Source organism: Spermophilus citellus (assembly GCF_964194105.1).
Source record: "Spermophilus citellus genome assembly, chromosome: 9".
Classification (NCBI taxonomy): Eukaryota; Metazoa; Chordata; class Mammalia; order Rodentia; family Sciuridae; genus Spermophilus; species Spermophilus citellus.
The window spans coordinates 124,074,960-124,135,907 of NC_138191.1; the positions used below are offsets into that span (position 1 = coordinate 124,074,960).

The 60,948-nt window shown below is 57.2% G+C and overlaps 1 protein-coding gene across 2 annotated transcripts; it reads left to right on the forward strand.

Moving 5' to 3' along the window:
* Positions 1 to 28,307: 28,307 nt before the first annotated feature.
* On the forward strand, positions 28,308 to 51,530 carry WNT4 (Wnt family member 4). 2 transcript variants are annotated; one of them, XM_081306793.1, is made up of 5 exons: positions 28,308 to 29,092; positions 40,760 to 40,995; positions 49,379 to 49,510; positions 49,601 to 49,743; positions 50,343 to 51,530. In XM_081306793.1, exons 1-5 carry the CDS (start codon positions 29,016 to 29,018, stop codon positions 50,808 to 50,810), a joined length of 1,056 nt encoding a protein of 351 aa, XP_081162919.1. In that variant the 5' UTR covers positions 28,308 to 29,015; the 3' UTR covers positions 50,811 to 51,530. The 2 variants fall into 2 exon arrangements, with proteins under 2 accessions (XP_081162919.1, XP_081162920.1); XM_081306794.1 differs by lacking the exons at positions 28,308 to 29,092; positions 40,760 to 40,995 and adding exons at positions 47,273 to 47,421; positions 47,575 to 47,834.
* The last annotated feature ends 9,418 nt before the right edge of the window (positions 51,531 to 60,948 follow it).

Genomic DNA, 60,948 nt, shown 5'->3' on the forward strand with positions numbered 1-60,948 from the left:
CCTGCTCTTTCTTCCTCTTTTCCTTCCCCCTGCTCCTCCTCTCTCTCTATGTTCATTGCCCTGTGGTTATAGCTAAGCTCTTGCTCTGTGACTTCGGGCAACTGGCTCTCCCTGGCTGGTCCTCTACGCCGGCAGCAGTGACCCTTCGCCCATGCTCACCTCCCCATCACCTCTCACCCTACTCTTTGGCTTCCTACCTGCTGGCTTCCATCTGGAAGGGTGCTGGAGCAGGGCGTGAAGGTGCACACCTACAGTCCCAGAAACTTGGGAGGCTGAGGCAGGAGGATCACGAGTGTGAGACCAGCCTCAACAACTTAGTGAGACCCTGTCTCACATAAATAAATAAATAAATAGGGCTGGGGACATGGCTCTATGTTAGAGCTTCTGCCTGTCACATGCAAGGCCTGGAGTTCAATCCCCTGCAGTGCCCCCAAAAAAGAGTGGGGGAGGGGGAGGGGAGGGGGAGAAAGGCTTCTAAACTTGGTTCCAGAACCTCAGGATAACATCAGTAGGTCCAGCTCACAATTTGCCGACCGTGTGAAGAGAGAAGATCCAGAGGTCCCTCTTTGCCTGTGGAGGGGACTAGCCATCTTTCCTCCCCTCCATGCCATGAGGCTCTGGGAGGAGCCACCGCCTCTCAGAAGGGCCTGGCATTTGGGTCACCATCAAGCCTGTCACAGACAAGATTGTCACCGCCATTCTTGCACCTCTGCCCAAAAAAACACCTGAGAGAGGCGACTCTTTAAAGTCCCATTTTGTAGATGAGGAAAGGAGAAGCAGAGAGGTGACAGGAGTGGCCCAGGATCTTAGCAACTGAGTGGCACTGCCAGTCCCCAGCACACACACACACGCACACACACACACACACACACGCGCACACGCACGCACACGCACACACACGCACACACACACGCACGCACACGCGCACACGCACACGCACACACGCGCACACACACATACACGCACACACGCACACACACACACACGCATGCACACACACACGCACACACACGCACACACACATATGCACACGCATACGCACACACACACACACATACACGCACACATGCACACACGCACGCGCACACACATGCACACACACGCACGCGCACACACACGCATGCACACATACACGCACACACACACAATCCTGGAAAATGTGAGGAGCTGTGACTGCGCTGGGGGAGCCGTCACGGGTCACCGCTGGGGCTTCCTGGGATGACCAGGGAGGCCGGCCTCCTGCCCTGCTGCTGCCAGCTCCCCTGGGGCCCACGGCCCTGGACGCTTCCCCAGACCCAGAGCCAGGACCAACGTAGGCGAGCGTCCCCTCCCATGCCGCCTCCCCTGGGTCCTGGGGCTCATTAGGAAATCCCAGCCTGCCGCATGCGGGGACCAGCCCAGCCGCCCTGCAGGTCACTCCCGGGGGCCTTGCCAGGGCAGAGCACAGCCTCGGGGTTCTGACCAGCCCGCGCTCAGCCTCACTGCCTCTGCCGCCCCGGGACCCAGCCCCAGGACACAGGGTGTGACCCTGAGCTGGTTCCGCCTGCCTGTGGAGCAGGGGCTCACCAGGGCCAGGAAGAGCAGGTGCCCAGCAGGGGCGGGGCGCCTGGCAGAGTCCCCCTAGGGGTCCACTGACCCCCTTCTAGGGAACCAGAGAGCGAGGTCAGGGCCCCCGCCCCCCAGCAGCTGGACACCATCAGTGGAGAAACAAGGCCATCTTCATGAGAGAACTGAAGTCAAGAGAGGATGACCCCACCCCGCGGGGGGCTGCGAGGGACCCGGGAGCTCCGAGGGGTCTCCAGAGCAGGGCCCTGAAGGACGAAGGGTGTGTGTGCACAGGAGAGAGGCAGCGGTGACACCGGCCAGGCCAGGGGCACTGTGGCCCGATGGAGGACAGGCGGGGTCATCAGGGAGGCCCCAGGGCTGGGCTAGGGGCTCAGGATGGGTCCCAGAGGCCTGGGGGCCATGGGGGTCTATGGAAGGAATTACTGACATGAACAAATCTGACCCTTATTTGGGGGAAGGGATTGAACCCAGGGGCACATAGCCACCGCCCGTCCCCAGCTGCCATATGTATACAGTTTGCCACTCACCACTTTTAAGCTTATGGCTCCATCCGGGAGCCCACTCACACTGCGTGGAACCATCTCGGCGTCCCCTCTAGAACCTTCTCCACAGCCGAGGCCGTGGACGCTCCGTGCTGAGCCCTGCTCCGGCCCAGGCCCCGGCCACCCCGAGTCCTCGGGGTCTGGTCCAAGGGGAGCCCTACAGTGCTTGTCCTTCACGATGCATCCTAGCCTCAAGGTCCACCGTGTGGTGGCACCTGTCCCCCTCTGCCCTTGCTAAGGCTGAGTCCTGATCCAGGGCGTGGACTCGGTGGCGTCTTGATGGTCCATTCATCCGCCATGGCCACCTGGGCTGCTTCACGTTGGCATGAATGTGGTGGATGTGCCCATGTTTGGATGGATCCCTGATGTCACTTCTTTGGGACATGGACTTAGATGGGGAACCACTGGGTCCTCTGATAACTCTGTCCCAGTTCTCGAGGACCTTCCTGTTGTCCCCACTGTGGCCCTGCCCTCCTACCCTCCCACCAGTGGTGCACAAGGGTCCAAGCTGCCCGCATCCTCCCAACACTTGCCACTTTTCTGGGGTTTTCTCACAGTTGTCCTCACGGGCGCCCAGGGCAGGTTGCTGGGTGTGTGTGTGTGTGTGTGTGTGTGTGGTGCTGGGGCTCGAACCCAGGTCCTTGTGCATGCGAGGGCGGCACTCTACCCACTGAGCCACATCCCCAGCCCAGACTGTCGGATCTCGATGACCGACGGCTACGAGGAGGTGAAATAGGGGGTGAAATAGGGGGCTGCGGGCTTTGCGAGGGGCCCGCAGAGTGGATGGCGCTTCCCTGGCTCAGCTGAGCTGGGGCCCCAGTGAGGGGGATGCATGAGGGAGGATCTGGGGGTCACTGAGTCTGAGGGTTTGAAGCGCATCCCCGGGGCACAGCAGAGCCTGGAGGTCTGGGTGCGTCTGCACACGCCATCTACTATGAAGCTCCAGGCAAGAAGGAAATCACTTAGAAATTAGGGGATGAAGAGAACAGGGGGGCTAGAACAGAACCTTAGGTTCCCCATGTTTTAGGGGTGAGACAAAGGCGTGCGTGAAGGGAGACAGGAAAATCACCCCAATATAGAAGTGAAGCCGGAAACACAGTTCCAACATTGCATCATCTAGGATTGGATTTTACCATAAGCAACGGGAAACCCAAATGAGTGGTTTAATCCAGATATAGGTTCAGTTCTCTACGCTGTAAAAGAAACAGGGAAGGTGACCATCTACCATCCTCACACATGGGCTCTTTTTTTTTTTTTTTTTTTTTTTTTTTTTTGCCTTGCTCTGATATTCTTAGCCCTGATTTCTACCTTTAAGGTCATTTCATGGTCACAAGATTGCTGCTGCAGCTCTCGCCATCACAGTCATATTTCAGCAGCAAGGAGGAAGAAGCAAGAGCAGAGGATTTGCCTCCTGCTTGAAACCTACCAGGCACTTTTAAAAGGAGGGTTCCTGGAAGCCCTGTCCCCCCACTCCCTGTGCCTTTCACTTACACCACGGGGCACCCACCCCGGGTATAAGAAGGGTTGAGGAATGTGGTTTTTCAGCAGAGCAGGGGCTTTCCTGGACAGAACGTGAATCCTGGTTGTGAAGAACCGGGGAGAAGGGCCACCTCAGGCGCTAACAAAAGGGGAAGCACTTGCCAGAAGGGGACACCAGGGGAGCTGCATTGGTGCAGAGAGGAACCCGCCTGCTGAGCTGAGCTGTGTGCCGGGAGGGCAGGAGCCCCGGTGGCCTCCAGCATGGAACAGGACCTGTCACTGGCCCTGTCACTGGCCCTGGGCGGGGAGAGCCTGTTCCTGGAGGGAGGACGTCAGTCAGGGAGGCCGAGGAAGATCACCCAAGAGGCAGGAGACCCTGGTCCCTGGGTTGGAGATGCGAGGACTTCGCCATCACAACAGGCTGACACCGAGCCGAGGAGGGGGGGAAGGGGTGGGCCCAGGGGACATGGGACAGGCTGTGCCCCAGGGACCAGAGGACAGCGGAAGGAGAAGGAGTGGGCGGGTCACTGGTGGGTGGGTGGCTGGGCGGGGGAAGGAACTCAGGAGGCTCCCACCGAGGCCTGGACCCAGGGTGGCCGTGGTGCTGGGCCGGGGAAGGCTGTGGAGTCAGAGTTGAGCAGCCAGGACACTGGGTGGGTCCTCCACAAGGTCACGAAAGCCACCCAGGTGATGGTGGCGTGGTGGAGGGGAAGAGAGAGCCACGGCACCTGCCCATGTCCCCCCCCCCCACCTGGGCCTCGGTGTCCCATCTGTAACACGAGCTCTGCGGGCACGGTGGCGGGCCTTGGCTGGGACCCAGGGCGATTTGGGGAGGATTCTTGGGGTGAGTCCTTGGCTTGCGCTCCCGCGCCCCACCCTTTCAACTGAGTCACCTCCCAATCAACAGGAATTTCCAAAATCCCCGAGGCCCTCGGGTCGGGCTGAGTCACAGGGAAGGCGTCTGGGAGGAGGCGATGATGGCGAAGGTGATGGCGCAGGTGAGGCGGGGCCGCTGGGCCTTCCGCCGTGTCTGTGCTGTCCTGGGCCCTGGTCGCCTGTCTGTGTGGATCCAGTCACTGCAAACCCGGCAGAGATCTGTCCTCGCCACCGGCTGCTCCTCCCCCACCTCCCTGCCCAGTCTCCAGCCTGCACCAGCCCTTCCTGCTCCTGCTGAGGGGACATCTTCCGGGCCTGCTTGCCCCTGCTCCCCCTCCTGCTCTGAAGTCTTCCGGGGCTCCCCACGGCCCGAGAAGAACTCGAGGTCACTCGCTCATTGGTAATTGGGGAATGTCCCTTGCTCTTGCCAATCTAAACTACACAAATACAGACCCCGACCCCCAGTCCCCCGTCCTCTGGGCTCGCTGGGTCCTTAATTTTAATTAATAATGATAATTAATAGAAGAGTTCAGAATCCCACGCTCCCTAGACAAGATGTCCGATACCCACTCAACAGTCCTGAGACCTCCCAGGAAGGTGTCCCCGTCTCCTTTCACTGAGGGTCCTGCCCTGGGCCTGAGCGCCGTCTCCACCCACCCTGTGTCCCCTGCCCCTGCCCCTCATTCCCTGTCACACCACAGACACCAGGCGGAGCGTGCACTGGACTCGGTGGGGGGAGACACTTCGGGACCCACCAGCAGCAACATCAAACTGGACATTTCGCTTGTGTTTGGAACGTCCCCGGGTGCCCAGCCCCCGCTCACCAGCTCCTGGGCTCGGGCGCCCCTTCTTCCTGGGCCCTCTCTGCAGAGGAGCGAGGAACACCCCCTGTGTCCACTCTGCCGAGGCCCAGGGCCTGCCAAAGCCACACTGTCTGGCTGCCAGGACGTCACTCCCAAGCCCTCTCCCCCCCAGCGGAGCCAGTCCTTCACTTCGTGTTGATCCTACCCTTCAGGGACCACCCAGGTGAGGGGAGGGGACAGCTGTTTCCACTCCTTCACTTATCAGCTTGGGGGCTGCCCTTTACAGTGTGGAACTGTAGTCACCTGAGGGACCCGGGAGACGGGGGGTGGGGGGCAGGAGGAGAAGGGGACGCCGACCACACACCCACGGGCGCAGGCCAGGGGCCAAGCATGCGCGCGCCTCACGTCCTGCAGTTTGTCCTCACAAACTGACACCCAGAGAGGGAGTCCGTGGTCAGTTGCCTGAGGTCCCCCAGCTCCCAGATGGAATGGCAACCTAGGTGGGCTCTTTAGGGACTAAGCCCAGCCAGGTGTGAAGCAAGGTCCTTCCCTTCGTGACAGTGAAGCAGATCTCTGTGCCATCCGTCTCATTTAACCTTCACCATAATCCCAGGAGGCAGGGAAGATTGGTCGCTTTTATAGATGAGGAGACTGAGGCTCCCAGAGGAACCCTGCACCTGCTCCCACCCTGATGAGTGTGGAGGATGAGTGGGATTCACACCCAGATCCCCAGGGCCAAGAGAGGCTCTTCCTGCCCCTCCTCCACCAAGGTCCCCTGCCCGCTTTCTGCTGAGGAAGGACAGGTGTGGCCATCTCTCCCTCTGGCTCCCTCACTGAGGGCCTCCTTTCCTCCCCATCACGACCACTCCTGGGCACCGGGACCCTTCCGCGTGGAGTGCAGCCCAATGGCGGTGGTGCCGGCCACCTGCCCCTTCTCCTCACTCCCAGGGCTCCACAGAAGATGGGGTTGGACAGCGTCCTGACGGCCAGGTCCAGGTGCTCCTGAGGCTGGATAGCCCCCAGGGACGGAGCCAGCTGACCTGGGCCATCTGGGGCTCCTCCTCCCTCCAGGCACCTGCACCCCCCTCTGTCCCATGCTTCGGGCCCTGGGGCTCAGCTGTGTCCCTCTGCAGCTGGAGAGGAGGGGCGTCTCCGTCCCGGGCTGAGGTGGACCCCGCGCTCCGGCTGCCCTTCCCCCCCTCGGGCTTTGCCAGCAGCCACAGGGAGCTGGCAGAGTGGCAGTCGGGAGGCGGAGGCCGTCTGTCCCTGCAGCCCAGTGGCCACTCCTCCTGTCCCTTTAGCTCAGACTCAGCCAATCCCTGTGGATGAGGTTGACCAGCCACCAGGGTGGCTTAGCAGGCCACAGGTCCCACTTCTCAGGAAGGAGCTTCAGCCAAAGTAGATGGAGTAAGAGTGGCCAGGGAGGGTCCCTGTGACCTGGACATGGGACAGTCCAGACCCAGCCGCCGGCCTCTGCGGTGGCCAAGGCACTGCTGGCTCCCGTGGGGGCGGGAGGCTTCCCTGGGCTGTGCTGGACCAGCCACTCGGAGCTCCCCTGGACCTGGGGGCCACCACGTCCAGGGACAGAGGGAGGGGTGAGCTTAGGAGATGGTGCCCACACGATTCTGCTGCCCCTAAGGCAAGGTCACCTGAAGCCAGCGGCCCGCGCAAAGGGGTGCAGCTGTGAGGTGGCCCGGTGGCTCCCGGCTGGAGGCTGCAAGGAGACCAGCCAGGGGGCAGGGGCAGAAAGGGTCTGACAGGGACGGGCCAGGTAGAGGCCAAGGGGTGGGCACTCGCTGAAGCCTGGACAGCCGCTGGGGCCTGGCCTGGCCTGGCCTCCTCCCTCCCAGGGAGTCCAGGGTCCAGCCGTGGCCACCCAGTGCACCCTGGAAAAGGGCCTTCCCGGGAAGCCCCCCTGTGGGGCCCGGGGTGCTCACACAGGGAACCGGCCAACACCTTCGAGTCCACCCTCCATGGATCAGGGCCTCGTCTGGGCCCAGCCCGTGGGCCATGCTGGCTGAAGAGACCAGCGGGAGGGCCAGGCGACAGGGCCACAGGCCCAGCTGCCACCTGGCCAGCCTGTCCGCAGAGGGCCAGCAACAGAGAAAAAGTGACACAATGTGGATTCTTTACCACTTTTACGGAGCTAAAAATGAGCTGGAAAACAAATACTCATAGTTCCATAACAGCACATGGGACTCTGTCCCTATTTCAATTAAAATGACCCTGGAGGCCACAGGCTCAGCGCACTGTCAGCCAACGTCCGCCCGATGGCTCTGCACAGACGCCCCCACCTCCCGGCCCCCCACGGACCCTTGGTCAGAACCGCCTGCTGCCCGACGTCCTGTAATGGGCTGCCAAGGCGACAGCAGGAGCGGGTTCCCAGGGGCTGCAGCAGCCTTGGGGCCATCCTGGGGCCCCAGGGGACCCCCTGTCCTGAGTCACAGCAGCCAAGCAGAGCCTGCGGCCTCCCAGGCCCGGGTCCCACGGCCAGGCGAGGCCACCACCTGCAGCACCTCAGCCCGGCCAGCCCAGCCAGGCCCTGGTGGAAACCAAGTCTGAACCTGCCAGGCCTGGCGGGGGCTGCGGGGCCACACCTGGTCAGGACACAGGGACATGCGCTCCGTCCCTCCTTCATTCATCCAGGGTCTGATGGCCACCACTGAGCTGCCCAGCCGGCCCCGCCCTGCTGCTGCTGCTTCCCAGAAGCTCCGGCCCCAGGCCACTGGTCCTCCGGTGTCCTGTCGCAGGAAGCAGGTGGCTACCAGGGGCCAGAGCCCGGCTGCAAACGGGCTTCCGAGTCAAAGCCTGACTCCGGGGCCAGGTGCCTGCAGCCGGATCAATGTCTAGCACTTTCTAATCGTGACCTCAGGCAAGTCGCCACCAACCAGAACGGTGACAAGGGCGGCCACTGTGAGGGTGAGGGGCCCCGAGCAGCCCGAGGTGAGCGCTCCTGACCCTGATGTCGCCTGTTTGTGGAGTCGACATTTGAATATAAGGAGAAATCCTGGGGACGGGGATCCTGATTTCTGACTTTTTGTTTTAAATCAAGATTGGGCAAGGCACTCCTTGGGGGCTGGTGCTCAGTCCCACCTTAGAATCCAGCAGCTGACCAGGGCAACTACCCAAACACTGTGCTGCCCGAGGACAGGCCCAGGCCTGCAATCGCTGCAACCTCAGGAGGCTGAGGCAGGACGACCCCAAATTCAGGGCCAGGCTCAGCAACTTAGTGAGACCCTGTCCCAAAATTTAAAAAAAAAGAGTTGGGGATGCAGCTCCGGCAGAGCACACGGGTCACTTCTCCAGGACTGACTCACCCCCGGACCACGTCAGAATCTCCCAGGGTCAACGTGCCCAGGCGACTGCAGCTGGGAGATGGGGTCCAGGGCCTCTGCCAGAAGGGGACCCTGGGCTTGCCACCTGGGACTTGCCCTTTGTCACCTCCTGTGGCTTCTTAACATTAAAGGGCAATGACTGGGGCTGGGGATGTGGCTCAAGCCGTAGCGCGCTCGCCTGGCAGGCGTGCGGCCCGGGTTCGATCCTCAGCACCACATACCAACAAAGATGTTGTGTCCGCCGATAACTGAAAAATAAATATTAAAATAAAATAAAGGGCAATGACTGGATTCCTGTCTTTTAAGAGTGGAAAACAGAAGGCAGGGCACACTGGGCAGTCCCCACGGACAGCAGGCCATGACCCCGGGCTCTGGCCCTCCTTGGCCAAGCCTCACTCACTCCACACACCCTCTCATCCAGCCTCCCCTCTGCCCAACACGGGGCTCTTACTCCTTCTTCCCTCTCCTCCACCTCCTTTCCTGCCTTCTCCTGGCAAATCTCTGCCTGGGCCACCTCCTCCAGGAAGCCCTCCTTGACCTTCCAGCAGAGGTGGAGTCTTCCTCCTCGCAGGAGTTCAGTGAGCATCCTCTGAGTTTCTCGATGGCCCAGCCCTCCACGAGGCCCACCAGGCAGTGTGTGCAGAACACCTCGGGACAAAGCATGCTGTCATATCGTGGACACAGGTGAGTGTGTGACAACTCCCGCCATGGTGTGCAGCTATAACGCACCGGTGATAAAACACGGAAAAAGAAAGGAACCGCGCGAGGAACTTCCTTCTGACTTGGACCTGGACGGTGAGCCTGAGAGTCCTCTGGAGTGAGATCAGGGCCAGGCCTGCCAGTTGTCCCCTGGGCTTCTCATTGGCTCTGATGGGCCACCTCTCCATCCCGGACCCCATCGCCGTGGCCAGGGAGATCCAGTGATCCGAGTCACAAGCCACCCCGGGAGTCAGTGGGAGAAATCAGCCCCCACGCTGGATCCGGTGGGTCCTGGCAGATAAGGACAGACAAACACCAGGGTCCTGCCAGACACAGCCTCTGCTCGTCACACCCCAGCCGCAGTTCCAAGGTGGCCCAGAGTACACCCCTTCTCCGTGTGGCTGCTCCCCCAGATCAGACAGTTAGTGTGGGCTAAATGAGAGACTGAGGTACGTTTTTTAAATTCAGGAATTCCTCGAGTCTGATTTGGATTTTATTCATCATTTCAGCGTGTGTGTGTGTGTGCGCGCATGGGTGGTGTGTCTGTGGTGCTTGTGGCCTGCAGACAGACAATGCCCAACACCTTGAACATGACCTGAAGGACACCTCCGTGGCTCCAGTGCCACTATCCTAAGGGCCCAGCCAGTGCCTTGTGCAAAATCCCCCGGCCTCCACTGACCAGGCTTCACAATGACGGACAGACCCCGTCCACCTGGACAGACCCCACCCCAGCTCCTCAGGGCCCTTTCAGTGGGCGCTTGACTGAGGACTCTGGTTGCAAGTGACAGAAGTGACCTTCGCTAACTTCAGTGAAGAGATGGTGTTCAAGGGCTGCTGGGAGCTCCCTGGGCCCCGGGGGCTGGCACATCCGGCTTGGGAGCCAGGGAGCCCCGAGGCGAGAAAGTAGACGGTGCCTTGGGCTCACGGCTGGAGCAGGACGGCGGCTCCTGACTCAGGGTGGACAGAGCCATCTCTTAGCTCAGATTCGACTGCACAGAGGAGTTGCTGTCTAGCCCACCTGGAAGTGAGGCAAGGCGGGACCCCCCCCCAGAGGAGAGGAACCCCGTGTGGTAGCTTCCAGGGAGCCGATGCTGGGAGCCAGGAGCAAGGAACGTTCTCGGAGGGTGACACACCCGTCAGGTGGTCCCCAGGAGGACACGCCCCCTCCATCCGGAGCCGTCCCCTTGGAGTGGGGGGGTCAGTTACGTGGCCATTAGAGTCACCGCCACTCTCTCTCTCTTTTTTTTTTCTTTTTGGTTATTCTGGAACATTCGCTTGGATTTTTCCCTGCTCTGGTTTTCTTTATGTTTCCATAATCTCGCGGCTCCTGGGTGGTCTGGTTTCCGACAGGCAGCAGCGTCAGCTGGTTCTCACAGAAGTCCATGTGCTCATGGAGGAAATGTGGCCTGAGCCGATGTCACCCCACCCACAGAAAGGAAGTGACAGCTACACAAGGTGGAGAAATGTATGGGCTGTACCCGTAAGGATGATTTGGGTTACAAGGAACAGAAAAGCCAACTCAGACAGCCTTAAGCAGAAAAGTGATTTATTGGCACATGTTATTGAAAAGTCCTTCAGGAAAGGCTTGATCCAGCAGTTTAACAGTAATAGCAAGGACCCATTTCTTGCTCTCTCACTTGACTGACCTTTTTTAAGACTGGATCTCCTTACAGTTCCAAGTTTCCTGCCAGGAGATCTCAAGACCAAGACGGCCTCCTTAGAGAAGCATCTTTGCTCTAGAATTCCCAGGAAAATCTTGAACTTCCTGCTGAATGACAGATCTGGGTCATGTGGGTCATGTCCCCCACCCTAAACCAATCCCTGAGACAAAGGGTTGAAACGTACTTATTGACTTAGTCGCGCCCTCGCCTGGCAGAGTCGGCCCTGGAACCACCTGGATCCCCAACCAAATTCAAGTCTACCTGGGAGGGAGCAGGGACAGACACTGGGGAACTGCCCACGCGGGCCCACTGCTGTGGAGTCCAACTTGAGGCTGATCACTCACCGTAACTGCCACTCCTATTGTCGTCTTCAGTAGGCATCTCAGATGCCCTTGTCAGGGGATTTCATGACTGTCACCACACCCTGGGGGGCAGCCCACTGATCCTCTTTTGCAGATAAGGAAGGAGGCCAAGGCAGGTGACTTGAAGCATTGCAGCTGGGGTGAGTCGGAGGCAGGATTTCAAGTCGGTGTATCAGACCCCCAAATCCATGCTCCCAGCCTGGTCCCCGGCCTGCCACTCCATCCTGGGCCAGGGTCTGAGGGGACACACTCTAAGGCCTTACCTGAGCTCCTGAGGCCACGGGCCTCCTGCCCGGCTCCAAGTAGCCAGAGGCCTGGGGGGTGGGTGGTCAAGCAGGAGCCGGCACAGCCCAGCGACACCCCAGCAGGAAGCGGTACACACACTGGCTTGGACTTCCCATGCACGGTCCCTTCCAGTCGGACAGGCTCTGGGAGGTGGCCTTATCTCCTCTGGATCCTGAGTTCACAGGCTGACAGTGAGGCTGAGGAACACCAGGTCCCCGGCTGCTGGGGAAGCCCCACCCGGTCTGGCTCTCTGGGGGCTGAGGGACCATTCCGGAAGGCTCCATCAGCAAGAAGGCAGCCATGTGGGACCCGGGTCCACTGGGAACCAGGCCTGGAGGAGGGGAGGCGGCCTGCAGATGGGTGAGCAGAGGCCGCTTCCTGGAGGGGTGGAGCTTGCTGAGCGGGGAGGGCTGACATCCAAGGTTCAAGGAGCCCGCGGGGGCTGGGCAGGGCAGGGCAGGGCAGGGGCAGGGGCTGGCCCCCACCTCCGCCAGCCCTGGGGCACTTGCCCACACCTGGGCTGGAGCCACTCCACCCAGGCGGCCCAAGGGCGTGGCCAGCTCTATCCCATGCAGGCCTCTCCGCAGGACCCAGCCGTGTCCACCCCGCAGGCAGCCCAGGGAGGGATGAGAGCCACCGCCACACGAGGGAGGAGAGGGGTCTGAGACAGGGTCCAGAAGTCACCGAGCCAGGACTCACCTCCAGCCCTGGCCCCAGAGCCCCTGCAGGTCCAAGACACTGCCCCAGGTGACACAGGAGCACACACACACAGCCACATGTTCCTGGGAGTCAGCGTCCGTCCTTCGGGGCACCTCCCTCCGGGTCTCTCTGACCTGCTGTCTGACCCAGGGTCTGGGCTGTGAACTTTCTGGAACCCTCAGGCAGGAACCTGAAGTCCCCAGGCCTCTCTGAACTTGCCTGGAGGGAGGAGGAGGGGACTCTGGAGATGGCATGTTTCAGGGACAGGCAGGGCCTGAGTTTCCACCCACCAAGCTGCTCATGTGCTGTGTGATCTTGGGCAAGTAATTTCATGTCTCTGAGCCTCAAATATATATATATTTTTAGTGCAGTTAAATGAGAACCACTAACCCGCCCGCAGGACTGCCCGACAGCGAGGAATCTCCCTAATGTGTCTGTCTCGTCCCACCCCCTGCTCCATCTAGTCAGGCACTGAGCATTTTACCTCCAACATGTGCTTCAAATTCCTCCACCTCTGTCTGTTGTCACTTCCCCCGTTCCGGCCCTCTCCTGCCTGGCTGACCACAGCCGGCCAGCTGGGCTCGGGCACACGTCTTCCTCGGATTCCCAGGTGCAGCCGAGAGGCCTCTGCAGCGCACCTGTGAGGTTCCAGCTCAGGTGGAAACTCCGCCGGCTCCCTGCTGCTCGCCAAGAAACCCCAAAATCTCACTCTTGCCTCCACAGAGAGGCCCTCAGGGCTGACCCTGCCGCCGCCCTGCCCATTCCTGTCCACCTCGTGCCCTCTCCCTGGTGCCTTCTGTGCTGGGCCTCCTTCCCTGTGCTTGGAACGCTCTTCCCTGACCCGGCCGTTAGCTACGCTTGGCCTTCAAACCTCCATTCAGAGTCCACGAAGCCCTTGCAGATCAGATACCCATTGGCTGAGCTCACCGCGTACTCCTCCTTCTTGGTGCCAGTCACCGGGCAAATAAGTAATGGTGAACTGGCCGGTGAATGGCTGTCTCACGCTGTTTTTGCCACGTCCTCCTCAGGAGAGTGACTTCTCCCCAGGGTTCCAGAGGTGGCCCTGGATTAAGACTGAAAATAAGTGCCCGGTGCCGTGGCCCACACCTGTAATCCCAGCGGCTCAGGAGGCTGAGGCAGGAGGATGGCGACTTCAAAGCCAGCCTCAGTAACTTAGCGAGGCCCTGAGCAACTCAGTGAGATCCTGACTCTAAATAAAAACTAAAAAGGGCTGGGGTGTGACTCAGGGGCTAAGCACCCCTGGGTTCAATCCCTGGTACCCAAAAAATGACTGGACCCTGTGTGTGAGTGGGGGACAGAGCTGCAGGGACGTGGGTTAAGGCCACAGTTGTCCCATCCCATGGAGAAAACCCAGGTGGGAATGAAGCCCCAGATAGAAGGTAGGAGACGGAGCAGCTGAGCCCCGACGGCCAGGGCCTGGAGCAGCCGTGTCTGAAGCCGTCCTGGGGCATGGCGCCCGCCGCCCTGTGTGGCTTTGCTGAAGCTCCGTTCACCTTGCCAGCAAAACACGGGCATGGCTGGGGTGCAGCCCTCCCAGCAGGAGCGAGGCCGGGTTCCTTCCCCAGCACCCGGCGGCGGGGTCCAGTTCAACCTTCCGGGCCTGGGGGCCCCCGAGGGCAGCACCGGCTGTCCCCACTGCTGACCCTGAGTCCTGGCCCAGAGCCCACCTTGGTCACTGTTGCTGATGAGCAGATGGAGTGGGCAGTGGGCAGCCTGGGCTCCGCGTCAGCAGGAGCAGCGAGAGTCGGACACTGGGTGCCTCCGTCCGGCTGAGCACCACCTCCGGGGGTCCCACTGCCGGGACCCCCCAGGTCATCCCGGCGCCCCCAGGAGGCAGCTCCTGCCCCATCCCACTCGCCCTCAGAACCTAAGGCCCTCAGTTTCCTTCCTGGCTTCCCAGAATATTCCAGAGCTGACCCCTCACCGCCGCCCGTGGCACGCCCAAGCAGCCAAGGTGACTGTTTACCCTCTGCCCTTAGAAACCATCTCTGGCTGGTGGCATGGCCTCCCCACACAGCTGCCCTCTGCCCACAGCCTGGCCAAACCAGCCAAGGTGTTTCCTGCCCGGGGTTGGCACTGCCAGGCCGGGCTTCCTCCACTCCACCCTCCCGCTCACGGTCCACCTGGCTCCCCAAAGCTGCGCACTCACCTGGGGGTCAGTGTGGGAGCCGAGAGGGTTGACGGTGGGCGCCCACTTCCCTCCGCCCCTCTGCCCACACTGCCTGAGGGCCAGCCAGCACTGGGGAGCCCAGTGGACAGTAAGCCCCAGGTCCCACTCCTGCCTCTTGCAGCTTTGTGACCCCGGGCAGGTTGCTGCCCCTCTCTGAGCCTGCTTACTCCGTAGATATCAAGGGAGTGACGGGGACCACCCTGGGACGGTCATGACTGTGGACACAGAGTAGCACCTAGTTCTACACTGGAGTGGCCAGGCCCAGAGGGTCCGTCCTGTCCCGAGGTCCTTCTGGGCTGGGAGACCCTGCCTCACCCAGCTGAGGTCCTTCTGCCAGGGCAGCCGCTGCTGGATGGGAGCCTCTGCCACCTGACTAGTGGTCACTTGGGGAGGCCCTGGGGTGGCTGCTGGTGGTCATGGGCCTGACGAGCTTCCCAGTTACCTGTTGGCAGCACGGCTGCCCTGGTGGCCACAGTCCCCTGTGTGACCTTCCTCCACCTCTTGGACACCTTCCCTGGTCACCCGTCTAGAACCCGGGCTTGTCGGCCTGTGCCACCTGCTGGGAATCGGTCCCCTCCCCTGCCAGCCCTGCTCTGTGGCCCCCGCTCAGAGCAGCGCAGACCTTCTCCTGGCCGCAAGGCCTTGGGCAGCCTCCCCCCCCCAGGCTCCTGGGACAGGAAAACACGAGGACCCCACATGGGAACCAAGGAAGTCGTAGCCGCTGCGCAGGCCCCACACGGTGACCAGCGCACTGTGCCTGAGTGCTCTCGTCCCCCGAAAGTTCATGCGCGGAAACTCAATCCCCCGCGCAGCCGACCGGAGAGTGTTGGGGTCCTTGGGGCTCCCCTCGTATACGTGGGTTAACAGCATCATATAAAGGACCAGTAGGGTCCACCCCCTTCTGCCCCATGTCCTCCCAGGACCCAAGCAGCAGGCAGGCCCTTACAGACCGCGGACTCCCCGGCCTCCAGGACCCTGAGGAACAAACTCCCACTCCACTTGCTGATGGCACAGATGACAGTGAGTCTGCCATGCTCAGGGCCCCAGGGAGGTCAGGACCCGTGGCCGGCAGTGTCCCCCGGGGATGGCCCTCAGCCCGCTGCAGATTCCTGCCCTCCTCGGGCCCACTGAGTCGAATTCCCTGGCACAGGCTCCATGGCCACCTTCTTACTGGGTGTCCCAGGGCGTCAGGTGGGAGGGAACCAGGTGGGAGGGAACCTGCTTCGTGCATGTATCTGCATTTTTTATTGAGCACCTACTGGGTGCCTGGCCCACACAGGCACTGAAGACACACTTGAGAACAGACAGGGGACATGGGATCAGGGAAGCCTATTGGAAGAGGTGACACTTGAGCTGAGCCCTCAAGGATTCCAAGGCGGGTCCGACTGTCCTCATCCTACCCACCTTCGTCCTGGGGGCCCCCGCAACCCCAGCTCTGAGGGACCAGGGCGGAGACCAGGGCAGGCCTCCTCCCCGGGGAGAAAACCCTTCATGAACCAAGCGAGGACGGAAGTGGTGATGAGGACCCGCCACATGTAAATAGGCCCGTCCGCTCCCGAGTCGCCCTGGAAACCTGAGGTCAGCTTGGACTTTGCTGAAGGCTGAGCTCCCGGCCACCAGGAGCCCAGAACGGCTGAACAAACTTCGAGCTTCACATGGGGCCGGCCCGCGAGGAGTTCAAGGCCAGAGAATTTCTCCAAAGTCAAAACCGCAACAGGAAGGCCCAGAAACAGGCTCCGGAGGCGGGCGGCCTGGCACAGGGCTCTGGCCAGCCTTCCCAAAGGAGCAGGGCTGGAGGGAAGCCAGGAGTGCCTCCTGGCTCCCAAGTCTCTAGGGGCCACGGCGCCCAAAACCTCACCATGAGAACTGGGGTCCAGTGGAGCATTGCCCTGCTCCTCACCCCGGGGAAGCAGGGCACTCAGTCCCAACACAAGCCAGGGAGGGAAGAGGGGAGCCTGCGTCTCAGAGCTGTGCTGACTGTGTACCTCGGAGTTTCCTGGACAGTTCTGATTTCAGATCACCTGAACCCATTCCCAAGGGAACCAACTGGTGTCTGAGAGGGAAATGAGAGCATCCTAGCCAGGCATGGTGGCACATGCCTGTAATCCCAGCACCTTGGGAGGCTGAGGCAGGAGGATGGGGTTGGAGGCCAGCCTCAGCAACTTAGTGAGACCCTGGCTCAAGATTTAAAAATGAAATAAAATAATGATGTAGCTCAGTGGTAAAGTGGCCCTGGGTTCAGTCCCTAGCATCCCACAGCTGGCTAGAGAAGAGCCACACAGATAGTCCTCGGTTCTGGCTCTGCCACTTGGAACAGTTGACCAGTTTCCCTCCCATCCTGGGGCCTCAGGTACAGGGGACCACCCCAGGTGCCCCCCCCCCAGACTCTCTCTGCGGAGAGGAGGGTGCTGGATGCAGAGTGAACGTGGTAGAAGAGGTGGGCACTGGGGAAGAGGGAGACCCTGGGACACAGGCCACCTGTGGCCCTGGGCCACATCTGCCTGCTTCCTCCCCCCGCGGGCCCTCAGGGAGCTACACCCAGGTGTCCCTGAGCAGACCTGAGCAGACCTGAGCCCACACTCAGGCTGGGTGACAGCCAAAGCCAGGACCCCAACAAGGGTGCTGGGACGGTCAGTCTGGACCTCAGCGGTCAGTAGAGGCCGTGACCAGCACAGAGGCCCCAGCACTGTCCAAACAGGTGAGAGCGGGGTTGGGGCGGCAGGGACGTGGGCTGGAATCTGCCATCCACCCTTCACCCACTGTGTGACGGGACCAGGCCGTCCCTGGAGAGCGGGGCTGGTGACCCCAAGAGCCCGCGCCAGGCTCCAAGAGGCCCCTGCTCTGCACAGCAGCCCCCGGCACCAGCGGGGGTTTCAGAAAAGAGGACTCCCCTCCCCCAATCCAGCTGCACTGCGCACTGGACCTTGTCCTCCACTTCACCCAGGAGCCCGGCCTCCTCCACCAGAGGAACAGGGTCTGCTCAGTCACGACGTGCAATCCCGCCACCACCCCAAGTCCTGCCACCAAATCTCTGTCTGTCACAACCAGTGGTCGTCACCGCGATGGACAGCACGCCTGCCACACGCTGGCACTTTGAATGCTCACCGCCCGGCCCCTTCCCACCAGACCCTCCAACCAAGGAAACCCCCATCTGACAGATGTGAAAACTGAGGCTCCGGGACCACAGAGGTGGAAAGGGACACGGTCCCATCGTCGGCAGTGCCCTGTGCTGACCACTGAGTCACCTGCCTCTCAAGGCTGAGGGAAGCCCCCCCCTCCTGATTCTCCAGGGAGGGCTGCTGGGGAGACACGAGGGGACAGCAGAGGCCCAAGTGGCTCCCCTGACCCCCGGCATTGGGCAATTTCACTAACACCCCATTTCCTCACATCAAGGGCTCCCCCTTTTTTCCAAAACAAGACCCAGGCTTCAGGGTGGACCCCAAAGCTGCTCTGAATTCTGGAGGGACCAAGAGGGGTGTTGTGATGCTGGGATACATTTCTAGGGTGATGCGACCCAAACATATGTGTGTGAGGTCTTCAGAGGACGTCTCAGACATGGGTTTGAATTCTTGGATGGACGGATGGTGGGTGGATGGATGGATGGATGGTGGGTGGATGGATGGTGGATGGATGGATGGATGGTGGGTGGATGGATGGATGGGTGGGTGGATGGATGGTGGGTGGATGGATGGTGGATGGATGGATGGTGGATGGATGGATGGATGGTGGGTGGATGGATGGATGGTGGGTGGATGGATGGATGGTGGGTGGATGGATGGTGGATGGATGGATGGATGGATGGTGGGTGGATGGATGGTGGGTGGATGGATGGTGGATGGATGGATGGATGGATGGTGGGTGGATGGATGGTGGATGGATGGATGGATGGTGGGTGGATGGATGGTGGATGGATGGTGGGTGGATGGATGGTGGATGGATGGATGGATGGTGGGTGGATGGATGGATGGATGGTGGGTAGATGGATGGATGGTGGATGGATGGATGGTGGGTGGATGGATGGTGGGTGGATGGATGGATGGAAAGATAGTTGATGGATGGATGGATAGATGGATAAATGGGTAGATGGACAGATAGATGGGTAGATGGATAGATGGATAGATGGGCAGATGGATGGATGGATAGGTAGATGGATAGATGATGGATGGATGGACAGATGGAGGGATGGTGGATGGTGGATAGCTGGATGGATGGACAGGTGGATGGATGGGTAACTATTTGAGAGCATGAAGAGAGGGAGGGAGGGAGGCCTGATTTGCCCGGGCTGCGTGTCTCTTGCTGCTCCCATCTGCCCCCTGCCCAGAACCCACAGTGGACACTCTGGGCCATGCCACAGGGGATCAAGACAGGGAGGGTCTGGCCCTTGTCCACACTACATCCTTGTGGTCAGCAAGGGCCCTGCTCCGTGTTATGCTCACTCAGGACCAAGTGGCCACCATCCTGCTAGGTGCTAGTTGTCCCCTTTCACTGGCCAAAGCTAGTCCAATGGCCACTCCAAACTTGACAAGGGAGCTAAGCCGAGCCTACAGTGGGTCTGGAAAGAGGAACACTTGGACTTCTGAGAACAGCCCTGATACTGCCACCCAGGCCATGTCCCAGGAGCACTGTCCCCAAGTTAGGAGGACGAGGACAGGCAGGGAGGGGAAACAGAGTGAAGACCCCGGTCCCTTCTCCTCAGTCCAGCCATCCCCGGGACTCGGGGAGGCATGAGGGGGCTGGAGAGACTTGGCGGCCAGCCACGAGCCACATCTGTCCTTGAACAGTCAGATGGGCCTTTGTTCATGACGATGCCTTCATGAGCCCGAAGAGAGGCCAGGGGACACCTGGAGGGAAAACACGGGCATCCACGCTGAAATGTTCCCTCGGATCACCAAGACGGACGCTTCATTCAGAGAGAAACCGAGGCGCAGAGAGAGGGGGCTGGACTCCCCAGGCCCAGCTTGGACAGGGCAGGCTCAGGCCCCTTCCACCCTCCAACGCAGGCAGGAACCTTTGCCATAGGACACAAGGGACGCGGACAAAACTTCTGCCTTCACCCGGCGGGTCTTCCTGCTGAGCGAGGCTTGCAAATGTGGTCCTGGGCGGCAGTGTCCCCCCACTGGCCAGGGTCCCCCACCTGCTGGGATGGAGCACTGGACTTGAAGTCAAACAGGCTTAGGTGCCCAGCACCACCCTGCCACGCCACCCCCGGGTGTCCTTGGGCAGGTCTCACCCGTGGGCCTCTCCTGACCTTGGCATCCTAATCGGCAACACTGGGACAGTGACTCCGCCCTGCCTGGTTCACTGGGCTCTTGGAAAGTGTGCAGATGCTTCTCCCACCATGGTGAGCCCCGCAGAGGTGCCCAAGGGAGGCCCATCCGCTTCTCTCCAGCCAGCCCTCCCAGACCCGGGTCCCGAGGCTGTCCCAAGTCCTGCCCAGAGGAGCACCCTGGACACGTCCTGATGAAGTGGATTGTCACGCTGAGCTCATTTCAGCAGGTACTAAACCGACCTCAGGGCTGGCTGTGGGCGACTGGATGGCAACATTTCTCAGTCCTAGGAGGAGCCCACTTTTTTGTTGTTGTTTGTTTGTTTTTGTTTTTTTTATGGGGCTGGGGATTGAACCCAGGGCCTTGTGCACGTGAGGCCAACTGAGCTATGTCCCCAGCCCACGAACACATTTATTTCTTCAAGAGGCAGAATGAAGGGTCCCTGGGCCACACTGTATGCTAGATGCTTGTCTATGGATTTCTCTGTGCACTGGTTCACAGTCTCTCTCCCACCAGGTTCTGAGCTCCAGGGACAAAGGGACCAGTCTGCCTGGTCAGGTCTCCAGCGCGCCGCCAGGGGCGAGCATGCCGCTGATCATGGGTGAATACTTATTGACTGAGAAGAGGCTCTGAGCCGCAGCATCTTTATCTGTACTTGGGGAGGTTGGGCAAACGAACTGAGATCAGAGGGACAGGGAAGACTTAATCTGCAAAGCCCCCGGATCACCAAAGGCCAACAGTGGGTGTGGCTGTGTCACCCTGGACATTATTAAGCACTGTAGAGATGAGAGGGGTCCTTGGGGGCTGCTGGCCGGCCATGTGCCCCCAAATCCATTCAGCCCACTGCCACGCCCACCATTCCAGTCCTGCCCCTGGACCGTGGGTTTGCTCGCGCGTTCCAGGTGAGAAAGATCAAGATGAACAGAGATGCAAGCTCTCCCCGCTCACACAGCCCTGGGATTGGACCACGAGGGAGCACTTCCTGAGTGTCCCCATACCTGAGCAATGCCCATCCCACAGACGAGGCCTCCAGGCTCACACAGGGGACGGGACTGGCCGGAGATCCACAGCACCTCCTCCCCCACCCAGGACCTGTCCTCCGTGCCCCCTCCACCCTGGAGGCTGCGATGGCGGCTGCGGCCTGGCCACCCTCCGCTGCTCCGGAAGTGCCCTGGGTCTGCACCTTGATCTCCACACCCACGGTGCCAGGAAAGCCCGCAGGGGCGGAGAGCCGCGAGATATTTATAGCGGACATGCCGAAAAACTGCCACCCCATCTGTTTACCCAAGACGCTGCTCCCCTGGACGCCGAGAGCCCCGCCGGCCACAGACAGACCCTCGCGGCCGCCTCATCTATTTTTTCCTCCCCACTTAATTTTGCATCATCGCGGCTTCCAAAATAAACTTCCCCACACCAGCCAAGCTCCTTCTGGCCCAGGATGCCTGCGCCAGAGCCCCCTCCAGCCCCTGCCCCCACGTCAGCCCGGGCAGAGCCACCAAGCCCAGCCTGGCCCCTGGGCTGCTTTTGGCCTTGATTTAGAAGCAGCTGCTCCTGCCCCGGCGGGTTTCTGACACCCCAGTGCCGGGGTGTCTGCAGCTCTGGGGACGCCAGCTGGCATCTGTGCGCACGGCTGCTGGCTGCAGGCTAGGATGCTGGTCCCGAACTCCCCACCTGACCACACGCCCCACGAGCCTCCGCCTCCTCTCTCAGCTCCTGTGTGGCACCTGCCACCCTCTTCCAGCTTCATCACGTGACCCACTCACGCGTTTGCCACCCAGCACCCCCAGGCTTCCTCCGCTCCCCAGACACCTCGCCAGCACCGCGCTGCACGTGCCATCCCAGTAGCCCAGCGCTTGCCAAGCTGCCCTTCCTAATCCCTTGGGACTCAGACGTCACCTCTTCCAGGAAGTCCCCCTGACCAGCGGAGGGGAGCAGGTGTTCTGAGCCATCCCGCCCTGCACTTCCAAGGCTGTGACAAGTGGCAGCCAGGACAGGGTGGAATGGAGGCAGCTAGCTCTCGGCGGATCCCTCCGCCCAGCCCTGGGCCCTGCCCACGTGCAAACCAGCCTCCCACCCCCAGGAGAAAGGACTCCTCCTCCTCAGGACCTCAGAGGGCCACTTTACAGAACCCGAGGACGCTTCCATCATTGCAGAGTGACAACTCCACCTATGTTTGATGTCTGAGCTCTGGGGTTTTTGGACGAGCGAGTCAAGAGACCATTTATCTTCTTCTGCGTTTTTTGCAAGCGATGAGAAGAAGGCACCAGCCTCTGTCGGGAATATCTATTCCCCTTAACGAGGAAATGCTCATAGGCCCATTTTTTTGTTGTTGTTGTTTTTGTTTTTTAGATGAAGAAACTGTGGTGAGGAGAACGGCATCCACTGGCTCATCCAGCACTTACCAAGCTCCACTCTGGGCCAGGCGCACGGTGACACCAGCGTCACGGCAGTGAGCAAGACAGGCATCTCCTCTGCCCCCTCAGAGATCAGAGTCCACCAGATGAGACACATTCAACAGCTTATTTTATGAACCTTTTTTGTTAGGTGGATAGTGTTTCAAAGAAAAAGTTCAGGAGGCACCGAGAGAATATGTGAGCAGGGGACCAAGGACCCTCCCCACAGCTGGGGTGTCAGCGGAGACCTGCCCGGAAGGAGCACAGTGACCGGAAGTCGTTGGGCATTCTGGGCAGAATGGAGGGCAGAGGAGGGACAGAATCCACGATTTACCAACCACACAGCCAAAGGGCAGCAGGCCAGGGCCCCGCACATGAGGGCACCCCGAGCGTGCCCTGTGACCGCCTCCTTGTCCAGAAAGTTGGATCCCAGACAGAAGCCTGACAAGCAACGGCATCACGAACTCCAGCTGGGAATGTCAAGACAACGAAGACCTCCACCAAAACACCCAGGAACCCATTTTTTTTTTAAGCTTCTAATAAAAACAAGTCAAGAAAATAAATGTCCAAGAGCAACCTGGCACCTTCTGCAGTCATCCCAGGCTGTCAGTTACATTCCCTTTCACCGTGAACTTGACAGAACGCCTCCTCTAACCTACCCTGAATTTTTCTTTATAAGACACACCTTTTCCTGAGGCTGCAGGATTGCAGGGGCCTGAGGATTCCTGAGCTGTCTGCTTGCCTCTTCGTGGTGATGCCAGGCCTGGCTTTGGGTCCTCTGATTTCTTACCTTGAAGGTGAAATGAATCAGCTTTGAGAAACAGTGGAGTTCACTGGGCCGTCTGGCAGCGAGGGTTCCAGCCTTCTGGGGCGGGCGAGATGGAGGGTAATTCCTGCTGGACGCAGAGATTCTCACGGGCAGCAGCTTCAACACAGGCTCCGATTCAACTTCCAATGAAAGGCCAGGCGCCCATTTCCATGGTGCAAACACCCCACCTGACCTCCATGTTCCCTGGACACTGTGCGGCTCGAAGGGCCAGCAGCCTCTGGCATGAGCCATGTTCAAGGTCAGGCAGAGGGCCCACGAGTGCTTCCCCAAGGCTCTCTGCTTCCCCAGGGAAAGTGTAGGCTCACAGCTGACTTGAAGGAGCTGGGAGGAACCAGCATCCAGGAGCGCATCCGGTTTGTGTCCAGGCAGGGACAGGAGCCTTATCGGGGAGTCAGAATCACAACTTGAGGCTGGGCCTGTGGACAAGACCCCAAATCGCCCAGCCAGGGTACCCAGGGAGCCACCAGGCAAAGGCAAAATCCCCTTGTTCTGATCTCTGGGAAGCCCCTTTCTTCAGGTGGATGGAAAAGTTATGCCCAATTCCTGGGCAGGGGCTGGGGACACTGCAAAATTACAAACATGATCATCAGTTCAGGTGTAGGACTTAGGGTCCTGGGATCACTGCATATTTGAGATAGTTTCTCTCCTCAACTCTCAAAGAGACCTCAAAGAGGTTGAGAAATTCCAACATTCCAGGTAGAGAAAATGGACTTTGCTTAAAGCAGGAAAGACTGCAGTTAGACATGAGGTAGGAATACCTGCCAGTCCAAGTGACAGCATCCTGGTATGAACTTCAGGAGGCAGCTGCAGTTTCTTCATCCCCCGAGAGACCGGAATGCAGAAAGACCTGCCCTGACTAGTGAGGTCCAATCAGAGAGGCCCGGTCTCTCTGAGTCTGTCGACCCCTCCTGAACAGCAAAAGGCTCTGTGATGGGAACACTTAGACTGTATGTTGAGAGTTAAAAAAAAAAAAAAAAAAAAAAAAAAAAAGACTGAAATTTGAAAACACTTTTCCATGAGTTGATATTTCATATATCACAAAATCATCTACAAGCATTGAAATAACGACAAATCATCAGAAAAAGTTAAGCTGAGCCGACTCAGACTTCAGAGCCCACATAGGACGCACAGGGACCGAGGGACACATTGACTGTACAACAGGCACTGTGGACGGAGACCCTCAGATCAACCTGCTCTCTGTCTGCCAAGATGAAGGGCCTTTATAAACGCCTCAGGGGACACTGCTCCAGATCAGGAGAAATGAAGACCCATCATAAGACAGTGTCACGCGTGGACCTTGTTCCAGTCCTGACTCCACAGCCTGTCTGTAAACAGACCTGCTTTTCAAGTCACTGGGGACATGTGATTCGGATGTTGGTGATCTTTGGTTTTAGGTAAGAAACTGTGACTCAGGCCGTGGTGAGGGCTCTCTGGAGTGTCGAGGTGGAGGAGGGGTGCAGCCCTGGTTTGTCCCCTCTGCCAATTTTCGTGGTGTAAACACCCCACTGTGGTCCATTCCAAGCTACCAGCATGCTGTCACCAGCACGGAGTTGGAAAGAGACATGCACAAGCCGGAACCAGCTGGTTCTCATCTACCCTGGTCCTGCAGATGCACACCAAAGTCTGGGGGGAGAGGGGACAGCAAGATATGTTTCGAAATAATTCAGTCAGGATCCTTTTAAGTAAAGGAAGCAAAGAGGTAAAAATACCGATCGTCATTGACTTCAGGTGATTCACATGGGGGGTTATTGTACTGTTCCTCCTTCTACTGGGTATATTTGAACATGTTCCCGATAAAACCTTTAAAGGTAGGATCATCTCATATATATAGGAGAGAAACTTTTATTCTAGGAAGTCTAGGTATGCACATTGGCTGCTGGACCCCTGCCCTCACGGCACAACCTCCAGGGGTCAGAAAGCCAAAGAACCACAGGCATTGACATCCGGGGCCTCAGTTCGTCTGGCCAGTCCCCCACAGATCACACCACAGTTTCTCCAGAGATACTGTGCTGGGTGTGTCTGGAGAAACTGAGGGTGGAAAGAGAGGCTCCAAAAGCAGCAGGGACATGGTTCCTGAGCGGAGGTCTGGCTGTGCCGTTTGCTCACAGTGTGACCTCGGGCAGCTTCTTCCAGCTCTCTGAGCCTCTACTTCCCGATTGGCCACTGATGATTTCTGAAGAGGATCGAACACAATATGTCGGTGCAGCTCCTTCCCCGGTCTCTGAAGCACAGTAGGTTGCTCAGGAAAGAGAGCCCCTGTCCTCCCCAGAGGGATCTGTCAGGGGCCGAAGGCACAGGAGTGAGCCATTTGAGATGTGGTCGCTGTCCCAGGGCCGGCGGCTCTTCACCAGAGAAGGTGGGCCCCGTGGTGCTCATCTCCACACTCTTCAAGAGAAACAGGGGTTCTTAGGTGGAATCTCCCAATCCTGAACTGTTATCAACAAACCCATATATTTAAAAACCCGGAGCAGGCCAAGCCAAGCACCTGTGGATCAGCCGTGGCCATTTCTGTTCGTGGCCACAGAACAAGCTGCCTCGCTCAGAGTGCAGCCGCCCCGCTTCAGGCCTCGGGGACTTGAAGTGACTTCCAGAAGCAACCTGGAGAAAGCCCACGAGCCTTCCCCCTCTGGACCTAGACATCACTCCTCACCCATGGAGAATTCTTGTCAGGAGAGTGAGGTCCAGGGCTGCGTCTGTACCTGGCCGGGCCACTGACCAGCTGTGTGACTTGAAGCACCCATTCAGCCCTCGGTGCCTCAGTTTCTCCATATGCAAAGTGGAAAGAGCAATCAATAGCATCTAAGTCACGGGGTTGTGGGTACATTTAGAGCACTTTAGAACAGCATCCGGGATTCGACACTCCTAAATGGGACTCGTTCAATATCTACTTCCCAGGGCTGTGGCCAGGATTAAGTAGAGGATAGAGGACCGGGGAGGGGGCTCCGTGATAGAACACCTGCCTGGCATGCGCAGGGCCCTGGCCTTGGTCCCCAGCACAACAGAGAGAAAGCCAGAATCAATAGAAGCAGAGCACGTGGCACAAAGGAGGCCCCGATACACCTCCCTACTGATACAAGAGCTGGTGGCGATTGAACTTTTTAATTAATTTGTTCTTATCTTCACGGGCTGTCCTTGGAAGTTAGAAGAGCACTTTCCTCAAAGAGGCTTTCCTACTAAGACTTTCCACTGACTCAAACCAAGGCCCCTCCTGTCCCTTATCATACATCAGGGCGAGCCTTTCTGGCCAGGGCTCCGGTGCCCCCTCTCCGCAGCTCAGCCTGTCCCTGCTCACAGGGCTCACACACACACCCCGGGAGGAGGAGCCGAGTCAGTGAACGTTGTCCCCTGATGCACAGAGACACAGAAGTTCCTGCAGCTTCCCAAAGGTCAAAGGCACATGCTTGGGGACAGGGGGTCAAGTCAACTCTGGACCCATATACACCACTTTTGGCAAATCACGAATTTCTCTCATTTCTTTACCTGCAAAATGGGGGAAACGATGCGACCTACTTCCTAGACTTATTGCACAGCTTGCTGGAGGAAAGGCACGCCCCTGGCCCACGGGTTTGATATGCCGGCTTAGTCCTGGTTTATGCCTGACCCCCCCCCCCCGAAAACCTTCCAGTTAAGGTCTCTTATCACTCTTAAAAATGTCCTAATTTTGAAGAAAACTATATGACCACCGTAAAGTAATTGCTTGCTGCTGTTTAATAATAATGATGATGGTGATTTCCCACCCTAACACACGGAGTCTCCAGGAAGTGCATGGATTGGCTAAAAAAGTGCTCAGTAATTCAGTACTCCCCCGTAGACCCAGGTGAAAGTGATCCCTACCCTGGGGGCCACACTCGGGCCCTTCTCCAGCTACCTTCCCGTCACAGGGAATGGAGACCACGGGCCTAAGGGAAGGGGTTCCCTCCGCCTGGTCAAGGCTGGGATCCAAACCCCAGGATTCTCAATACAGATGATTCTCAGCCCACTTACACGACACATAGTTTCTTTCCCAGGTCCAGATCCTGAGGACTGACTGGACCTCTGGGTGTGCCCAGTTCTAAGGCTGAGGAGTGGCCCAGGGGCAGCTCTTGGGGGGTGGGTAGAGGGTTGAGAGGGTAGACAGATCTTGCATATGGAGGCTGAGATGTTCGCATGTATTCACAAAATCTCTTGGAGGCAGGGGTGGGAAAGGGTAGGGGACACAGGCCAGGCACCAGGGCCTCCTCTCTCTGCACACCCATGCTCCACTGCAGGGTCCAAAGAGCCCGAGGAGTCTACATTCAAAGCAGACCTTCCATGAAAGTGTATTTGTTCAGGTAGAAGACTAGAACATATTTTATTTCACATTTTGTTAGCTTGATTTATAACCTGCAAATATTTAGACATATGGTACGTGAACTTCCATCTGTACTCTTGCTGGGCTCCACAAATCCCTGCCACCTTCTGCCCAGCCTCAGTGCCAAATGTTTACAGAGCCCCTCCTCTGTGCTGAGCCCAGGCCTCTCCACAGAATGAAGAACACTATCTCAGCACCCCAACGTGACCCGTGGCCTCACTGCTCAGAAAACAGTGAGGAGCACCAGACGGGAGCTGAGGGCCTGATCCTTGCCTCTGTCCCCAGCCCCTAGTGAGGTGAGGTGAGCCCCTGCCCCTCTCAGGACTTTAGTTTCCCCATTTGAAAAAGAGGTTCCTCTAGCACTGAGTGGCTGTGGCATGCAGGTGAAGGCGAGGGTGAGAAGGAACTGGAATAGTTTCGGTGACCTGGAGAGGGTGTGACCAGGCCATGGGCAGATAATTATTATGGGTTATTACGGGGTGAACTGAGCTCTCTGGGCCAGCCAGGCAGCCTATTCCATGTCATTCATTCATTCCACAAACATGGCAGCCCCGCAAGAGCTAGGGGCTGAGAGTCCGCAAACCAACAAGGGGCTGGCTCTGCCATGTATGGGTGGGAAAATAAAACCAGCCCACGGAAAACCAAAACGCAAAGCAAGCCTCGGTGAGTGTGCTGAAAGGAGATCTTCCCTCAGCTCTTCCATCCCCAGGTTGGTGCGTCTAGTTCTCTGACGCGAAGGCGAAGGCTCGGATAGGTAAGGGACTTCGGCAAGACCTTGCTGCTTCGGGCGCGCCCAGAGCTTGCGGCTAGCCAGAAGCGAGGTTTCAGATTCCCGAAGTCTCAGGCCACTGTCCCAAGCTGCCCGAAGCTGGGAGGCCCCGTCCAGCTCCCGGAAGGCTGGAGGGAGGTGAGCGCCAGGGAGGGGCTGGGCCGCAGGACGCGCGGGCCGGGAGGCTGGGAGGGGCCTGGCGGGGGCGTCCGGGCGGCACCCAGAGCCCGGGTGTGCAGTCCTGGGCGTCCGGAGCGAAAGCTCCTGGGTGCGCGCGAGTGGCAGGCGCTCTCGGGTTGGTCCGCCTCGGTCGGGCCGGGATCTAGGCTCCTTCAGCGCCGGCTGGGGGCGGGGGGCGCGGCGAGGGCGGCGCTGCAGTGCCCGCAGCGGCGGGCTGGGGGAGCTATGCCCGCCTGTCCCTAAGGCCCGGGTGGGGACCAGGCAGCTGGGTCGCCGCGCCTCTAGCGCGGCCGGACTAGGCGGCGCGCAGCCAGGCGTGCCCTGAGCGAGCTTGGGCCCCAAGTCTTCCTGGGCGCCCGACTGGGGAGGCCCCGGGAGGAGCCCAGTCCCGCGGGTTAGGGTGGCCGCGGCCGCTGCCGCCGCGTCCCGCCCCCGGGGGGTGTCCCGGGCCGCTGGGCCCGCCCAGGTAACCCCATCCTCGGCCCGCCCCCGGCCCGCCCCCCCCCCCCCGGCAGCCCGCCCGCCTCCGCCGCCGCCGCTGCCGCCGCGGCATCCCGGCTCTGGGGCGGCGCTGACAGTCTGGTCCGCGCCGGGCAGCGGGCGCAGCAGCGGGCAGGGCGGCTGGCAGGCACGGAGGCAGAGCCCCGGCGCCGCGCCCCAGCCCACCCGCGGAGCGCCCACCTGCCGCCCGGACGGGAGGCCCCCCGCGGCCGCAGCGCTGCCCGGGGCCGGGCGCCCGCGGCGGCACCATGAGTCCCCGCTCGTGCCTGCGTTCGCTGCGCCTCCTCGTCTTCGCCGTCTTCTCGGCCGCCGCGAGCAACTGGCTGTAAGTCGGGCCGGGACCGGCAGCGCCGGGCCGGGCGGGGCGGGGCGGGGCGGGGCAGGCCCCGGGGGCAGCGGCCGGTGCCAGGCGGCGCGGGGCAGCGGGCGCGGGGGCGCCCGGCAGGTGTCTCGGCCGCCGGACAGAGGCTCGCTCGCTCTCTCTGCCGCCACTGCCGGGCCTCCATCTGGAGACCCTGGGTCCAGTGCTCCCCACGTCCCGCTTCCTGCCCAAAGGCGCCGGGGATGGCGGCGTAATCCGCACCCATAGGCGGCCCTGGGCGCCCCAGGGCGCCCCAGGGCGCAAGGGGTGCGAACACGGGGCGGCGGCCCAGATGGGGTACCCTGCTCAGGGCGCAGCCCAGCGGGACTGACAGGTCACTGAGGAAGCCCATTACAGGGAAGGGCTCCGGGACATAATAGCAGGTTAAGTCTGGGAGCGAGCTCCCCGCGCGAAGCTGCGCCGCGCTGCGGGCTGGGCTGGAGGCGTGCAGGGACCTGTTTCTGCTGGGAGGGAGGGAGCCAGGCTTAGAAGGAGGAAAGGGACCGGGACACCGAGCCTCTGAGAACCCGCTGCCGGCTCTGGTTGGACCTTGGTTTTCCCTGGAGCAAGAAGAAACTCCTTGCAGCCCTTAAAGAGGACAACAGCCCCCACCTCCACGCATCTCGCCTAAGGAAGAAATGGGTGGTAACCACTGGTGACCTGTCTCTTTTTCCTTGACTGGGTCTGCTCAGAGGGTTTCCTGGGAAGGGGCAGGATGTTTGCTGGGGGAAAGAAAGCTAAAGGGATGAGCTGCTCTGAGCCAGTGAACGGGAAGCAAGAAGAGGACGCTGGACTCCTTCATCCCTCCCAAGTGACACTTCCCCATGCCCCAGGCTTAACCCTGGCCCCAACTCCTCCTGCCCAGAACTCTTCCCCCATCCGCTGTGGGCAGCCAGTGGGGAGCCAAGCTCCAGTATTGATCTGAAAAGCATGAGGTGGGAAGGGGGATCGCCAACAGTGTAGCTGGGGTTACCATGGAGACAGCAGGAGAGGAAAAAATTCTCTCTGCATCAAGACCAAAGAACAAATATCTCCCATGAAATTGCCCCGAGTGTCCAATGGCTGTTGCTATGAGGTCATTGTGGCCAGCCGGGCCCCTGCAGGCTGGAAGGAGTGTGTTTGTTGGGGTCAGAGCCACCCAGGGCTTTGGGGGACGGAGGTGATGTGGAATTCTCCCAGCTGTTCCGAGAGTGAGCTACTCCAAGACAGCCCAAAGTGGCTGTGGCGCTTTTGTTTTTCTTGGAGCCTTAATTTGATTAACACTTCAGGAGCAGTGGCAGTATGTACAGAAACCAGGGCACCACCACCTCGTCCCTCTGGCCCCCTGCAGACCGCCCCCCTCAGTGGAGCCTGGATCAGAGAGCTGAGGAGGGGAGCTGGTTTGGATGTGGGGGCTCTGGAGCTGGCTCTTAAATGCATGGGCTCAGAGCTGAGGTCCCCAAACAGGTCTGAGTATCAGGAAGAACAAGAACTGGGTTCGACCTGCCCGGCACGGAGGGAAGCAAAAAAGCAGAGATACAAAAGTGGCAATTTGAGTGCGTGACCCAGGCCTTCAGGGAATACGGGGATATCGGCAGTAGAAAGACAGGCCTGTAGAGCATTGTGGCCTTTTGACTCCCTTTACAGACGAGGAAACTGAGACCAGGGAGCAGAAGTTACTTGCCAAACTCAAGTTGAGAATGGAACCCAGGCACTCAGACTCCCAGCCCCTCCCATGAGACTGTCCCAAACTGAGCCAGTGTGGCCCAGGTGATATTACCACCCACCTTCAGTCACATCCACACCCAGGATCTCAGGCAGAGACACAGCCCTGGCTTTAGGTCACACAAACCCCTGGGGAATTCCAGCTCCCTTCTTGAGCCTGTGCTGCCATGAGGGGTGGGTGAGGAGGGGGGCCTGGAGGGAGAAGGGAGTTGGCAAACCTGTTCTCGGTGACTGTGATGGTTCAGGTTGCCATGCAGCAGGCTCTGGGTGTCCCAGCTCGCTCCTGCTCCACCAGGGCTCCGAGCCAAGGGTCTCTCTGCTCAGCCCAAGGTGAGAGGAAGAGGGCCTTCCCAGGACCCTGTGGAACCGGGGGTTCTGAAGGAAGAGACCCAGGGCTCTGTCCCCCCAAGCCAGTGTCACTACCTAATGTTTATCACCTCCGTCCCCAGGCCAGAGACTGGACCAGCCCTGGGGAAATAGATGTCACAGCCAGGCTTCCTAGGAGCTTGGGGTCCAAATAGAAGGACACATAAAACAAAGCCACAAATGGGTGGGACAGTGCATGCCACATGGCTGTCGGGGGAGAGAAATGAACAGGAGCAATCAACGGGGGAGTGGGGGGGACACACCACTTGGCCTGCAGGCCGTGGGATCCTGACAGCAATTCCAGGATAATAACTCCCTAGTCCAGAGTATATTCAAATCCCAATTTACAGATGAGAACGGTTGGGATCCCAGAGGTAGTTCTCCAAAGCCACCTAGCTGGTAAGTGCAGAGGTGTCTGGCCCGGAGCTGCCTCTAGGAGAAAAAGCTGCAGTCAGGCAGCTGTCCATTCAGCGAGGTGGTGACACTATCTTTTCAAGGGTGAGCCAAGCTAGAGGCCTGACCCCGAAAGGATGGCTGGCAGCACCCACCAAGGGATGAGACCTGGGTGTCCCCTCCCGTCCCAGCAGAGACATCCATCCAGGGATGGTCAACTGGCCAGTAGCAGAGCTGGTACTGTCTGTTGTCACAGAAGGGCAGGTGGCCCGGGGTGGGGGGAGGCCAGGTGTCCTGCTGTGTGCAGCTGTTGGGCAGGACAGAGCCTGGAGCTGGGAGGACTCTGCAGCCTGAGGCCTGGGCAAGCCCAGAGAAGCTGGGAGCTGCCGACTGGGCTTGCATCTGGCACCCAAAGCAGGCTGACAGCTTGTGGCAGCTCCTGCTCAGAGGGAGGGATGTGCACAGTCCTCTGCCTTCAAGGGGGCTGCCCTACCGCGGTCCTACGGTCAGAAATGATTCTGAATGGTCCCCCTGGCCCTGAGACTTCACCAGGAGACAGGTGCCAGTCCCAGCTCTGTGCCAAGTGCTGGGCGGCCTTGGTGGGCCTCTTTTCTTCCCTCTGGGCCACTGTCCTCTGCAGCTTATTCTCAAACCCAAATGGAAGAACTGGCAAGTGCAAGGGAATAGATAAGCCAAGGCTTCATCACTGTGGGTTTCTGGGGGAGGTCAGTGGTGTGCTGGGCAGGAGCCCTACCAGGAACCCAGCAGGCCAGGGCAAGGAGTCCCTGCTGTACTCAGAGATGGGCCAGCAGAGTGGCCAAGTAAGTCTTGGGGACAGATACCTGGAGTTCCACCCCAGCTCTGCTATGGCCCAGTCCAGTGACCTTAGACGGGTTACTTAACATCTTGGAGCCTCCGGTGCCGCATCTGTAAAATGGTACCCATTGGTGCAGATGGGACATACACAGTGGTGTTGGGAGGAAAGAGCGAGCCCGTGCATGTATTGTGCTGGGCACAGTGCCAGCACACCAAGAGAAATGGTAACCACGGGGGCTGGTGTCAGTGGGCTAGAGTCCTGTCTGTCTATGGGAGGATGGAGGGAGTGGCCTTCAGGTTGCCCTCAAGCCCAGTTTGTCCCAAACTCTCCCATCCCAAGCCCATGATTGTACACAAATAGGAAACTAGACTGCCACCCCCTCCTCCTCAACAAGGGTCTCCACAGGAGCCTCAGAGAACCAGGGAGACCCAGCCTGGCTCAGAGGCAATCCTTCTGGCCAGGGGGACTGGTGCTGGAAATACCCTTCAGTGCCCATGGGGGAGGCGGAGGAGGCCCCACATGCCCTGCTGGTCCAGGTCCCACAGGAGTGTGTCTCAAGGCTGATCTCCTAGGTGCCTGCTTGCCCAGGGAGGATGTGTAACTCTTGGCATGGCAGAGTGAGGCCCAGCTCTCAGGTCGCGCCTCCCCAGTCCAGGTGTGGGGGAAAGCCAGCCCCACCAGGAAAGATGTAGCCCATCTCCCCCAGGAATATCTCATGGTTCCCCAGCTAAAAAGAAGCTCTCCCTTTCCTCTAAAGAGTAAGAGCCCATCTCCTTGGAGCACCTCCCATGGTTCTGGGCAATGAATTACAATCACTACACCTAGAACTTCACAGTTCAAACCAGGATTTCCCTCAACCTTGGTACCATTCATATTTGAGGCCAGATAATTTTGGGGGGCTGTCCTGTGTCCTGCAAGGTGTTTAGCAGTATCCCAAGCCCCAACCTGCTGGAAGCCAGGAGCACACACACTGCCCCCCCCCACCAGGTGACAACCAAAAATGTCTGCAGACATTGCCAAATGTCCCCTAGGGGCAAAAGCACACCCCCACACTGCGAATGAATGGTTCACAAAGCACTTTCACGCCACCCACCCTGAGCCACTCTACCTTCCTCTCCCCCCTTCAGAGGACAGGAGTGTCTTACTCTCAGCCCCACTTCAGAGGCCAGAGGTGCAGCAACTTCCCCAAAGCAGCAGCTTGGCTGGCTCTCACATGTCCAGGTCTCACGGTTTTCGTCCCCTGCCTGTAGAACCATCTCACGTTATATATAAGCTCGGCAGTGTGGCTTCTGCTTCGGAAGGCCAAGGCAGTGCGAGTACAGCCCTGAGGACCCCCAGGCTGGCACCCCCAGCCTGTAGAAGGTGCTCAGCTCACACTCAGTGGACAAGGAAGGAAGGACTCCTTCACCCCAGAACATTCTTGTCAAATGGCGGCCCATCTTCAAAGCCCTTGAGTAGGAGGAAGGCTTCCCTCCACTGCCCCAAGGTTCGGTGATACTAAAATGCGCCCCAGTGGGTGTCAGGAAGGGTGGCTGACCCCAGCAGATCTGCAGCCCTGCCGCTCTCCTCAGCCAAGGCAGACCCTCGAGTCAGACGGGGCTGCTTCTCCCCTCCTCGGTGGGGCCCTGGGACCGGGCCTGCCGGAGGGGTTTGCTCAGCAGCAGGAGCCCCAGCTGTCTGCCGTGGTTAACTTTCTTCCCTCAACCCTGGATTAGCAGTTGAGCAACTCAGCAAGCTCCTGACAAGACAACGCTCCCCAAACCTGTTGAAACTCGCCCAACTCTGGCCCTGTGGGTGCTCTTGGAAAAGCCAGTGTTTGCAGCAATCCTCCTCCAGTTCCTCCCTCTGGGAGGAAGGGCTCAGGCGGGGCACAGGCAGGCCAGGAGCTGGGGGTGACAGAGCCTGCCATTGGCCCCTGCAGTCACCCTCTGCTCCCAGGGAGCTTGCAGCAGCCAGGGCTGGTTTGTTCTGTAAACCCAGCTGGACCCAGGGTTGCTTTCCAGATTTCCACAGGAGTTGCCAGGTTTTATCTCTGAGACCTGAACTGCATCTTCTGTGAATGAGCCAGACCCCGGAGAAGGCTCTCTCCCCACCCTGACCCCAGCAGCTCCCCCTTCTCCACGCAGTCCCTCTCTGCCTCCCCCACTCCTGGCAAACTGAAACCAAACTGCGTTTTAAGTTCCCGCCAAGTCAGGGCCAGGGCAACCCCTGTGGTGGAGGGGACCGGTCTTCAGAGAGGGATGAAGGCAGGTGGGAGGGAGGGATGCACCCTCAGGGATGTCTCCTTCGGGGGGGGGGCCCCATTTTGCACAGCAGGGGATCGCTGACGGGCCTAGTGGGGCCTCTTTCTCTCTGGGACTCTGAGCCCTTCCCACCCCATTTCTCATTCTGTGATCTCATGATGAGGTTCCAGGAGTTTTCCCCAAAGCGGGAGACGGCAGTGTTCCCTCCTGAGTCAGGGGTGCCCTACTTCAGGGTTTCAAGAACAAAGCAGAAATCAGAATTGGCCGTGGACAGTCCTCAGAGTCACAGCTTCCTGCAAGGGGGTGCTCTGTCTGCCCCCTTCAAACACATCGAGTACTTCCTGGCATCAGGCATGGTGCGAGGCTCAGGGCCACGCAGCACACTTGTGGGAAAGCTGGAGTCTGCCCCGAACTTCTCCTGCAGTCCACGAATCAGATCTGCAGCCCCAGAGCCCCAGCCGGTCACTCTGCACAGGAGGGGAGAACAACCAAGGTCTGCCCACCCGGCCAGCAGGGGGTAGGGGACATTCGGCCACAGGTTCTCCCAAGTGTGGGCCTTTAGAAGGTACCTGCCATAGCCAAGGAACTCGCTGGAAACTGGGAGCCACCCCAGCCTCACTCCAGGAAGCCAATTCTGGCTGCAAACAGCTCAGCTGGGGTTTCCAATGTCCCTTCATGCCCCACCGCAGCCTCCCTCAGTTGGGGAGGACACTTCAGTGGTCCAGTGGCCACAGGGCACAAAAGGCTTTCTAGCCTTCTGCTAGGGTAGGGGCAAGGTAGGTCAGGAAATGCCTTAGCCTTGACACCGCGCCCCCCACAGCATTCCCTGCCAGGGCAGAGAAGGAAAGTTCTCACCAGCTGGCACAGCACTGGGCCTGCAGACCCAGGACCAAGTGGCTCCTCCTTGGCCCTGGGTCCGCCACCAGCTCTCCTGGGGACAAACACAGAGAGATGGGAAATGGGAGGGGAGTTCCCAATAGGAAGTGGGGTATCTGGAGCTTCAGGAGTAAGACACATGGGGCTTGGGTGTCAGGAGGCTGCAGGTCATGGCCACAGGGGGGGCCAGAGGAGTGCGAGTGCTGAGGCTTCTGAGGGTAAAGGAGCCAGGGATCCCAGGGATAGCACGCAGGGGAAGGAGGGGAAGGCACTCCAGAAGAGGCCATCGTGTCCCTCCAACTGAGGGAGGCACTGGAGCCCTGGGAAGTTGGCTAAGGCAGGGAAGGAGGTGGAGCCGAGGCAGCCCGCTGCCCACCAGCTACCATGAGGGTCTCCACTGCCAGCCTCCCCACTCCCACGGCTGTCCTCCAGGGTTCCAGACCAGCAGCAGCACCTCCTTCACAACCCCAAAAAACATGGTCTAGGCAGAAGCATGACCACTGAGACGCCTCCCTCTCCAACACTCCCCTCTCTTGTTCAGAAAACACGGGGCTCTAGAAAGATCCCTCCACAGAAGAATCAGGTCACCTCACCCAGTTCAGTGTCTGGGGACCTCAGAACCACAGGCCATCTTTGGAGCCTGAGCATCTAACCCCCAGGCTCAGGAGCCAGAATGACCTGTTTTGAACTTCTGACCACCCTGACCGGCTCACGACCTTGAACACGTGCCTCTTGAGTCTCAGTTTCCGCATCTATGAAATGGAGAAGAGCTTTCCTGACCCGCTCTGCATTGTTGTAACAGGACATGCTGAAGCATGTGACTGCTGATTAAGGGCACGGGTGACAGGGGAAGGGAAGGTCCCTGCTTCCAGTCACCTCTCATTCCTAAAATGATTCCCATGTCCCCTCAGCACCCTGACTTGCCTTGGATGCCACTGCCCTAGCTCTTGCACCCCAGGGTCCTAGCTTTTGGTCTCCTGACACCAGTACCATCCCCCCACCTTCCCTGTCCTAGGGCCCACCACATGGGTCACAATCACCAGGAAACCCATTCTCCAATTCTGCAAACTCTGGAGATTCTGCCAAAAATCTGCGGTTGGGGGCTGGGGGTGTGGGTCCATGGGAGAGCCCCTGCCTAGCATGTGGAAGGCTCTGGGTTCCATCTCCAGCACCACATTAACAACAAACAAAAAAAAGAAACCCTCCAGTTGGGATCCTGTCTGAAGTAATCCACATTCCCACTGGGAGTGTGTGTCTCTCCCTGGGTGTGCTCAGCTAAAGGCTGGGGCCCAGGCCTCACAGGGTCCAGAGAGCCCAGCATCTCCACTGAGATGGGCACAGGCTATGTGGGAGGCAGTGAGAGGGCCCCTGGAGTCCATCTGGATAAGGATGGTGACCCAGTAGTGCTGCAGTGAGGACATTTCATTTAATTCAGTTTCAGAGGTTGAGCATCAGTCTCCCCATTTTATAGAACACACTGAGGCTCTGAGATGTTGCTAACTTGCCTCCAGTGACACAGAGACGCAATTCTGACCAGGCTGCTCCCTACAGCCCTTACTACACTGCTTATCATAAAGGACAGGGTCTCTGGACCTGGGACAGCGTGGAGAGGAGGCCAGCCAGCCACTCTACAGTGGTTATAGGAGCACTGGGAGATCTGACATGATTGGGGGTGTGGCGAGGATCTGGTGGAACCAGGTACCCCTGGGTGCTCCTTAAGATCGTGGTCCTGGGTGGGGTCTATGGTCCTCTTGCTTCCACAAAGCAGTGTCCTCCAGGCAGCTCTCTGCTCAGCAGACACTCCATTTCCTTCCGGCTCCCCCTCCTGCCCGCCTGGCCTCCTTCCTCCCTGGTATTGCAGGCACAACCACTCCTGAGGAGGCTCTAAATGTGGCCAGGGCAGGCAGGGAGGCCAAAGGGAGGGGCAGAGAAGCCTGGGCTGGCGTCCCAGCCCCCACCTGGACACCCTCCGGCTGGGACCTGCAACACTGACCTGCTTGGCCTCCCCAAGGCTCCAGTTCTTTCCCTTCCCCTCTCCTCTCCATGTGCAGAGTGAGAGCCTGGGAGGAGTCACGGAGGTGCAGATTCTCCTCTAGGAATTTGTATATTTTGTTTAAAAAAGCAAGCAAACCTGGAAAAGCTTGGGACAAGCCCAGCTAATTTTAGTTTCTAATGAAAACAGCAGGTGGCCGAGAGGATCTGATCTCCCTGGCAGGGCCAGGGCCCTCCAGCCTTGCAGGCTGCGTGCACGGGCCTTGCGGGGAGGGCCTCCTGGGAGGAGCCTCAAGGACCCATAGCCCCCATTTGAGAAGACCAGGGCACGAGCTGGCTGGCAGCGGAGCCGGCAGGGGCAGTCTAGGCTGGTGGGGTAACCTGATCGATGGCAGGGCAGTGGCTGGAGTCCTGGGTGGCCAGGGCAGCAGGTGGCAGATTGCTAAGCCTGGACTCAGAAGCAGCAGGAAGAAGCCTACACGGGGACACCGCACCAGGGCGGGAGAAGCAGGGATGGTCGGGGCCTCCACACACAGGCAGCCGGCACCAGCCAACACCCATCAGGCCCTGTCTCCCTGTGGCTTGGCAGTCAATATTCAAGCCCAACCCTGCTCCAGGGTCAGGCCCTTGGGACCAACTGGGCCCAGCTCCTAGGGTCCCCAAAGCCCGCAGCAGCCCCGCCTTCCTTCCTCAGCCCTGCCCCTCCCTGCCCTGAGCACTATGCCAGTAGGTGAACACAGGGGACCCACCAAGACAAGCCCTATGTAAGGCCAGACATGATGCAGAGCGAGTTGACAGCCCCCAACCATCCAGCGGGGGCAGGTCCATAGCCAGGAACACAGGGAAGAGAGGGGACTCAGGGCTGCTGCTGCTGACTGGCTGTGGGGCTTTGGAAGTCATCTCACTTCTGTGGGCCTCAGTTTGCTCTTCTGTAAAACCAGACGCTGGGATAGATACGCAGAGACGGTGCAGACCGAGGCCCCTGATGGGCTCCTCTCTCCAGCCCCAGCCTTGCCCGTGTTCAGCTCTGGTGCCCAATTCCCACCACCACCACTCAGACAAGCTCCTAGGAGTGCAGGGCTGGGGGAGGCTGGGCCTCACATGCTTGCAAGGGGCAAGGGTTGTGCCAGGGGAAGAAGGGGCTGGGCAGTGGGCATTGGTGCCCACCAAAGAGGTTTCTTCCTGGACACTACCCCAGTGACCCACAGCCATGGCAGGCCAGCAGTGCTCCCTAAATCCCTGTTGCTGTCATTTCAGCCTATCTTCCTGTTGCATTTCCAGCCTAGAGGAGGATGGTGCTGCCCTCTGGTCCATCTCTCCCCTGGTAACAGGAGGGGCTCCATCTATCAGCCTGGCATGGGACTAGGGGTCTTTGAGGCCTGGAAACCTCTCCATACTTCTGCCAGTAGGAGGAAGACCACCGACTCTGACAGGGGGAAAGGCCCTAGGGACTTACTCATTTATCATGCCCACGAACAGAAGCTCTGAGTGGGGAGGTGACTTGACCCAGGTCACAGCTGGTGGTTCAGCCAGGCCTCCAAAGCCTACTTCTCCTGCCCAGGGACCCCCTGCCCTTGAATGACTTTCCTAACCAGAGGCTAGGGCCTGGCACAGCCAGACGTGGTCCCCTTGCTGAATACAGAAGGAGTGGCCTAGCTGGGGACAGGCCAGTTCTGTGCCCCTGTGTCAAAAGGCAATAGGGACCTCACCCTTTATCTGAGAGCCAAGTCTGGGTGGGAGCAGGAAAAGATCCAATGCTAGGTGCAACTCCTTATCCCCTCACAGAAGGACACCTGTGGCCTCCCCAAAGCATGACCTGGCCCATGGCCAGTAGGTGCTGAGCTTTTGGCGCCCCCTGCAGGCCAAGCACGATAGGTGGGCCTGGCCCAGTAGGAGACCCCCAATTCCTTCAGCTATGATAGTGGGGAGCACCCAGGCAGCATTGAGATGCCAGTTGGCCCCCGTTCAAGATGCATCCTCCTCCCACTTCTCAGTCTTCTTCCTACTGTCCTCCCCTCCAAGAGACTCAGGCTCCTGCCTGGGCCTCATCAGGACCATATCAGTCTCTTCACATCCCCTGAGTAGGACCTGGTAGAAAGGAAAGGGACAGGAGAGGGGCCCTGGGAGACAGGAGTGCAGGAGGGAGGGGAGGTTGGGCACCTGAGCCCACCCACCTCCCACTCGCCCACTAGGCTGCAGGGAAGAGATTGTTACGACACCCCCCCTCCTAGGATGTGCCCAGCTGACACCCAGAGGCGTTGCCAATTATGTTCATCCCTCACAACTGCCCTCTGGGATAGGAACTGTCACTCCATTACAAACAGGGAAAGCCAGACTCCAGCCCACACAGGGGATGGGAAGCTTCCCCTGGGGCTGACACTGCAGAGAGGAGGACAGTGGCACCCAGACTGAAGAAACATCACTGGTACTTACCCAGGCAAGTGGCTTCCCAGCTGTGCCTGGGGACATGTCCAAAACTGAGATGCACGCCAAGCCCTGCCTGAAGCGGAGCTCAGGAACCTGAGTGTTCCTCAAGCCCCATAAATGTTTCTGGTGCACAGCCAGATTGGAGAGCCCTCCCTCATGCCCAGCCCACATGCCCGGCCAATAGAACCTGGCTGCTGCCTGCACACCTCCACAGCCAGGGGCAGCCGACTGCATCTTGGCCTGATCCCTAGGTTGAGCAAGCCCAGCTCCCAGCAGCTTCTGTCCACACTGTCGATTCTAGCCTTTGAGTCACATAAAGGAATTGTCATTACTGAAGGCTGTGAAGTCAGACAAACCAGGTTCAAGTCCTGCTCCACCTCTCACTGGCTGGGTAACTTTGCATATACACATATGCACCTAAGTGTCCCTCTCTTTAAAATGGGGGTTCACTGGCTTGCTGAGAGGATTAAATGCAATAAAGTACTTAGCCCAGTTGTGACTAGGTTCCATAAAAGTTGGCTATGCTAATTATCATCATCATAAAATTTCCCACATTTTAATAGGACTTTCTATGTACCTTTCAATTCGGTGGCCATTCATTCATTCCCTTTGCTCAGCAAACAATGACCGGTTCCTGTCTCATTGCCTCAGTCCCTGTGTCAAACTGCACACACAGATCCCCAGCCTGAGACCAGGAGGGGCAGGCCTGTCACTGGATCCAGAGAGAAGGACCAGTCCCTGGAACAAGTCGGCCCCCAGAGACCGTGGCGGGGTGCTGGGGCGGGCTCTGCAGGCCTCTCCCCCTCTTCCCAGGTACCTGGCCAAGCTGTCTTCAGTGGGGAGCATCTCTGAGGAGGAGACATGTGAGAAGCTCAAGGGCCTGATCCAGAGGCAGGTGCAGATGTGCAAGCGGAACCTGGAGGTGATGGACTCAGTGCGCCGCGGTGCCCAGCTGGCCATCGAGGAATGCCAGTACCAGTTCCGGAACCGGCGCTGGAACTGCTCTACGCTCGACTCTCTGCCCGTCTTTGGCAAGGTGGTAACGCAAGGTGAGGGTGTGTGTGTGCGGTGGCAGCCAGGGACCAGAGTGTGAGACCCAGTGGGGAAATGACACACTGGAGGGGCTGGACTATCAAAGTCATTTCTGAAGCTAAACCAGCAGGAGGCCCCAGGGAGGGGCACCAGGTAAGGGGAGGACCCAGGCTGAGGCAAGCTGGGGATGGCCGTGGGAGGAGGCCGATGCAGTGCTGTTCCGCCCACCCCGACCCATGCAGAATTCAGTAGTATTCGGCAGTTTCAGTGCTAGTCTCAAGGGAGTGTGAACTGGGATCCTCCTTGTTTTAAGGAGGAAAAACTGAGGTTCAGGCAGGGGACAGGACTGCCCTGCCCAAGGCTTTTCAGAGGGTGAATAGCAGAATCAGGCTTGAGACCTGGGCTCCCAGCCCTCAGCCAGTGCTTCACCCGCTTGGCTCAGCCAAGGAGCTTGTTTCATGGATTTCTACACCTGACAAACCCCATGGAGCACCCCCAGTATGGCCTTCCCTGATACAGCCAGTTCTGGTCCCCCCCTCCTCGCAGCCCAGCGGGGGGCAGACCACAGCATAGGAAGAGCAGCTCACCTGGCCACAGCACTAACATGGGCAGATGTTGTTGTAACATTAACTCGGCAGCCATATTGCAGATGAAGAAAATAAAATACAAAGTAACTTGTCCAAGGTCCCAGAGCTAGAAAGTCACAGAGCCAGGACCAACCCACTGCAGGGTCTGTGCTCTTCCCCACGATAGAAAAGTCACCATGATGGACAGGATAGGAGGTTGATATTTCCCCTGGCGGGGCTGGGGTGCTCAGGGAAGGATTTCTCAAAGATAAAGGTTCTCAGCTTAGTCCAGAAACATGAGAATGCGCTCAACCAAAGGGAGGTAGGCTAGAGCCCAGAGAAAGTTCTAGGGAACAGGAAGGTTCCTTGAGAGGCTCTGAGAAGCACTCTAACCCAGCTGCCTCTTATTCTACTTCCTGAGCACAAAACTGACACTTCTAAGCCATCACAGTCAACGGGGCAATCTGTGACTTGCTCAGGCAGCAGGAAAAGGTTGCTTGGGCCAACCTTTGTCTTGGCACTTGTGGGCTGGATGGCCAGGGCTGCCCAGTTCACTGCAAACCATTTGGATGTTGTTGGAAACCAACTGTGATAGAAATTTGGAAGCCATTCTCCTGGGAGCTGGCAGAGGCCAAGAAAGCACGAGCATGCTTGGTGTTGCTGCTCTCGAAAAGAAGCAAGACCCGGGGAGCAGCCTGACAGCAGCGAATCTCCCGGGATGAGGAGGCGCTGCCTGGCTGGGGGGCCTCGCACAGTAGACCTGAGCTAGGAAAGTCCCTCGCACACGGTGGGTACTCAGAGAGTGTTTTGGATGGATTGTTGGATAGATCAGCAGGGTTTCATACACCATGTCTGCCAAAACCCCTCACCTTCACACACGCCATGTCCTGCACCCCAAACACCAAACCCCTTCTCCTTGGGCTCAGTAGTCCCCTCTCTAAGCCCTCTCAGTCCTTTCCTCTGGGCTCTAAGTCTCTTTGTTCTTAGTGGGGATAGGGATTCTCCTCTTATTTTGTAACTTTTTGTTTTGATATAATTTCAATTTATAGAAAAGGTGCAAAAAATAATAGAGGGTATTCCTATGGACCCATTACTGGATCCACGAAATGTTTGTACTTTATAAATAGAGGAGAGTAAGGTAAATGGTCAGACACACACACACACACACACACACACACACACACGCACACACACACACACCTTTGTCTAAAGCACCTGTGTTCACACTGCAACATGACGCTTCCAGCCTGCAGTGCGAAGCCTCCACCAACCCATCACTAAGGCTTAGCTCCCCCCAGGCAAGGGGATGGCTCAGCTGCCCATTTCCCCACACGTGACCCAGCCTGGCATTGAGGAGAGTCTGTGGATATAATCTAATGACAGCAGGTTGGGGACCACAGGTTGAAGGTACATAAAAAGAGGGGAGGCAGGGTCAGTGTTGGCCTAAAGGTAGTGTGTCCACAGGACTCTGCCATTAAGTGCCTTCCTCACCTAGGGACAGAAACCTAGGAGGGGACCTAACCCTGCTAGAATCTACCAGGCCTGGTGAAAGCTGGTGACAGAGTAGCTTGGTCAAATGTCCTGTCCTCTTGGAGTGGAGTTCGAGGCACCCGGAGATTGTCTTGGTCAGAGCAGGCAGAGACCAGCCATGTTCAGAGAACTCTTCTGAGCTCTTCCCATTCACCCAACTCCTTTTCCTATTTTTGGCTTTATTCCCTAGTAGAATTCTTCTTGGGACATTCTTAAATGCTCTTCACAAACAAAAAGAAAAGGGACTTGTCCACCCAGTGGCCTGAGAGCAAGGCACTGGCTCTCAGGAAATCCAGGGATTACTGATGAGGCAGATGGAGGGTGAGCATGGGCAAGCAGATCTTAGGCAGGTAACTTCACTCCTCTGAGCCTCAGTGGCCTCGCTGAGCACATGTGTCCCTCTTAGGGCTGTCACCAAAATTCAGTGAGAAAGCCTGGGAAGTACTTCATGTGGGCCCTGACCCCAGAGGAGCTGAGGCTGTTGCCTTTAGCTGCAACGCTAGCCTGGGCAGACCACTCATCCCCCAGCTCCCAGGATGGGGGACTTGGCAGAGGCCCACATGCATAAGCAGCTTGGCTGAGGTAGTGGCCTCAGATGTGAAAGGACAGAGCCAACAGATCCCACCCTGGGTAGCCAAGGAGCCCCATCTGTTACAGGACTCTCACATGCTTGTGCTGTCTTGCCTTAAAATCATCCTCTCAACAGCTCTGAGCTTGTGACATTGTTCCTATGTCACAGATGAGGAAGAAGGCTCAAGGAGCCAAAGGGTGGCAATGCACCCAGGTCCTGGACCAGCCTGCCTGCTCTTGACTAAGATCATGGGTTAGGCCCATGCCCTCTCAAAGAGTGTTCTCTTTCCTGTAACATGGGAATAAACCCAGAACCAACCTTCTAGGACTCCTGGGGGAGGATTCATACAGAAGGTGCTTAAATAGGGCTAACTGATGCCCAGAGGGCCAGGGCAGGGGTTCACATATTGCCAATACTACCCAAACTTTCACAGCCCCAATTCCATACTTCCCCACTCCCAAGCTGTGGAGGCCTCTAGAGGCTAGATACGCAGAGAAATAATGATAATGAGGCCAGTGTGTGGTTTCGGGTCAAGCTACGTGTTCTAGCACAAAAAATCTATCAGAAATTTGGTAAAGATGGTGTCTGGGGCAGCCAGGAATGTGGAATGTGGCAGTTCTTGCCTGAGCAGACATTAAGGGCCAAGACCTGTGTTTCAGTCATGGCCCAATCCCTATCCTTGCTCAGCACTGTGCATAATGGTAAACTGTACTGAGTGAATGGAAAGGTCCAGGGCAGGGAGAGAAGCCAAGGAGCTGGCATAGGTGTCCTGGGCCTCAAGGTGGGCTGGCCCTAGCAGGGTGGGATGACAAAAAACATTCTGCTTTCTTCCATCTGTGGACAGTGATGGGCCTCCTGCCTCATCACCTCTCTCTGTGACCTCAATCAAGTCCCTGTCCATAGAGGGGACTCAAAGAGCCCTGAGGCCCCTACAGGCTCTGCCATGGTTGGGAGGCATGCCGTGATGTGTTGGCCATAGCAAAATGAGATTCAAACCCGGGCACGTCTTCCCACTCCCCACGTCTGCACTGTTTAGGACACCTCACTGACTGTCCCCTCTACCCTGGGTTGGACTTGAAATGCTCCGCAGCCCTAGGTACTCTTGCCTTTGTCCTCAGTGCCATATCAGGTGGACCCAGTGAAGGGAGAACATTCTTTCCTTCTGGGTGACCTTTTGGGCAACTTTCTGATGCCATCAGATATATTACAAGAGCTCTGGGAAAGCCAGGCGTGGTGGTGCTCGCCTATGATTCCCAGCAATTCAGGAGGCTGAGGCAGGAGAGTGGCAAGTTCAAGGCCAGCCTCAGCAACTTAGCAAGACCCTGTTTCAAAATTTAAAATAATAATAACAAAAGATGACAAAAACCCTTCTGCTGTTATTTTTTTAAAAAAATAACAAAAGGTTATGGATGTAGCTCAGTAACTAAGTGCTCCTGGGTTTAATCCCCAGTACACCCCTCGCCCAAAATCAGCTCTGGGGAGGATGTGCTCCAGAGACCTCCAGGCTGAAGCCCCTGAAGGCTTCAGAGGGCAAACACACAAGGTGATTGAGGGGGGAAAACTGTCTGTGGCCTGATTCTGACAGAGTAGGGCAGGCAGGTCAGAGAGAGCATCTGGAGTCCCAGGAAGACAGTGGGAAGGGATGTGCAAGGGTCTGTTTGAGTTGTGGAAAAGGTCACTCTGCAAACGAGTCTAACAGTTTTGTCTGGCCCCAAATGCTCTACACTTTCCCTGGTCACATAATTTTTCACAGGGCTGTCACCAAGATTCAGTGACAGAATGCATGGGAAATACTTCTTATAGGCCATGACCCCAGGAGAGCCACCTATTCTCACCATCCCCTTAAATTCAGAGACTTCCTGGAGGGAGTTTTTCTCGGAGCCCAGGAGCCCAGGGCCAGGTCTGGCCTCACTTGCCTACAACTCCCCCAGGTCAACAGGAAATGCTGGCAGTGTAGGTATTCCCTGGCCTCAACCACAACACCCACCCCGGTGCCCAGGGCATCACTGGGCCCATGGCTTTCTTGCCAGCCCAACTCAACCTCAGACAGTTACCCGAATACTCCTTCCTGCTAAAATGTCTTTCCTTTCAATATTTGGAGACACACACGTATGATGTGCTCTGCAGAGCCCAGGTCTTGTGTCACACAACCCTCCTTGGTTCCAGTTCCCATTCAGCCATTTGCTGAGGACTCCTCCAGAGTCTGACTGCTGAGATTGTTGTGACCCTAGAGAGCATATGGAAAGGCCCCAGAACACAGTGGGGCCCTCAGAAAAAAATAACTATTGGATCTGCAGAATCACTCTGAATCCACAGGCCCTTGGAAAAGATGTACTGAGGCCAGACCCAGAGGACACACAAGACAGACTGGTAGAGCCAGAAGACAGGGTACTCTGGGAAGGAAAATGGCAGGAAGGAGCTGAGTGTGAGAAGCAGCAAATGGCTTATAGAAAATAAGGCCAGAGTATCCTTGGCACTTGAGAGTCCTGCCTTACCCTAGTCCAGTGAGCACAAAGCGAGGATCTACCCCTCCTGCAGCTGAACAGGCAAACCCCTGACCCAGAAGCAGTATCTACCATCTTGCTGGGGAAGCCCCTGCTGCTACAATTCCCAAGAGTACCAGGATGCTTTTTCCATGCCTGGGTGGCCTCTGGGGAAAACAGGCCCTGCTAGATCTTCAACTAATGAGCAAAACTTCAGCCTGGGACCTGGGTAGGGTGAGGAGCCCCCCAGGGCCATAGTGATGGAGTTGAAGAGCTCAAACCCAGGGCTAGCTAGAGAAGGCTAAAGGAAGCCAGGCATGGTAGTGCACACCTGTAATCCTAGCGGCTCAGGAGGCTGAGGCAGGAAGATTGCAAGTTCAAAGCCAGCCTCAGCAACTTAGCAAGGCCTTGTCTCAAAATAAAATATTTAAAAAGGGCTGGGGGTGCTGGGATTGTGGCTCAGTGGTAGAGCACTTGCATAGCATGTGTGAGGCACTGGGTTCAATTATCAGCACCACATATAAATAAACAAAATAAAGGTCCATCACCCCCCCCCAAAAAAAAAAAAAAAAACCTTTTCTTTGTGACTCCCTATTTAAAAAAAAAAAAAAACGGGGCTGGAAATGTGGCTTGGTGATTAAGCGCCCCTGGGTTCAATCCCTGGGAAGGAAGGAAGGAAGGAAGGAAGGAAGGGGGGGGAGGGAGGGGAGGGGAGGGGAGGGGAGGAAGGAAGGGAAGGAAGAAAGGAAATAAATGGGGTTGGCAGGACTGGAGGAGCCACTGCCTTTGGCTTTGCCTTTGGGGACACAGCAGCATGCCCCTGTCCTCCAGGCCTTCTGGGGTCTCCTGTGCTGAGCAGAGATTGACTGCTCATCACCTCTTAGAAAACCCCCCAAAGAGAGAGCTGATCCTGCAGCACATGAAACTTAAGGTACAGCTTTCTTGCCTTCATCCTTGGGAGGTAGGAGATGGACTGTGTGTGTATTCCCAGACACTTAAGGCCTCTGGGAGGCAGAGAATGTCAAGATGGAAGCTCTGGAGCCAAGATTCTGGCCCCACCACTTCCTGGCTGGATGCTTCACCACTCAGCACCTGTTCTCTCATCTATAAAATGAAGTGGGAGGAGGGGGGGTAGGTGTGTGCATGGTACTGGAGGTTGAACCCAGAAGTTCTCTACCACTGAGCTATGTCCCCAGCCCTTTTTATTTTGAGACAGGATCTCACTAAATTGCTGAGACTGGCCTCAAACTTGTGATCCTCCTGCCTCAGGCTCCCAATTTGCTGGGATTACAGGTATGTACCACCATTCCCAGCTAACAAGGTTAAAAGTACTGATTTCATAGGGTTGTGAAGAGTATGCAAATTAACATATACCCACAGTGCCCAGACACCGCCCAGCAGTGTATTAAGCTCTAAGCTTTAGCTTTTGTTTTATCTTCTTTTCAGAGTCTCTTCCTTCAGGGCCACTCCCAAGCTGAGAACATTATGGTGTCCTTGTTCCCCTGTGGCCAAGGCAAAAGGGACTCTGAATCCCAGGAGATGGATATTGATTCAGGGAATGAGGCAGTGGTCTCCCTGGCCACCTCAGAGGAAAGCCTGCACCCCAGGGGCCATTGGCTCTCAGGAGCAGAGGTCAGCCCAGAGCTGGGGCTGGGCCAGAGACTTCCTGAAAACCAAGAAAAGGAGAGGAGAAAGGACCAAGCAAGGTCAGGAGCTGAGGCCACCTGCCAGTTCCATCAGCCCTATCTCCTACTCGGACATCCCTTCCCCCTTAGTCTTTGGGGTAAAGATTTGTGCTGGTTCAGGCCTGGAAATACCAGAAATACCAGAAACTGAAATCGGCTCTCTTTGGGCGGCCACAGCATAAAACCAACCAACATGATCCTGCTATTAACCTCGATTAACTTGGAGAAGATTGCACCTCTAGCCATCGAGGCTCCATTGCTCCAGCCAAGCCCCCCAGTACTGGCCCAAAGTGGCCAAGCCAGGGCAGAGAGTGGGCAGTGAAGAGGGTGGGGCAGTATCCCCAGCTCAAGGGCCACACCAAGAACAGGGCGTCCTGAGTGGTTGGGGGCCGAGCTGCCTCCCACCCTAGTACTCAGCTTCTGCTGCCTCTGTCCACAGACATGGGTACAGAGACAGTGATTGTTTCTGTCTGACCACGGTGACTGCTCCCTGGGGCAGCTGGGAGCACAGGCCTGGGTGTCACAGAGGTAATTGCCAACCACGAGGCCAAAGCCTGCCCCCGCTACTCTTGCGGACACAGACCCTCCAGCAAGAGACAGAAGGACAGTCACGGCACACAGAGGCTCTCACAGGACCCAAGAGAGGAGCAAGGCCTGCTGTCTGGTCACACACCCAGCCAGCCACACACACTCTACTCACCCCCAGAAAGAGACTCCACAACAGCTACACCCCCAGGCACAGTTCCTAGGAGGATAAAAACACCCATTCAGGCAGGGGAGGAGGGCTGGCACCAAAATAGAATCACTGAGCAGTCGTGGGCAGAAGGAAAGAACCAGAACAGAGGAGAGGCCCAGACCTGTGCTGGAGCACTGGTTCTGTCGCCTCCTGGTAGCGAGACGGCAACCAAGTCCTTCCGTCTCTGAATCTGCATTTCACTGTAATTGAGGATGTAATTTAAGCACCTGGCTCATCAGTAAGAGGGATGAAGTATTAGGAGCTGATGTCATCTGGCTTAAAGGCATCAGAAGGCAAGACATCTTGAGCAATGGGCCCAGCCTAGGAAGGGCCAGGGCAGAGTCAGGGAGAGGAACCCCTCAGAGCTGGAGGGGAGCAGCTGGGGAACAGGTCAAGAAAGTCAGGAAGGCTGGGGCTGCAGCACCACTCGGCGGCCTCACAGCTGTGGCACGGAACCAGCTCACCTCACCCAGCCTGCCTGGTCTCCTTTACACGTCATATCACTAGACTCCTGGAAAGGCAGTGAGGACAGTGAGACACAGGAGCCATGGCATAGCCCTGAAGCCAGACCCTCTGCCGGCTCAGCCACGTGCTGTGACAACCTAAGTAACCCCTCTGTAAGAAGTTGCCTCCTGCTGCCGAGAGGATGAGCTGGTCCACAGAGTGGTTGAGGTGGTCCCCGCTGTTGGTGCCCACTCAGCCCTGGCACGCAGCACTCTGCCCGCCTTGCTCGCTCCTTGGCCCACAGCTCCCAGCAGGCCCCACGTACTAAGGAGGGTGCTGAGGAGGAGCCCTGGGACCTAGCCCTGTCCTCCCTCTGTCTCCCCAGGGACTCGGGAGGCGGCCTTTGTGTACGCCATCTCTTCAGCAGGTGTGGCCTTTGCGGTGACACGGGCCTGCAGCAGCGGGGAGCTGGAAAAGTGCGGCTGTGATCGGACGGTGCATGGGGTCAGTCCTCAGGGTAAGCTCAGGATGGGGTTAGGGGGAGGCAGGGCTCTGGGAACCTGGCCCACCCTCACTGGGACCTTCTTCCATGTCCTCTGCACCCCAGGCTTCCAGTGGTCGGGATGCTCAGACAACATCGCCTACGGCGTCGCCTTCTCCCAGTCATTTGTTGACGTGCGCGAGAGAAGCAAGGGGGCCTCGTCCAGCCGGGCCCTCATGAACCTCCACAACAACGAGGCCGGCAGGAAGGTAGTGTGGCACTACCCCCACCAGCACCAGAGTAGGGATGGCACAGGCAGGGTCCCCAAATACTCACCACATGGCCACTCGGGAAATGCTCAGGCTCTCACGGACACAGGCACCTCAGTAGGCCCACGCCCATGGGGTGTGTGGAGCAGGCCCGGGAAGGAGTGGGTGCCACACAGAGTGTGCGCGGCCCTGGCCCTGTACATATGCACCTGTGTACTGAGCACATATGCTCATCCAGCCCTGTCACCCCAGACATCACAAGCTCAACTATGACCCCATCAACACCTACTTCCAAGGTGCCCTTCCCATCATATCACTTGTCACTGTTTCATGTGGCACTGCCCTTTAGCATCTGAGTGCCCACATGTGGGGACAACACCTTGTTCATCTGTCCCCAGTTGCTTACCAGCCCAGCATGGCAATTAGCAGGTCCTTATATAGAGAAAGCATGACAAGAACCCTCTGACTCTACAGAATCAATCCCCAGGGGCTGGATTCTGGGGTGTCCCACATCCATGTGCCCCTATTAGCCCCCAGGGCCCTCCCCAACCTCCACTACCATCTCCTGATGGCCCCTTTCCCCCACCCCTCCCCCACAGGCCATCCTGTCACACATGCGGGTGGAGTGCAAGTGCCACGGGGTATCAGGCTCCTGCGAAGTGAAAACGTGCTGGCGAGCCGTGCCACCATTCCGCCAGGTGGGCCACGCACTGAAGGAGAAGTTTGATGGCGCCACCGAGGTGGAGCCCCGCCGTGTGGGCTCCTCCCGGGCGTTGGTACCACGCAACGCACAGTTCAAGCCGCATACAGATGAGGACCTGGTGTACTTGGAGCCCAGCCCAGACTTCTGCGAACAGGACATGCGCAGTGGCGTGCTGGGCACGAGGGGCCGGACATGCAACAAGACGTCCAAGGCCATCGATGGCTGTGAGCTGCTGTGCTGCGGCCGGGGCTTCCACACGGAACAGGTGGAGCTGGCCGAGCGCTGCAGCTGCAAGTTCCACTGGTGCTGCTTCGTCAAGTGCCGACAGTGCCAGCGGCTCGTAGAGCTGCACACATGCCGGTGACTGCACCGCCTGTGCTCAGCAACCACCCGAGTGGCCCAGGGAAGGCCAGTAATTTAAAGAGTCTCCCACCACCTCCCCAAGAGATCCTGGTTGTATTTTTTGTTCTGGTTTGGTTTTTGGGTCCTCATATTATTTATTGCCGAAACCAGGCAGGCAACCCTAAGAGTACCAACCGTGGCCTCCCACAAAGCCCAAGGCTTTGTGGCTGCCACTGACCAAAGGGACCTTGCTCATGGCTCTGGTTGTCCACATAAGGCTGCTGCTGACCACTCAGTTGTTATCTGTGTCCATTTTCTTACTTGCAGACTTAAGATAGGTAACAAGGAGTGTTACAGCCACATGGCTACTGACCCCGCCATCTAGGGAAACAGGTGGCCCTATGGCAGGGAAAATAGGTGCCATCTTGATGGAATTCACATCACCTGGAAAAAGGGCTGGCAACTCTCCACCCCACACATACACAAGGCCCTCTGGCAACTTGGCCCTGGTAGCCTTGCCTCTGGAACTCCCTGGAAAGAGCCTGGGCAGGTACCAGGTCAAAGGCAAAGAGCTCACTTCAGCTCTCACAAGGGCAGCTGAAAGGTCAGCCTCTGTGGGACCTTCCAGGTAGGAAGTACAGGTGAGGTGAGGGCAAGAGAAGGCTACAGTCCCACCCTGGAGCCCAGCCTGCCCCAGCACACCCTTTAGCGGAACCATCTCGGTACTCCCCAGCCCCTCCTAGTCAGGAGCACCTCCCTTGATTATTACACCAGTTCTGAGACAGACAGGCACATGCCATTTCACAGCCGAGGTCAATGCTTACCAGCTCCATAGCAAGTTGAGCAGAGGCAGAGCCACAAGAGTTCTCCAGCCAGGCTCCTCCATGGCCCCTGCACCCAAAGGCACAGACACAGAAGGTGTCTTGGACCTGAACCTTGAGAGGGGTTCTAGCTGCAAGAAAAGGAATGGAAGCAGCAGGGGCCAGAGACCACAGGCTGGGCTAGGGCCCATGTGGCTGCAGAGAGAAAACAGGCTGTGAGAAAAGAGGCGAGTAACTGGAAGGCTCACCAGTGAAGTCTCGGCAGTGGAGACCCCTCCACCCCCAGACCTCCAGGTTTCCAAGGCCTTGGGTGCATGGGGACTTAAGATCCCCAAAAGAGCACCAGCAGTCCAGACTTCTGTCAACAGGTGTGAACAGACACAGCTACTTCTCAGTTGGGCTCCCAACCACCAGAGGACCTTGCTATCGACCCAAAGAGTGCCCCCCCAACCCTGTTTGAGGTCTTGAGTTCTAGGATCCCCATTTGGGGTTCCAAGACCCCAAGCTCTTGATTTTAGGGTTCAGTGTCTGAAAGCCAAGTCCAAGATTCAGAATCTGAACTCGAGCCTGCAGAAACTCTCCTTTTGGTTTGTGCCGCCTGATGTTGGCGCCCCCTGCAAAGAGGGTCAACACCCTTGGCCCCCAACCAAGCTCTCTGCTTAATGCCTAACCAAGTAAGAGGCCAAAACCAAGTGACATGCTGGAGCCACATTCAAATAGAGATAATCTCAGGGCCGTCTGGTTCTGATGTGGAAGAAAGCTAAGCTGACTAAGGGTCCCCACAGCTGCCCAGCTGGGCCCACTGCCACTTTAGCAGACTCAGTTCAGCTGCCTGCTCAGCGCCAGGGAAAACACTATGCCTCACTGGCAGAGCCAGATCCAGACAAAAGGGAGAGTGGGGACCACCCGGCTCCAGGGAGCTGAGCTACTTTTCCCCACCCCGGGGAACAGCGGGCCCAGGCTGCTTGCTGATTGGATGGGCAATGCCCCAAGAAGCAGCGAGAAGGTGTGTGCCCCATCATAGGCTTCAGCCACCTTTCCACCTGCCAGGGAGCACCTCAGAGCTGATCCTCCTGGGGTTATGAAGGCTGTGTCCTAGGTCAATCAGACCACATTCTAGGAACCTCTGAAGAGGCCTACTGCCACTGCCACCTTCACTGCCACCAAGGCCAAAGAAATTCACAACCACAGAAAAAAGCAGCTTCCTTGGACCCGCTCAGCTCCAAACTGTCCCAAATGAAAACAGAGGAGGACTGACACAGGCCTGTCATAGCTACATGGGGGCTTGGAAAGTGATCAGTAGGCTCACATCCTGCCCGAACCCTTCTCCACCATTCTTATACCAAGGCAAAAGTAATGTCCTCTGAGGCCTAGGGCTGGATAAACCACAGCTCTGGATGCTGCTTCCCCACTCTGCTGCCCACCCATCCTTCAATTTTTATACTAGGCTCCTTGCCATTGTGACATCCCCATGACATAGTCTGATGCACGATAAAATGATTATTTCTTTATCTGGCAATTGTGGCAGTGAGTCTTTCTTTAACAAAACAGGAGAAGACCTGGCAAAGGCCATGGACAAAGCAATAAGTAATAGCAGATTCTAGATATGGGGACCACATTGATAATTTCTTCTGAAGAACTGGTTTGGGGAACCTCCTACATACTGTCTGCAACTTTTCCACTAACACACAGTGGCTCTATACACATTTCACCAAGCCATGACCAGCTATTTAAACTTTGGCCTTTCGTGATATAGACACGGGGAGGAGGGTCTGGTGAAGAGGGTGCTGACACAGGACACAGGGGACAATGCAACAAAACTTAGTTCCTGTTGAGGGACAAAGGAACCTGAAGTCTGAGGCTAGAGGTAAACTCCAGGGTTGGGACCAGAGAACAGCAGGATGGAGAACCTGTAACTCTAAGCCTCAGCCCCAGGGATTCCCTGCTGCTCGCAGACCCAGGGTGGCTCCTCAGGACCCAGCCCCTACTCCAGCTGGCGAGGTCCTCATCCTTACCGAAAGAGCTTGTCCCTCACATCCATGGAAGTAAATCCACACCAGCCTGGAAACAGCTAGGCTGTGTGCCGGGCTTTTACTGAGGTCAAGCTCTGGCTGAGGGAAAGTGTTCTCAGGACAGCGGGTACACACGATTTGTGAAGGACTGGGAGGTTAAGAATGGATAGAAAAGGACATTCCAGGGCTGGGGCTGGGACTCAATGGTACAGCGCTTGCCTAGCATGTGTGGGGCACTGGGTTTGGTTCTTAGCAACGCATATAAATAAAGGTCCATTGACAACTAAAAAAAAAAAAATTAAAAAATAAAAGGACTTTCTGTCCTCACAATCAAGAGTCAAAGGTGGGAAGAAGGACTAGAGATGCAGAGGGTCTAGGATAGTGGAATAAAGTAACGGTATCCATGCCCTAGCATTTTCTAGAACTATGGAAAGATTACAGCTTTGGAGTCAGACAGGCCCAGGTTTATATCCCAGAAATATAAGTTCTTTACTATATGAACCCTTAGAAAATTCACTGTTTCCTCTGGGACTTGCTTTCTCGTCTGTAATATGGAGCTTCCCCCAAACGCACACTGTAAATGGGGCTAAATAACAGAACCTGTTTCTTAAGGATTATGTTGCCTTAGCTAACAGACATGAAGCTCCACAAATGGCAATTCTTACTATAAATGCCATTATCCTCCCTTCCAGAACATAGGAGGTAGTTATAAGATGAAGGGGGCTGGACAAGGGAGGAAGCAGGGACAATATGGAATGGTTAGGAGCCGAGGCAGGCACCCTGACTTTGGCCCCATCCCAGAGATTAGAAGCAGGCTGGTCTCCCTGGATAGAAAGCCACAGGGAGGAGAGCAGGGACTCCCAGGGGCCAGGATACCCAAACGGCAGTGAGAAAGGTCAGGGCAAAGGGGCCGCAAACACCAGCTGTGCAAGTTGAGCTGAGGTCCCACTGTGAGCAACAAGAGGGCGAGGCCAAGGAGCACCCTCAGAAGTGGAGGTGGGAGGGACAGAGCTCCGAAGCTCTGGTGTGTGGCGGCCCAGAGGGATCCCCCATGGGCGTGGAAGGCCTTCAGTCCTCAGGCTAGGCAGGCTGGCAGAGGCTGTGTCCAGGCTCCATCCTGGGCAGCTGTGCTCAGAGCTCAGACCTGAAGGTGTCTGGGAGAGCTGTCAGAACAGTGACAAAGAGGACCTCCAACTCCACCTCTTCCTGAAAACAAGTGGTCCACAAAGTTTGGGACACCACAGCAGGCTTAAGGTCGACCAGTGCCAAGCAAGGGCAAGAACATAGGACCACAGGGTTGAACAGAAGGGAGGGAACAGGGCAACCAAAGGGGCCAAAGAAGGGCTAGAAACTGGGGGGCAGACAAGAGGAACAGAGGGAGAAAAGCCCAAGAAAGAGAAGGCACTGAGGGACCTAACGGCAGTGGCTGAGGTGAAGAGCCCAGCAGCTTCCTACTAAGACAAAGTGCTAGGCTGTAGGAGAAGGCATCTGAGGCAGAGTGGGGTGGGGGTGTCTAAGGATGTGGGGGAGGCTGTGGAGCGTGCCTGGCCCAGCCCAGGCGATGACTTCATAGACATCTCCCCCCATCCCTTCCTGAGCTGCCAGTCCTGGTAACCCCCTGCCCGCATCTCAAGGGTCTAGGCCAAGCAGGCGCTGACAGGGGAGAGAAGGGGCCCTTCTGGGCCAGGCCCCCAAGGCTGGCCCAGTGCCTGCTGGGGGAGGAGGGGACTAGAGGCCCAGCCCTTGTCAGCATCCCAGGCAGGCACTTTGGAGGCAATTAGCAGCCCAGCTGAGCTAATCCCCCGCCTTCGAGGCCAACACAAACAGGCCTAGGCCGGGTGCACACTCGCCTCCCTGTTTGCTGAGGGGCCCAGTGGTCCGCCAAGAACAACACCAATAACCCAGGGCCTTCTCTAGGTTAAGAGCAGGACCGGGGCTCACTGAAGAGCTGACAGGGCCGATAGAGCATACTCTGGCCAGGGGCCCTGGCTGCCCCAGAAAGAAAGCCACTGTTCCCAAGCCCTGGGCCAGGCGGGAAGAGGAAGCTGGACACAAGGAGCCATGTATTCTGATTCGGCACACACTCCCATCCCCACCCATGCCACCTGTGAGGGAGAAGGCCCAACTCAGGCCTGCTCCTCCTTGGCCAGCCCAATAACTGAGGCCACAAGCGACTGGACCCTCTGGTCAGGGGCCAAGGATGTAGGCTCCATGCTGGACATGGGAGCCAAGAGGCAATTCAGACCTGGCCTCTGCCCTCAAGGAGCTCATAATCTAATGAGGAAATCGACTATGCAGCACCTTGGAACAAGGCCAGCATCTAGCCCCATCAGCACCTTCTAGTATTGGCAAGGATAAGGCAGAACCCCCCAAACAGAGAAGGCAAGAGGGACCCAACAGAAGAAAAAATGAAAGTGACTGTGCCAAGGGAGGCAGGGGGGACCCAGGACAAGCTCTACCAAACTGCTCCTAGACCAGGAAGTGGCTCTCTCAGGCTTAATTAGTTCAACTCAGCAATGACAGGCCCAGCCTCAGGGGCACACAAGGCCTTAACTCCAGGCCAGCGCCACTTTCATCATCCCTAGGATTGGGGATGCCTTCTTATTAAGCCAAACCCTCTACTCTCAATTCGGTTCCTAACCTACTGAGACCCCACTTCTCCTCCTCATAGGCCTCCTGCCAGGGACAAAGGCCATAAATGGACTTAAAAGAACTACTGCACCCTGGGAGCTTCTACTTGGGGAAGCAACAGCTACAGCCTCCCCGGTGGGCAGGTCCCCTCAGGACACGGTGCTGGATCATCAGTACTCAACACCACCACTTCTTACAGAGTACTACATCAACTGTGGGTGAGGCCACAATAAAACTGCTTACCAGCATCATTTCATGTCATGGCACGAGGAAATAGATGAACATAAATATTTCCCACTAGATAAGCCAACTTCAAGGCAGGTGCATGCTTCATCTAACCTTTAGGGATGAGACTGAAGCCCACAGAAAAGAAACTTGCCTAAGGACACAGCCCAGGGCTTCAGGCTTCTGGTCACGGTACAGTGTGTCAAGTCACCAGGGTCCCTCCCCAGTCCCTTAAGCCTTTCCATTTTCCTCACCCACTGCTGGCCTAAACCTGCCTTTGTTGCTTCCTGATTGGAGGGCCACAGAGCATTAAGCCCACACCCTCCCCTTGAAGAGGCATCCTCCGTCCCTGGCTGGGCCAGGCTGGATCCTGTCACTCTGCTGGGGATCTACACACTGTTCTGCAGACATCTTTCTCTTTAGAGCAGAGAGGGAGGGAGGCTGGAGTCTCACTGCTGGGCTAATAAAGCCATAGCAGGAAACAGCAGCCTTCCCCATCCCCCTGCCCAGCTCTGTGGCAGATGACTTCAAGCCCAGCTCCAAGGCTGCCAGATGGGCTGACAGGTTCCTGCCCACAACCAGAAGGGGCTGACAACCCACAGACCCGACCCCTTTTGGGCTGTTGCACACCTGGCTCTAGAACATCTAGACCAAGGTATAGAGGAGATGAGTCCTTCCTCCTCCAGTTCAGCCAAATAGGGGGATATTTTTAAAAAATATCTTTTACTAGGAAACTGAAAGAAAACAAACAGATCATAAGCACACAAAAACAAGCAAATTCCTAAGCAGGACTTTAACCAACTCCTAACCAGAGCCTCTAGATGCCGCTCTCCCTTCCTTCTCAGGAAGCCTCGTTTTAGCCTCCACTGCTGGCAGCCCATGTAACCTGAAGCAAGTCAGTAAACTCCCCACTCATCTGTAAGGCAGAGATGGAGACAACACAGGCCAGGACTGGATGTGGTCTGATCTCCAGGTCTAATCTAAAGTCCCTGCTTTACACAGCATTCGTGCCCCAGCTCTATACCATTCTGGTTGTGGGAAGACCAAGTGAGACACTGATGGGGAAGTGCTCTGCAGACTGGGAAGGGGAAGGGCTGTCAGATGCTGATGGTAATCACAGGCCTGTGCCTGGCTTGCTCTTTAAAAGTGAGGGGCCAGGGGCTAGGGTTAAAGCTCAGTGGTAGAGCGCTTGCCTCACACATGTGAGGCCCTGGGTTTAATCCTCAGCATCACATAAAAATAAATAAAATATATTTTAAAAAAATAAAAGTGAGGAGCCAGGCATGGCAGCACACACCTATAATCCCAGAGACTCCAGAGGTGGAGGCGGGAGGATGTCAAGTTCAAGGCCAGACTCAGCTACATAGTAAGACCTTCGGCAACTTAGCAAGACTGTATCTAAAGTAAAAATATTTAAGCTATGCACAGTGGCACACACCTGTAATCCCAGCAGCTCAGAAGGCTGAGGCAGGAGAATCGCAAGTTCAAAGCCAGACTCAGCAAAAGTGAGGCGCTAAGCAAATTTGTGTGTATGGTGCTGGGGATCCAACCCTGTCTCTAAATAAAATACAAAAAAGCACTGGGGATGTAGCTCAGTGGTTGAGTGCCCCCGAATTCAATCTCCAGTACCAAAAAAAAAAAAAAATTAGAAAGAGTTGCCAATGTACATCAGTAGTAAAGTGCCCCTCAGTTTAATCCCCAGTACGAAAAACATTTAAAAATTTAAAGTGAGGCGTGGCACAGTGGTGCACGTCCGTAATCCCAGCGGCTCGGGAGGCTGAGACAGAAGAGTTCAAAGCCAGCCTTAGCAACAGTGAGGCTCTAAGCAACTCAGCAAGATTCTGTCTCTAAATAAAATACAACACAGAGCTGGGGTTGTGGCTCAGCAGTGGAGCACTCGCCTAGTACACATGAGGTCATGGGTTCAATCCTCAGCACCACATAAAAATGAATAAATAAGTAAAATAAAGGTATAAAAATAAAATACAACATAAGGCTGGGGGTGTGGCTCAATGGTTGAGTGTCCCTGAGTTCAATCCGTGGTACCTAAATAAATAAATAAATAGACAAAGGGAAGTGTGTGTTGAGACGTGGGGGATGACATTGTAGGTTCCTGGGGCAGCAGGTTTAGCTGACACCAGGATTTGCTGGGTCTCTCTTCTCCTTGGAATCTTCCAATCCCTCCTTCTCCCTCCTTCCAGCAACCCTTGTGGCCTGGGCCTCCTCCCCCATCCCTTCTTGGACAGCGCCTGGAGCCACCTGGGAAGCTTCAGAAATGGCTGATGGTTATCACAGCCAGGACAGGGTGAGTGGCTGCCCCTCTGATTCATCATGGTCCTGGAGTGGATCCAGAAAAGTGACCAAGAGGATATGTGGCTGCTGCTATGAATTCAGGCCACTTCAATCCGGGAAGAGGGAGGCTGAGATGGGGGCAGCTCAGCCATTCAAATCAGATGTGAAAGAGGAGAGGGGGGCTTTAGAATTGCTCTTCAAAAGAACAGTCATCGAAAGGCAGAAGCCTGAGAGCTGAAGTTGCACAGATCTAGGTGTGAACCCCTTTCTAGCCCCTCCGTGGCTGGTGGCCTCAGATAAGTTAACCCTTATGAGTGTGAGCCTCCCCTTCTACACCATCTCAAAGGACTAATGTGAGAATCAGACCATAATGAAGGGAGAAACCAGAGCTCCCTCTCCTGTTCCCTGCACTGCAGACCTAGGCCATGCACTCCCCACCCCTGAGCAGTTACCAAGATTTTCAACACAGCACTCCACACACATGAACCCCAACCTTCTCCTCCAAGGACCTTGGATATTCTCAACATGGCATGTGATTCCTGGTCCTCAAGCTACTCAGAAGCCCATCTTCAACTACAGTAGGCCTCAGTTTGATAGGAAGAACCCAGCAAAGAGAGGGAAATAAGTGACTCTCCTCCAGTAGTCCTCAAAAGAACCGCATACAGTTCACTCAGCAGAAGCATTGTTTAAGGCTCCCAACCTTTAACCTACCTCCCCTCCTCTAGACACAAAACCCTCACCTTGTGCATTCTGACATCTCAGAATAACTCTGTGACTAAAACCAAATCAACAGTGTTTTGTTGTTGAAGTTTTGTGTGTGTGGTGCTGGAGATCCAACCCAGGGCCTTGCTCATGGGAGACAAGTGGTCTACCACAGAGCCAACTCCCCCGCCCAAAGCAATAGTGATTTTAAAATAAGCATTTTGAACAGTACTCACTTTCTCTCCCTTGGCTATGCTATTCCTCTCCCAAGGTAAGATCAGTGGTTAAAAGCTCACGAGTCAAATAATCTAGACTTCACCACCTCCTCGCTGTGTGTACCTTGGGCAAGTCATTTAAACTATTTTCTCAACCAAACACTGGGAAAGAAAAGAGCAGCCATCTCAGAGCCACGTGAAGATAAAGTGTACGAAGCACTTAACACACTGCCTGTCATGTGCTAGAGCTTGGTCATCAGCTATGACAATGCTGAACAGGAATGTTCCTGCTTCTCCCCAGATCCCAAGAACCCTGTGCCCGCAGGTGCTTGAAGTGAGGTCCCCAGACTTGAGTTGGGCAGAGCACATACTTCACAACAAAAAGGGCTAGTAGTATCCTTTTAAAGACCTGTGCTTCCCCAAGTTACATGTCACACTGTCACATGCTATTGCTTACATGTTCAAATCTCTCCCAAATTGTGAGCTCCTTCAGTTTGAACTGAAGTTTTGAACTTCTACTTCACATTGTGCAGGTTAGGGGTGTGTGTGTGGGGGGGGGTGCTACATAAAGGACAAATGAACTGAGGCATGCATGGACAGGTACAAGATAGACTGACTCCCTGATGGGAGGCAGCACAAGAAGGGACTCTGATCCTTTATAAAGTTCCGAAAATGCACCTCTTCCAGAACAAAGGAGTCTGGGGAATGGACGAGGCCATCTGCACTGGCTACCCCCCCCCCCCGGGTGTCAGGACTGAAAATTCCCCTTTCAGGGCCCCAGAGAAGAGCCTTGGCCTGGGTGTTTGACCCCTGGCCCCTGCACAAGGCCTCCCTGGAGGGCCAGCTCACACAGCTTTGTTATAATTGATGCCCTGGACAGCCATCTGACCCACTGTCTCCTGGTCTCATCTCCAAGTTCCTGAAGTCTCAGCCAAAGACAACAGTGTGGGCTCGTTTCTTTGGGGCCCAGAGTGGAAGGCTCCCCAGCACCTGGGAGCAGCTGGACACTGGAACTCAAGGACTCATCGCGGCTGGTCTCCCTGTCTTGTGCCAAGTGCATCTATAAACAAGCCCTCTCAGTGGCTCCCTACAGCTGCTCCCTAAGGGTGGAACCAGGCTAGAATCAGGGCAGCCCACAGCCAGTGGAGCGTGGCCTGAAAGGTGGTCCCTGGGTAGAGCTAGACTTTTCACTGCTGGCTTTGTGCCCAGAGTCGGATGGATCCACCAATGCCCAGGGCTGCTGCCTTGTACCAAGCTGCTGG

What these genes read in the sequence shown, in the direction of transcription:
- WNT4 (XM_081306793.1), top strand. Translation starts at nt 29,016, where the DNA reads ATGAGTCCCCGCTCGTGCCTGCGTTCGCTGCGCCTCCTCGTCTTCGCC. An exon ending in GCCGCCGCGAGCAACTGGCT is followed by an intron (nt 29,093 to 40,759) that starts GTAAGTCGGGCC and finishes CCCTCTTCCCAG; the next exon opens with GTACCTGGCCAAGCTGTCTT. An exon ending in GCATGGGGTCAGTCCTCAGG is followed by an intron (nt 49,511 to 49,600) that starts GTAAGCTCAGGA and finishes TCTGCACCCCAG; the next exon opens with GCTTCCAGTGGTCGGGATGC.